The sequence below is a fragment of the Rhinichthys klamathensis genome, unplaced genomic scaffold (genome assembly GCF_029890125.1).
Source record: "Rhinichthys klamathensis goyatoka isolate OS25496 unplaced genomic scaffold, OSU_Roscu_1.1 h1tg000206l_1, whole genome shotgun sequence".
NCBI lineage: Eukaryota > Metazoa > Chordata > Actinopteri > Cypriniformes > Leuciscidae > Rhinichthys > Rhinichthys klamathensis.
In genome coordinates this window covers 1,319,721-1,371,973 of record NW_026606731.1, presented here as the reverse complement: position 1 = coordinate 1,371,973, position 52,253 = coordinate 1,319,721, and the positions used below count along the sequence as shown (strand labels likewise).

Genomic DNA, 52,253 nt, shown 5'->3' with positions numbered 1-52,253 from the left:
CGTGAATCTAGTTCTGGCGGAAGAGTGACCTCCGACCCGACACGTGATGTATTGATGAACGCAGAAGCACAGAGGATAGTGCAAAACAAAACACTGGTCACGAATTAGAAGTCTAAAAAACGAGAATTTACAACAAAAAAAATGTCAGAGGATTTCAATATAAGAGAACAGGTGCTTGAGTTTGTACTGGAAACCAGTGATTATAGTTTATAAAGTTCTCACTTTTTCACTTTTTCAAAAGGTTAGCTTCACTATGCTGCTTTGAATTAGGAGTCGCTTCAGAACTTGAAAAAGATCAGTTTCAAACTATAGTTCCCCAATATTGTGCCAATCAAATGCTGTTGCGTGCCAGGCGTTTGGTGTGTTTGATCGTGAGTGAGTGTGAGGTTTGTTGTCTCAATACGTAGAGCAATGACAGAAATACGATGAGTAGGACATGCACCGACGAGTCTAGCCACTGTTTTTGTTCCATTGTAATCGTCATCTATGCCACCTTAGAATCATCATCCCCTGCTGTGTGCATTCGTCCCTATTCAAAGATTTAGAGCTCACACATACACATGTGTGTAATACAGGCCTGTAGGCATAATGAGGTGACAACCAGGTAACCCTTCACATAAAGACATCTTGTATTGTTTTCCCCCAGACTGCCTCTTAACGGATATGCTCTGTCTAATGAGCCTGTAAAGAATGAAAGGTCTGCAGGTGCATTCATTCAAACTGAATTCCTCTAAAAATTCACAATGAGGTGTTGCAATGACACAATAACTTAGCAAACAATATAAAAATAAAGCATTCTGCCACTTATTTCCTCTTCTTTCAAAGCAACAACAAAGAAATGTTTGTCTTAAGAAAATATCCTGAGAAAGTTTTCCTATGTAATGCCTGTGTGGTATTTGGGTTAAACATGTGTCTGAAGATTGCTAATGCAGAATTCCTCACAGAGGATTTACACCACAAAGGAGATTTTGCACTGGTTCAGGAAGATTTAAGGTTAACAAGTGCCATATTGAGAGGAAATAGTGTCATAAGCTTTAAAACAGTACGATTTCGGACATCCTTGTTGAGCCCTGTTTGCAAATGACTACAACTGTGACAATGATTAATTCTACAATTTAGCATTCAAATCCTCTTCCTGGTGGTGGTAAGATATAATAAAAGTATGGACATTGAGCTCTTCAGCTCTAAAAAACACACCCTACTCCTGTTTCAAACATCAGCAAATCTGTTTCAGATTAAAAAAAAAGTCCTCTGATCATAAATCATGTTCTTTGAATAACTTTTCATTGGATTATATGTAAAATCACAGAATTAACGTGATTCAAGAACTCCGTTTACAGAACTTGGCAGAAAAACGGAAAAAGAATGTTTGTGTGACAGCTTATTCCACAAGCTGCATACAATATGGATGAGATTTGAATTCTGGAGCTTGATTATTATTTCAGAGCAACATAAAGAGGGATTTGCATATATTAAAAAGTCATTTTGGCTTGGTTTGAGCCACTTCCATACAGTGGAAATATCTGTCTGCACAGCTTTGGTCCGTGGATCCTGGATGGAGGGGTATCCCCTTACATGTGTGCTTCAGTGAGAGCACTTCACCCCCTGGAGTAAAAGCACAAATGGAGAATAGGACTCAATCCATAACCAATGTCTGTAGACCCACTCTCATTGTGTGATACTATAATGAAGATTGGATCCGTCATGTGGGTGTGTGAGTAAACAGCTCAGGGAGGTCTGAGTGGTCACAGAATGCCAATCCAATGCCACCACACTTTCATCTACACCAAGAATCCAACATCTGCACCGCACATGCACGTCACATTCCCTGTTTCAGCAAACCGTGACAACTGTGTTAGGCCTTCAAAACAGAGATGAAACTCTATCCCAAGGACTCTATCCCTTTTGCTGGGTTTCAAAGCTCAGGAGCATTAAGGATAAGTAAGAGCTAAAGCTAAAATCTCAGTTTTCAGTGGGACCCCAACATAATAGATTTGAATAATTTTTATATTTATATTTACATTTATAAGATTTAAACTCATATGTACTGGTCAGAATTATTTGCCCCTTTGGTAAATATGATCAAAGATGGCTGTAAAAAATAAATCTGCATTGTTTATCCTTTTGATATTTCTTTTTTTCAAAAGAATTGAAAGTGGAGTGGGGAGTGGGGATCACATTATGAAATAAATGTTTTTCTCCAAAACACATTGGAAACAATTATTTGCCCCCTTTTATTAAATACTTTTTACAACCTCCTTTGGCCAAGATAACAGCTCTGAGTCTTCTCCTGTAATGCCTGATGAGTTTGGAGAACAACTGACAAGAGATCAGAGACCATTCCTCCATACAGAATCCCTCCAGATCCTTCAGATTCCCAGATCCATGCTGGAGCTTCTTCTCTTCAGTTTTTGGATCACTGTCCTGTTGGAAGATCCAAACATGGCCCATTATAAGATTTCTAGCACAGGCTGTCAGGTTTTGGTTGGTATTTGATCGAATCCATGGTGAACAAGATGTCCAGGACCTCTGGCAGAAAATTAGGCCCACAGCATTAAAGATACAGCAGAGTATTTCATTTTACACTTTTTATCCCTGTGTTCACCAAACCCATCTTAAGTGTTTGCTGCCAAAAAGCTTTTATTTGTGTTTCATCTGTCCATAGAACGTTTGAAAAGTAACTGACACTACTGGAACTCCAAACATGACGGGTTCTATTCAGATTTTTTTTTTAAAGAAGAAGAAAAAAAGCTTTTTTGGCAGCAAACACTTGTCACGGTGTGGTGCGGGCAGAAGATGAAGGAGAATTAAAGTTTCCAAAACAAACTTTTACTACAATATATATCTATCACAGATACAAAGATGACAGGCAGAAGGTACACACACTAAACACAATGTAGATTGGACAAGGACTAGATGAACAGAGGGAACTTAAATACTAACACAGATGACGATGATTGATTAAAGCAGGACAGGTGTTACAACTGAAGACAAACGAGGGCCGTTTCTCAATACCAAGTACGCAAACTTCGGACTTGCGTCCTTGGTAGTTCGGACTTGCCAAGTTCGACTCAGGAGAACGAACTCCCGAGGACGAAAGGACTCGAGTCCGGTTATTCTGCAAATGGAACAGTGCGTGCTTGATCGCGTCACTCAGCACGCTCTGGCTACTCCGGTTACTTTATGTAGCTATATTTTAGGCAACAATAAAACGAAATATGTTATAAAACACCACTCTGCCTCTTTTCGTCAACAATAAAACGAAATATGTTATAAAACACCACTCTGCCTCTTTTCGTCAACAATGAAACGAAATGTTATAAAACACCACTCTGCCTCTTTTCGTCAACAATAAAACGAAATATGTTATAAAACACCACTCTGCCTCTTTTCATTTAAAAATCTTAAACATAGTAGCCTAATGGCCATGTGGTTCAGGCAATGCGCACATTATCTTCACTGCATACATTCATAACATGAACTTTTTGTTTTCATTTTAAAAATATAAAACATTATTGATTTTTATTGACATTTAACAAACAGAGACAGGGTTGTGTCATTTTATTGTACATATAGTGAAGAAAATGTTAAAATAAATATAAATATATATATATTTTAAAGTATATAAAATAAAATTACACAACCCTGTCTCTTTTTGTTAAATGTCAGTTTTAATGATCAATAGTATCTACAATGATAAATAAGGCAAACAAGTCAAACATAAGTAAGCGCTCTAATAGGCTACAAAGTTAAAGTTAAATAGCCTAAATATATAAAGTTATGAAACTTCACTTTGCCCTCAGCCAAAACGATTTTTTGCCATGGAACAAACAATAGTTTAATGAGACCAAAGATCGACTTATACACAAGACATACGTCAAGTTTATCCACTAGACTTGAGACATCAGAGCCAGCGGCAAACGTCAGAAGCACAAGCCGAGGAAAAGCTGTTCCAGTCGGGGTTGATGAGCGTTGAACACCCGCTGTGAACGCCTGGATGTCACAACTACGAAAACGTCATATACATTTTTCAAATAGGCGCTATCTTTATAAATAAACCACAGATTTGAGCTTTAAACAACCACATTCTCGCCTGAAACACTCTTAAAATTACATTTCATGACACAATAACAGTAGTATTTTGATATTAAGCAGGTTTTCTCCTCTGCTATTGACGCTTGCTGGTTGGTGCGAGATGCATTCTGGGATACCATGGCTGTCTCAAGTCCGCACAAGTCACCTCTCGATGCATCCTCGGTAAACGGGGCGGATCAAGAACACATCCGGGGATTTGAACTGGACTTGGCTAGATGTGAACTTTGAATTGGAACAGTACTTGGGCAGTGACTGATGACGTTTCTCAAGTCCACAAGAACACAAGAACAGACAAGAACGCATATTGAGAAACGGCCAAGGTCTGGCCACCATCGCCAAGGACGTATAGCACCGCCCCCAAAATTTGACGTGATGCGCAGGCATGACGTGAAGTCTAGGCTCGGCGGGACTGACGTGAAGTTTAGGCTCGGCGGGACTGACGTGAAGAAGCTCGGGCTGGTCAGGCGTGACGTGAAGATCAGGCTCAGCAAGACTGACATGAAGCTCAGGCTCGGCAGACATGACGTGAAGAATCTCAGGCTCGGCAGACATGACGTGAAGAATCTCAGGCTCGGTGTCAAAGTCTTTTAAGTTAATTTCCTCCGGACCTTGGACGAGGACAGGAACAGAGGATTCATGAGGGACGATCTCGGCGGGACGAGATTCTGGACGGGTGGTCTCAGCAGGATGACTCAGGACTGGTGGTCTCGGCGGGACGATCAGGCAGGACGTAAAGATCAGACTGGTCAGGCAGGACGTGAAGATCCCTTGGGGCTGGCTGTGTCTCAGATCGAGGCACGACACTCTCCAGACACCGGATGACGGTCGGCCTCCAGTCCAGTCCGGTGGTGTCTGGGAGGTCTATAGGATGGTTAAATGTGGCCCCGATCCGGAACAAGGTGCATAGGCTCTCGTCGTCCAGGGCGCTGGTGGCAGCAAGGCGGCACAAGCCTAGGGTAAATGCAAAAAAGTTTTGGCTTTCCTGAGCCAGGACGATAATTCTTACCCCATCGTCCATTTTAGGGTGGTCCAATCTTCTGTCACGGTGTGGTGCGGGCAGAAGAAGATGAAGGAGAATTAAAGTTTCCAATACAAACTTTTACTACAATATAACTATCACAGATACAAAGATGACAGGCAGAAGATACACACACTAAACACAATGTAGATTGGACAAGGACTAGATGAACAGAGGGAACTTAAATACTAACACAGATGACGATGATTGATTGAAGGACAGGTATTACAAATGATGATGATTACAAGACACAGGTATTACAACTGAACACGAACGAGGAGCGGGAAAACTGAACAAGGAAGATGTGACTGATGAAAACAAGATAAACAACAGGACAGAAGAACATAACTGTAAAGTTGTTTCGCAACCCGCCATGAAACCAAAAGAAGAAGAAGAAGAACATAACTGTGACAGACTTAATATGGGTTTGGTGCACACAGGGATAAAAAAGTACCCCATGTGTAAAATGAAATACACTGCTGTATATTTAATGCTGTGGGCCAAATTTTCTGCCAGAATTTTCCTGGACATCTTGTTCAGATACATGGCATCATGGATTCGATCAAATACCAACAGATAAAAAAATCAAAACCTGACAGCCTATGGTAGAAATCTTATATCTTATATCTATTATTAGATATAGATTATAAATCTATTATAAAACATTACAAAATCTTACTAAACCTAAACTTTTGAATGGTAGTATTTGTTTATACATAAATATAGTTGAGTCATGAAACTCTGAGCACTGATTGGTCCCTTTAACGTCGTGGCATTAGTCAACTACGTACTACCTAATCCAAGTAACCATATATTTCGTACCCTATAGCCTGTGATCGCCCTGCTGCGTGATAATGAGAACTTCTGTTTACCCTTCTTCCTCCCCAGCACCACCTCCTATACAGGAGTTTTAATATATTCTTGCAGCAGCATATCCTTTATATGTTATTTTAACTAAGCTGAAAAAGTTCTTGTATTAGCTCAGAAGCAGATCTCGTCTGCCTATTTTTTTATATATAATATGAATCATCAATAAATGTTTGTATATAGTATAAATATTAACCATTACTATTTTTCTAATTTATTTTAAAACTTAAAAAAATAATTGCAATAATAGCTGGAAATTAAACATTTAATTAAATTTAATTAAACACATTATGCAAGAAACTATACAAGACAACCATATATTCACTCGCTTGTGGTAAACAAATAGCGGTGAATTTATTAGTCTGTTTGGACACCCCAAATGTTCACCTATACGTGACAGGCCCCTCCCCCAGCTCTCATTTGTCTCTTGACCCAAACGAGTGGCTTCCAGATGGGACTGTTCCAGAAAAACCTGTGTTACCTTCCAAAGCTTGTTTGAAGAGAGAGCATTCGAGCAGCTAGTGTGATTATTTAACTCCTCTCCAAATGGAAACGGTCTTTCCACACAGTCTTCTTTGTGGAAATTCCCAAAGTGTGGGAAGCAAGATGAGGGTCTTTAGATGACAAAACAAACAAACATGTTTGGACTCATCCTAGGAAAGCATTAGGAACCTCAGAAGTAGCTCAGATCGAAATGAAAGATGAAAGAATATCCACATTTAAACTGCATAATGGAATGGCTGGTGTTCCACTCCAAGCCTGTCTTTACAATACCATGAGTGAGACTTCGTCTTTTCATAATTACAGAACTGGATGTCGCAGGCCTGTGCGTACACATCTGGCTGGCAGTCTATCACGTTGGTCTGTAAATGATTATATCTACTGACACTCTGGTTATAAATAAGAACTCCCTGCTGAGTTTGAAGGAATAGTCATCTGCGGCATGTGAAGTCATTGCTGCAACCATCAATTTGCCATGTTTTCCTCAGAAAATTCTTCCAGTGGTGCGGTTTGGGTGCTGCAGGATCATGGGTCATGATCAGGTGCTGTTGAGACACAAGACCCCCGGCTTTTTGTGGCAAGAGAAGATGCATTTTATTAAAGGGATGGAAAAAGTATGGCAATTCCACGTTAGGTTGCAACAATCCTGGCAAATCCTCCTTTGGAAAATCACACAGATTTTCCCATTCTTTCCATACCTATTTTACAGTGGGTGATTATACTCTGCAACCCTCAACCCTCTTTGTTTCCACACTTATTTTTTATTACCAAGTAATAAAGAACAAACTGAAGCCCATCAGGTGATAACAATGTGCTGAATAAAAACCTGTACGCCATGTGTTCCGATGCAATGGATCTTGGGAGGACTTCTTTAGCACATCAGTAAAGAGTGTTAGGGTTAAAAAACAGCACTATGTTCAGAGTAGGCGTGGATAATCGCAGTCCTATGTGCTGTCTTAAAGCGAAGCCAACATACAGCTGTTGATCTGCTGCCAAACTGCAATCAAGATGCCTGCTGGAGATAAATGCAGAATGGGGAGAGGTAAACACATCTGGCCCAATCTCTCCCAGACAGTTTCTTCTTTTACTTTTTTAACCCTCAGGTTTTGTTTGGGGTCCCAAGGCAAGTTAAATACAAATATTAGCAAAATCACACTTAAGATTTAAGAATCAAATTGGCTTTTCTGTTAATAGAATATATAGTATTAGTAATTTTTTTTCTTCCAATGTGCTTTTGGGGTCAAATTGGCCTAAACAAGAGCAATGTACACTGTTGAAAAAAATTATATTATCAATAACTTATGACAACATAGGCTGTGCTTTTACACAACTCATCAAAATAAGTTAAGCAATTTTTAGGGTTAAACCTTCAATAACATCTCTACTGGGTGGGTTTTGATTATTATGTCAGAGAAATATTTTAAAAGTAAATACTATTTTTAGATTATTATAAAAAAAAGAAAGTACATTTTAACAGAAGTACATATGGTTGTTGGTTTTTTTCTGGTGCAAAATTACAATTGAAGCCTTTATTTTTTGGTTTATTTAAAGAACCACAAATTAAAGTGTCTATGGTAGCAGACAAATAAAACCTTTGAAACCTTGTAAATAAAAAGTTATGAACTCTTGTGGGACGTGTGCAAGCTAAATAAATGTTTCATCACAGTATATAGAGAAATACTGTAATAGGGGGAAAGATTAAAGACTAGCCAGAGACTACAATGCTGTCTTGAGAAACACCAATCACTGTGCAATTGTTTTTAAGATGATACTAAGATTTCAAATTCATCCCAAATCAGCTTGACCCAGTTGTTTTGAATATGCTGATGAATAGTCTACTGAAGTCACTTCAAACAGTAACATCTTCAAAATACAGAACAGCAGAGGTTGATAGGGGTGACAAAATGTAGCAGTCAAATGCTGAGATAAGGCAATTCTCCAAGGACATTATTGCCAAAATATAAACTTTGCTCTCCTAAATCATGGCCGAGGCATGTGTGGCTGCTTTGCAGGATTCTTCAGGCATAAATTATGGACACAGTGTATTTTGTGATGTTATGAGCAGTATGATCTCATGCAAAGGGAGGCTAATGGGTCGATCCTGTGAGGAGTCCTCCAGACTTTTCAAGGAAACTAGCTTGTCTGTTCCATCTCCCCTGAGGCATGTTGTTCCCCCCCCCCCTTTTTTTAAACAAAATATTTATCGCCACATATTATCCTGACTTGACCGTCGGGTTGTTGATGAATCTTGAGATATCCACAGATCTTGTCCCATCATGATATCCAGTCTGGTTCACAAACGGACAGTTGGTTTTTGTAGTAGGCAAATCTATCCTGAACGCTTCACCGTTTAGACTGCAAATGACCTGATGAGCACTACAGGTGTTCCCTGTCTGGAAAGTGTGAGGTGTCCTGTAAAAGCTGTCTGTCGAGGAGATTGCGCTTTGACTTTATAAGGAATGCCCCTGAAGCCATGCAGACCTCACATGAAGAGAATTCTCATTTTGCCTTCTGATATTCTTATCTTTAATACATTTTTATTATATTAACATAGTTTAGAACAGTGTCCAACCCAATTTAGCAGGTTTTTACATGAATCCTTACAAACGACTCACAAACTCAGGAATCAGCCTGTTGAATCCTTTCCATGAATCCTTCACTGAACGAACTCACCGAATCTGCCAGGAGAGCAAATGAATCAGCATGTGATTCAGGCTGCTAGTTCCATGTCATTGCATTAGTTCAAGGCGAAAAAAAGGTGTTAATGTGAATAGGCTAAATGCATTTTTTAGCGGGTTTTAGGGAATAAGCGGGTCCCACCCAACTCACAAACAAATGACTCTTATGAGCCGGTTCTTTTAACGAATTATCCTCACAAATGTACCGGTTTGAATTAGTCAGACGACTCCTTCCGACGAAGACTTCACTGAATTAACTGACAGAATCCGCCAAAACAGTTAGTGAATCAACTTACTGAACTCTTTCCGAGTTAATGGTTTGAATCAGCCTGATGAATCCTTCTGACAAACACTTCACTGTATGGCACTCACTGAATCATCATATGACTCACTTACGGCAAATTCCATCATGTTAATGAATCTTTACTGAATTAAAAATAAAAATAAAAGTTAACTGAAAGAGAATAAATGCATTTTCTCCATTATATTTCAATACAAAGGCGCTTTTGGTGGGTCTCAAGATGGTGAAATATGTAGTTATTATCCTGTCAAATGTCGAGAGCGCATTATTGTAGCGCGAAAGTACATTAATATAATGCGCGAGCGCGAATCTCTCTGCTCGCGCGCGGAATATGATGTGCCGAGCGCGAATCTCTCTGCTCGCGCGCGGAATATGATGTGCCGAGCGCGAATCTCTCTGCTCGCGCGCGGGAACTGGGCGCGCGCTCTGAGATACACTTCTCTTGTAAGAATTCTCTCTCTGGGCTGAGTGGGCTCGCTCAGAGAATATGCCTGCACTTAAAACGTGTTCAGTGCAATCGCGAATCTCTCCTCTTCCCCAGCTAACAATTTTAGGTTATAAGAACGTTTTCATAACGTTCCCATTAAGTTATAAAAACTTTATTTCTGAATGTTCTAGGGAATTTCAAAACGTCCAGTTTTTTAGACGTTGTATTAATGTTATTTCTTGGTTATAAGAACGTCCAATTCTCCCTATATATAAACGTTGGTTGTATTAACGTTATTTCCTGGTTATAATAACGTTAGAACGTTCTATTCTCCCTTTACATAAACGTTGTATTAACGTTCTTGCTTGGTTATAAGAACGTTATTCAAACGTTCAATTCTCCCATTATATAAACGTTCTCTTAATGTTTTTCTAAGATAATGAAAAACGTTTCATTCAATAAAAAAAAACATTAAGAAAGCTTTTAATAATTATTAAAACCTTTCTTAATGTTTTTTATATAACAAGGTAGCCTATAAAATAGGCCTATATGAAGAACCTAAAACAAGAACTTTCAGATTTTAAAATTAAGACAAAAAAAAAATGAATCATGTCTATAATATATGTGTAATGTAGTCCACTGAAGTTGAGTTGAATTGAACCCAAGTATAGTTTATTCCAATAAACCGATTTGGGTTGAAGTGACAATATGAAATTGACATGAACATAAACTTGGACTAAACATAGAATCACCAACAATGGTACAGGGAACAAAGCTAGACAAGAGACAATGGGAACACAAGGACAAGGATTATGACCAAAAATAACCAATGACATTCACAAGTTAAAGTTTATTTAATTTATATGGCTCATTTTTACAATAGCCACTGGCTGGCCAAAGTGCTTTACAGAACAGCAGAAAAAAGGGGGGGAAAAAACTTACATAACATATGGAATAGCAATTTCTGATTGGTTGTTGCCGTTTTGACAGCGTTTATGCCAAGAGCAAAGAGAAAGAAATCGAAGAGAAGAGTAATTAGGCATGCGCAAACGCACGGGACACAGTCTAAGCACATACACGCTTACTTTAAGCGAAGAGGAGAGATTCCCGATTGCACTGAACACGTTTTAAGTGCAGGCATATTCTCTGAGCGAGCCCAGAGAAAATTCTTACAAGAGCAGCGTGTATCTGAGAGCGCGCAGAGAGATTCGCGCTCGGCACATCATATTCCGCGCGCGAGCAGAGAGATTCGCGCTCGCGCATTATATTAATGTACTTTCGCGCTACAATAATGCGCTCTCGACATTTGACAGGATAATAACTCCATAGTGAAAAAGTTTGGGAACATAGGAGAAGAAACATTCTGCTTTGCACCGTTTCTTTCACTAAAGGAAAATGATTCATGCATCTGTGGTGAACTGAAATCTAGACACCCCCCCAAAGGAGAGGCCCCTGACAGCCCAAACACTGACCCTTAGCTCTGGGCCCCTCTAAGAAAACACAGAGAGGAGACGCAGACCGGTGGAGACATATGTGTTTAGACAAAGACCGTATCTGGAGAGGAAATACAGTAAGAGGGAAGAGTTCTGCAGCTTTGAAGTTTAATAGAGTCTGGATGAGGAATGTCATTAAAGCTCCACTGCTGTCCATTACTCCATTACTGAGTAATGCTTCTAAATTACAAATAGACATACCACGTTTAGTTTTTAAATCTTTTATTTTTGCTAATGTATGCCATTATATTTTATTTAGATTTATTGCTAGTATATATATATATATATATATATATATACTTCTGAGTTGTTGCACATGTGACAAATAAACTTTTTGACATAAAATGATTCCATTTAAAATAACTTGTTTAAATATGACACAGTTGTTGTCACACTATCCTTAAAAACATAAAACTTCAAATGGGATTCATTGGTGGAAATACCCCTAATTAGCGAGAGGGTTTTGGAAACTAATGACAATAAAGGAAAGCAAAACAGCGTGGTCCTTTAAAAAGAATCCAAATCACTTTTAATTTGACTTTACAGTTTACACCACATCGACCGCAGTGACACAAAGCAGATTTAATCTGTTTTGGAAAAACGTTCCAGGGAACTTATCTCCAAAACACTTTCACTGACAAACATGGCTTCAAGTTTGACGCTGAACTGATAAATGATACTGATAAGGAGTTCAGAGAGAATTTTACTCGAGTCAAATTACCCAGGGGGCCGTTCTTCACACAGATAATGTGTGCTGGTTTCAATTGTGCTTGTGTTTTCTCTAGAAAACCAGAATTGATGTGCACCAGTCACCAAAATATTTTTCTCTTCAACATTTAAAAACAGAGTCCAAGAATTGTTTAAATAATGTACATTTATTTTGCTTACCAAGGCTACAGTTAAAACAGTACTATTGTGAAACATTATTACAATTTAAAATAACTGTTTTCTATTTTAGTATAGTTCAAATGTAATTTATATCTGTGATGGCAAAGCTGAATTTTCAGCATCATTACTCCAGTTTTCAGTGGCACATGATCCTTCAGAAATCATTCTAATATGCTGATCTGCTGCTCAAGAAACATTTCTTATTATCATCAACGTTGGAAACAGCTGTACTACTTCATACTTTTGAGGAAGTGTACATTTCAGGTGTAAATTAAAATGTCGATAGTACATTTTAGTAAAGGTAGTAAAAAGTTCAAAGTGATGGTGCCAAATTCTACAATACCAACACAGTTCAGGTAGGTTTGTTATATGACCAAAAACCAGGCTTTTATATGTCTGGGTGTGACTTTCTTTATCGTTTTCAGTTTCCACTCTTGAGAATTTTTCTTTTGTCATCTAATTGCTCTTCTTTTAGTCGTCTGAGTGGAAAGCACAAAAGAGCTCTTTAGAGAAATATTGCCACCCTGTGAACAGTCAGTAAAGCACAGGCGACACAGAACCTGAAAGTGTCAGAACACAAAGAAACACATCTTAATGGGTCAGTCTGTGCCTTCTGGGTCCAAAACAACTTGAGATTATTTGAAACCCTGTTTTGTTGATTCTTAATTGGGACTTTTTGAAACATGTCAGAGACATAAAGAATGCCTCTTCCACTCAAGAGCAGTTAAAAAATGCAATCAAAGTATAAATATATCTCGCATCTAGCTAAAAGCAAGGGTGTGCCTGGATGCATTGGAATCAGAATGAGCGTTGTTTTTTTTCTCTGAAGTGGGTGATGAAACAGGCTTTGATAATCTGTGAACTCAATATGTCACAGTCGAGTGGAGACAAAGCAAGACATGCCAGCAGATGGATAATTGAAAGCTTAAATTGAGGCTCATTATCTAATAGAGGCAACAAGAGGAAGAAATCCATATCAAATGATGCCATTTATCATGAAAACAAGCCAAAGGCACTAACATATCCAGCGTCTCCAGCCGCGATGGAAAAAGCGCGACTTTAAAAACAGGTTCAGACGTACATGTTCCAGTCTGTGCACCAGGAACAATGACAGACAAACTGCACTATGTAATTTGTGCGTGTGCTTTAGCCCTACGTTTTGGGTCACGTGACTCAAAACCAAGCCTATTTACATACCACTTTCCATTCACCTCTTAAAATCTGCTTTAATTGATAGCTTGCAATGACAAACTTTTGCACCCCAGTCCTGTTTCAACAAGTTACGCAGCCCTTAGCGAAGGAAATGTGCCGTGATCTTCATCAATCAAAATGTGCTGATCTATAGAGGACGACGCCAAACACTGACAGCAAAACATATGAATGATATGATGCGTACAGGCCTAACCTTGTCATAATAGCAAACACATGTGACCTCCTGGCGAGAGTTTTTATTACCACGTTGATAAAAGGAGAAAAGAACAGCCAGGAGGCAGAACTCCCACAGACTTTATTGTCTTATTTTGAGGAAGTATTAGAAGCAAACCAGAGTAAATAGGATACAGAGAACGGTGAGAACATGGGGCCACAGGGTAGAAATACCGAGTGTGGTTAGAAGGTATGACTTATGGTGTTTAAAATTAAAAAATCTGCAATTTACTACCCCTCATGTCGTTCCAAATCTGTATGATATGTTTCTTCTGCAGAACACAAAAGAAGACATTTTGAAAAATGTTCAACTATTTTTGTCCATACAATAAAAGTCAATAGGGTCCAAAAAAACACTGGACCCCATTTTCTGAGGCATTTTTCAAACCATCTTATTTTGTATTCTGTAGAAAAAAGAAAGTTATGACATTAAGCAAATTATGATAACATTTTCTGTTTAATCTTATCATTTATCCGGATGTTCTAGTGGAAATGCCTTGATTTCAAACCTCAATAACCAAATTAACAAGGCAAAACACATCTAGTTTGGAAACTCAACCAAAACACTGCAAAAGGAGTTCTCGGGTATCCTTAAAATTTGATATTATGGTTTACAGTGGTATTGTGCTCACCACAAAACCACCTAAAATGTGAACTGATATGTTCTAAAAGGAACTCAGGAGAGAAATAGTTGATAAAGGAACAGCATCATATTATGCTGACCTTTTATAATCATCAAAAAGCACTAGTTATGGTTATACGTCATGCTGTAATCTTGATTGCTTTGGGACCACAAAACGTGCAGATGACTACTACTACGTACATGCAATAGAAATGCATGTTTTTGTTGTTGAACACTGTAAATAGAACAAAAAGCCAAACAAACAAGATCAAAACTGAAGTGATGAATCTATGCCCATATCAGCCGAAAAGGCTTTTTAACTGATTGATGACAAAAAGAAAGAATCAGACTGGCCTAGTAGTCTGTTGGTAAAAGGAAGCGAGTCATGATTTCATGAGTCGATTAGGTGACCTTTTAGATTCAGTGGATTCAAACCAGCCGGCGTCAACACCAGCCCAGTGTCTCACAGATCCTCACACCGGAACTCTGTCCACACAGTGCAGACGGGCACGGGTCTCCTGAAATTACACAAGAAAACACATCAAACATAGCATCAAGTGCCACTATAAAAAGTACAGATTAGGAAAATACCAGTAAGATGCAAGTAAAGGGAAAAAACTTCAAGCGCATAATAGTAAAATGAATGGCTTTCTGGCATATGGAAAGGACAAAACACTGCACTCAGTGTATAATGTATCAAGTCAAATACATCAAAACTATATTAAATACTTACACAGTATCATTACAATCGCAGAAGTGCTTATTTCTTCTTCCCTCCTAATGACATATTTTCAGTTTTTTTCTTCTGTGCCTAATTGAACAAAAAACACACCTTTATGTTAGCAAGATGGGAGTCTATGATCTCAGATAGTTACATACATTTGCATGTATATTTATAATATACAGATATATTATATATGTACACACACACACACACACACACATTAATGTTCAAAAGTTACCTAATACTGCATTAAATTGATCAAAAGTGCCAGTAAAGACCTTTATAATGTTATAATGTCTTGAATCTTGACAATATTAAATAATTAAACACAAAAATATTAAGCACAACTGTTTTCAACATTGATAACAATAAGAATTTTTTCTTGAGCACCAAATCAGCATATTAGAGTGATTTCTGAAGGGTCATGTGTTAATGAAGACTGGAGTATAAGGAATAAATGACATTTTAATTACATACAATAAATTACAAACTATGACTATGAGCTGAGGAGCATTTACCTCGGTCATGGCGTCATCAATTTGCTTCAGCTCCTCATAGTGGTCCCGCGAGTCTCTGAGAGGCTGCACCATAATCTCTTCAATCTGAGGGAACAGCTGAGAGGAACATATGAGGGTGAGTAAATGGTGTAAAAAGTAAAAGTAACATTTGAAAGAACAACAAAAATGACTTATTTCACTTACCTTCATGACAGTTTCAAACATGGGGATGAGGACAAATTTAATGAAGCCAATCTGGGCTGTGGGCTTGGTGACTTTTTCTCTGTCCATGAAGGCCGCCACAGGAAGTCCCTCAGATTTCTCTCTATCACTCTGAACAAAGAAAAGACAGCATAAACAAACCCACCTGTCACTGTAGAGCAATTACAACACAAGTTGGAGAGTCAGCAAACCTGCATGAAGTATTCCTCCAGCAGACAATCCACCCACGGCTCTGCCACCTCTGTAGGCCGGACTTCATTGGAAATGTCACAACATTTGATAAGGACCATCTTCAGCTGAACACGTGACAAACAACAAATCTTTACTTTACTTGTCAAATTTTACTTGTCAAATTCATGCCATATCCCTGCTGAAAAACACACTGGTCTTAGCAGGTCTAGGCTGGTCTTAGCTTTTTAAAAACGGGTCTACCAGTCTTGCCAAACTGCCGTTATGCTGGTGTAGCTTTTTGACAAGCAGGTCTCTAAAGTCTAAACAGCTAAAATGTGCCCCAAACCCCTCTTAAACTGACCATATAAAGACCAGCAAATCATCATAGACTGGTTTAAGATGTGTTTTTGGCAGGGAGGGTGTACGGTACATACACAAGTCACATGCTCCTCATTGGTGAAGTCAAAACTGTCCACTTTGTGCTTGAACGAGTCCAGAATCTCGCCATGCCTGGCCATATCCGTGGCCAAAATCAGTGTGATGATAGCCTGCCAATACATTGCCATATAATAAACACATATATATATATATATATATATGTAGAAATTCCTTTAAAATATAAGAATGTTTACAGCAAAACAATGACCTTGGGGCCATTCACGCATAATGTGTTTTTGTGTTCCAATGCTTTTTCATTGTTTTTTTCTATGTGCTTTTAACAGGTGCTAGACAGTCGTCTTTGATGGTTGTGCTCACGTCTTTTGCATCATCTAGCGTAGAGGTGTCACAATATATCGATATTGATGATAATGATATTTAAAAATATATATTTTGATATTGTGTTAATACTACACATACGATAATCCACGCCAGTAACTATCTGTTGACAATCTATCATAGTAGGTGGCAGTAGTGCACCTTAACAATGTGATACCATCATAACATTTAAAAAAGAAGACAACAACACTGTATAGCTGCTACTGCCATACAAAATCATGTTGGAGGATATGAGAGGAAAGCGAGACACTCTAGCCACCCGGAAAAGGTTAGCTCGCCAGTGTGGGGAGTTTTTTGGATTCTGTAAAAAAGACGGGTTGCTAGACACCCCAGTCTTCTGCAGGAAGTGCAGATCAACAGGTTTTGCAACTGTACAGATTTTTCTACGCTTATGTACAGTTTTGGTTACAATTATTTCCACCTCCCTACACTATTTTGAGTGCAAATCATTGGCCAAAAAAGAGAACAAACAAAATAAACAAAGTTAAAGATGAATTTAGCCGATAATATTATTTAATTCCTTTTTTCAAAATGTTCTATCAATTTTGCGATAATGTCATTATTGCAAATTGTTTTTACTATGATAATCATGTAGTAAAAATCTGATATTGTGACAGCACTAATCTTCCGGTGTTCTAAAGACACAGAGCTCAAGTTAAAAGAGGGTCCTCTTTTTAAATAAAAAAAAATCTTGAGACTTCTCCTCTCTTCATTTCACTGCCCTGTCTCACATTTTTAAATGTAAAAATGCGTTCTGTGTGAACTGACCCTTAGATTCCCTCAAATGGGAGCTGATATTTTAATGCTATACCTGTCGGATCTGTTTAAAGGCCTCTGGGTCCACGTTGGCAAATATGTTACACTCCGGCAATGAGAGTATCTGGAAGGCCACAGCGCAATGGTGATTCTCTAGAGGCGAGATGTCATTGTAGCGCACTGCCAACTCAGTGCGAGCATTGATTTGATACCTGCATTAGAAATGAATGCGCTAGATTATCTCTTCATATGTCATGTGAAATGGTTACTAAGATAAACACCACAGATATAGGACTGTAAAATTGTCATCACGAACGTGCAGGCAAATACCTGGGTACACCTGTATGTTTTTTATGAGAACTGACTCGAGAGCATAATTACACAGAAGCGAAGATCTTACGTGTTGTTGTATCCAGGGTGGTCTAAGTCGTGACACACGGCAGCAGTCATTAAAATGCCCAGATCTGTCAGTGTGAGCTTTTCCTGTGGGCCACACACACACAGGTTTCCACTTTTACTCTTCCACAGTAATTGCTGTACTAATTGCTACTTACGTAAGGTTCTCACCTGGAGGTTGCAGAGGTGGATCATGCCATACATCATCTGACTCACGCAGAAACAATGGCGGAAATTATGGAACGGGTTGCTACGGTAATTTTCCTGAATGCCCAGCTGAGAACATATAAAAAGATTGGGGAACATCAGAGCAGTTAAACTGGGAAATTCAGTGGAAATAATTTTAATTTCTACAATTATACTAATTTTCTTACCAGCCAGCGTTTGAGAGTAATCGGGTTCATATTAAACTCCTTCACAAGGCCTAAGTCATGGTACATGTACTCCAGGCAGCTCAACATCTGATGAATAAACGGCAAACCATTTCATCTCTAAATGCACTGTATATCTCACCAAGTTAGACTTACTTCATTGTGCTCCCAGTACCAAACATCGAAGGTTGGTTTCTTCAGCGCTTCAATGGTCTCCTGAGAAAGCGTGTACTGAGGAAATCAAGAATAATAGAGATTAATTCACATAGAGAGAGACAAAATGTTCTCCCGCAGGGCCCACAATTCAATCAAAGCACATCATAAAACTTTAAAGCACCTTTGGGTAGCTGGGGACATCACGTCTAGGAGTTAATTTCATTCCATCGTCTGAGAAATTGTATTTGCATGGACAATTCACTCTAAAAGGAGAGTGGTGGATTAGTCATTTAGATACATTTATGTTTCTAGTTTTGGAAACAGCCGCATGATGGCGGCTCTAGATGGATAAGCAGATAGATTGTCACGCTTGCTTTGATTTTCTTTGGAAAATGTTTTCTTTCACTTACCTTCCTCCTGCTCTGGATGTCATCTCATCTCTCAGTTTCTTCAGGTCGTTTTTGCACCTCTCAATCTCCACGACCTTCAAACCCTCCACTGTATAGAAAATCAAAATAATAAGAAGAGTGTTTTTTAATTGTGTTGCTATGGTATTCTGAGTGTTTGTAGCGAAGCTGGTTGTTTTGCATTGCTATGCAGTTGCTAGGGTGTTTTTATCATACTGTAGATATGTATACATATGCCACATTCAACCACTTCTTGGAACGGCCAGCATGTCGTCACTCACAGTAAGAATCAATGATGCCACAACAATCCGTGGGTGCTTCTCATTTCTTATTTGTGCATCCTTGTTACCTTTCCTCGCATTTCAGCTCCACCCCCTGTAGGATACGAGGGAAGGCTGCAAGGAAAGAAAAGGAGGACGGAGGAATCGAATGAAAGCTTTTTTTTATACATTGGAATACTTGATCACTCGAGCGTCACTTCACAGCGTCATCAGCAGCGCTCAAAGGATTTGCCCATATGTTGTTGAAGTTTGGTTATTTATAATAAATAATAATAAAGCAAGATACCCTGTTGAAATATGTGAGATGTGTGGATTATATAAACTGCAAAGGTAAAGTATAAATTAAAATGATTGTGTCCGATGTGAAGGGGGAGGAGAATGTATACGTGCGTCTCGTAACGTTTAGTCGATAAAACACTTCCGCAGGTAACACCTGTGTATCCTCGCTCATGACTCCTCTGGAAGCCTCCTCACTCCTCGATCCTCGACTCCTCGCGGTGCAGTTAGAGAATTGAGATGTCCTTCAAGATGGCTGAGCTTGATTGGTTTCCGGGTCATAGGATGGAGGACGGAGGAGCGAGGAGAAGAGGAGGGATATTGAGAAGCACCCCCTGTATCATTCGTTTGATCTTCGGCTGACAAATCAGAGGAAAGGGGCGTTTCATTCCCACCCACGTGTAGAAATCGAATATTCAAGCTGTTTATTCATTTTTCTTCCTCAGAACGAAAAACAAAAAATCAAGCTAAATTCTTGTTTTTCATTTTTTTTGGAACGGTTTTCAAATTTTTCTACTTTCAATATTAAATCAAAAAACGACTGAACGAATGATACACGGATTCACAACATTTCACAGCTTGTGGTTGTGAAACCACAGAGATTTAAATTCGCCTTCGTCTTGTTGTATTGTGTTACTTTAGCAAAATCATCTGCTGAAGTCTATTGCAGATCTAGATATTCATACATGCATCTATGGTTGCAGACGCTCAGCCAACTTGCCCTCGAATATTCACGTAATGGCTTCGACCGTTCCAATATGGCAGACGGCTTACATATAGCTGCCCAAAGAAACAGACGCTAATGAGGCATCTATATTAAGCGTAGCGTCAGTTCTGGCAGGTCATGTTAATCAACTCGCATCAGCTGACTCTCAGCTGATCCACGACTACCTATAGGAATACAACGTCTATCACTGTATACATATATAAGCTCCTTCAGTATTATCAACAGCTATCGCGTTTCTCAGGAGCCAATTCCCTCCTCCTTCCCCAGCTCCTCCTCTCGTCAGTCAAGATTTGGCATTCTGATTCCCCCCGAATCAGACTTAAATTCTCTAATTATGTTGTACATTAAAATTAATTCATGATATCTGCAATACATTCATGTTGGTTCTTTTCTGTTTACCCTAAGGGGAGTTATCGCTGCTCTCCCTGCTCTTATTCATGCTAGGCTGTATGGATGCGCAGGGAGTTCTTGCCCAGAACAGAACCATACCGCCAATCCAAACTGTATGCTAATTGTCAATCGTATTTGACGATAGTGGTCCTGACAAAAGTATATTTCTATGCATGCTTCTGTGTGAGTTTATTGTTGTCACGTGTCTGTCCTGTCTTGTATTGCACTTGGGTGTCTTTGTTATGTTGGGCCATGTGCTCTTGTTATTATTTGATCCCTCCCCCTTGTTACCTGATTAGTGTTTGAGTTCTTCCACCTGTTCCCTCTCGATTTGCTCCCTTTTTAAGTCTGCTCTTGTTTGCAGTCTTTGTCGGATTGTTGTCTAATGTCTCCCATTCCCTGTGATTGTCTTCATGGTCAGGTTCAGTTATTGTTTCTTGTTTTATTCATTGTATTTTTCCCCCTCGTGGGTTTTTGCTTTGTGTTTGTTTTTGTGAATAAATATACCTTCTCCTGCACTTGAGTCCTCACACCTTTTTGCCCTGCACATCATGTGACAATTGTGTTCGGAATGACTTGAAAGTCGTTTGGTGTATGATGCATATGGTGTATGATGCACAGTTATTCTCTGTAACCATTTACAAAGTAAATGATTCTTAGGGCCATATTTACTAAACTGGGCAAATTAGCTTGAGAGCGCAATTCCAAAAAAGTGCTGATGGGAGTGGAAAGTTGTGCATGATCTACTGGCGACATGCAAATTAAAGAACACAGATACAGCCGGATCATTTCCATAATGACCAATGCAATCTACCAAGAGCAGCGCAACTTAGCGTCTGGTTTAAGACCTGCTTTTTTGGGGGCGGTAAATAATGGTGCAAATGCCAGTAAATTGACTAGCGCAAACCTTAGTAAATCACCTTGCTTGATTCATTTAAATACTCTCCTCCCATAAATTTTGCATCTGAAAGGGAAACTCATACAAATGTATATGCAATAAGGTCAGCCACAAAAATAACCCTGTCCATGCGTTTTCAGCGCAAATTTTTCACTGCGTGTCTTTGGTAAATCCTGATAGTAGTTTTTTAATGCCAAAAGAGGGTTTGCCCTTAGTGTTTTAAAATCTGTTTAGGTGTTAAAAGTCATGTAGTGTAATAAAACCAGATAAAAAATAAGACAAACAGCAAACCGTAACATTGTCATTACATACGTTCTACTCTCTTCTCCAGCATAGCCAGTCTGTTGGTCACTTCCGTTTTCAGTTCGTTAATCCTGAACGCTCTGTAGAGAGAAGAACAAAAAGTTTTTTTAGAGCTGGTTTTAGTACAGAAACATTACGGTAATAGAGATTCATCTCCAGTCCATGGGAAAACAAACATGTCCGTTACCTGCTGAACTGCTCTGCTATCTGTGAGATCACATTCTGAAACATATCTTCCTTTTCTGTGGAGTTAAATACACAGGCTATAAATCAGAGCAGAACAAATCTTGGCTCGAAACAATATAATGAGTGAATGTAGATCTAGGATACGAGTAAGAGTCAAACACTGTGACAAACAGTGAAAAATTATGCACGTTACCTCCCAGCTGGCCGGTAGACAAAGGAATGACTTTGTACAGGGAGCTAAAAGGACAAAATGGGCTCATTAACTGACAGATCTAACTGAAAGTTATCATAACTGCTTATACAAACAGCAAGGGCCAGGCTGTATTTTACTTGGGGGTGTTGGTGGGCATTGTGGGATCGATAGACACGAAAGCACCTTCAGGGTTCACCATCATTATAGCAGTGTTCCTACAGATAGAAGAAATAAAAAGTGAAATTAGATGGATTTATGATGTTAACCACTGAACATGTTGTCCACTACAGAGAACTTCACTCTCAACCACTGCAGGTTTGCAAAATGGATTGCAGTGTTGATTAGTGGTGATATGAGTGATATACAGACCTAGAGATGTTGGAGGAGGAACACAGCAGTTCTTTGATATCACATGGGCTGCAGTGACGACTGAAAAGCACCTATGAGGGACAAATAAGGGTGTGTTAGCAATATTATGTCTGTATTTGTCGTCATACCTGTACTACAATGAGAAACACTGCAACCCAACTGAAATATGTATGCTGAAATAAAAATTGTGAAATGTCATTGAAAATGTTGTGGGATTGTTGTGTTGCAAAGAACTTTTAAAATGAAAGTGTGGTGTCATCCCATTGGAAAGATTTTTTTTTAAAACATCTTAATAGGCAGCATGAGATTAAATTGAGACTTCGGCGTGAGTCTCTTCTTTCTCTGGTTCTTTCATTGCCATGTAATCTGACATGCATCTCCTCTAGAGTTTTACTCTTTACACTTTACTCAGATTTACAAAGACACCAGTCTGCAATAAAAAGTCAGAGCCTATAATATATAATTTTTTATATTAAAGTTATATTCATTTTTTTTGGGTCAATACTAAAATAAAACTTAATTCAGAACTCCAAATCTCCCGAACTATGGTAGAGCCACCTCTGAGCAATGAATGTTCCTCTGGGGTTATACAAATTATGAGATTTAAATATATATGTTAGAATTTACACACTACCGTTCAACAGTTTGGGGTCAGTAAGACTTTTATTTAAAGAAATTAATATGGTGGTGATGGCGCAGTGAATAAGACACATGCCTTTGGTGTGAGAGACCCGGGTTCGAATCCACTGTGAGACACCAATGTGTCCCTGAGCAAGACACTTAAACCCTAGTTGCTCCAGAGGCGTGCGACCTCTGACATGTATAGCAATTGTAAGTCGCTTTGGATAAAAGCGTCAGCTAAATGTAAATGTAATATTTTTATTCAGAAAGGACACATTAAATTGATCAAAAGTGGCAGTAAAGAGTCAAGACATTTATAATGTTACAAAAAAATTCCATTCGAAATAAGTGCTGTTATATTTTGAAATTTATATTTAATAAATGAATCCTGAAAAAATATATCTCGGTTTCTACGAAAGCATTAAGCAGTACAACTTTTTTCAACATTGTAAATAAAAAGAAATGTTTCTTGAGCACCATATATATATATATTATAATGATTTCTGAAGGATCATGTGACACCGAAGACTTGAGTAATCGCTTTTTGACAAATAAACAAATAAATGCAGCCTCCGTGAGCATAAGAGACTCATTTCAAAAACAGTTTTTAAAAATCTTACCGACCCTAAAGTTTTGAACTGTAGTGTAAACATTCATCTAAAAATAACTGAAAAATTTAGCTTTTTGTTTTTGGTACTGATAGGTTCATTGAATCTATCATTGAACAAAGATTTAAAAATGACGAAGAGAATAACACAATGTGAAAGAGGAAGCTGTGGTAGACAGGCTCAGATCCCCAATAGATCCTGTACTACAGTAAACCATGCCATTCTCAATGTTCTCAATGTCCACTTGGTCTCTCTGAGCTCTTAGGAGGTTGTATGAGCTTCAAGATGAAGTGCTGAATCTGAAACAAGCATTTTCTGCCATATTACCTTTTCATTCTGTACAAACCTCCTGCATTTTGTGACAAAAATAATCTTAATGAGTTTCTAGAATATGTCAAACATTTTTCATCAATCATGGATAATGATGTGAGTACTTCAGAGTATGATTGAGCATCTTTCATATGTAGAACAACACTCTAAATTGGACTTAAACACAACCATTAACAGCACTTCAGCCATTCTCTTGGAAACAACAGGAGAAAACAAAGTGTCACAACAGCATGAAATGTCAGTCACACCTGCGGAACAGCTCTTCAGCTTTATTTTTAACCTGTGCACACTGATCTCCCAGCACTCCTCTTGACAGATGAACTAGTACAATGACAAACTGCTAAACATCTTGTTTAAAGGTTTAGAGTCAGCATTTCAGGACTAAGATATTAGAGATAGACCAATAGGCTACACCAGTCAGGCCCATTTGGCCTTTTCGAGCAATTTTTCTTTTCTGTATTTTTTCACTAAATATTTAGTAAATATTTTATAAATTAAGTTGGATTAAATTTCAATTACACTGAATAGTCAACAATATATTGGTATTACTATTGTCAATGAAAACCCCATATTGGTCAGCCACCAGTAGTAATCCATAATCGCATGACAACCACTAACTTGCATCCTTGAGTTTAAATTTAGATAAACATGAGTTCCTTAAAACACTGAAGACACTCACCTTCTGCACTTTGCCATCTACATCCAAATAGATGGTTTTGGAAGTGTAGGAGGAGGAGCCAGACCCCATGCTGACCGAATGAACTGTGAGATCCACCTGTCCTGGTACCCCTAACCAGGAGCAGAACCACCAAGACCAGCTCTCAAAAGTTCTCTGCAAATAAATGTCCTCTGCAAATAAACATATAAAGAATGACTTTCACATCTACAGTAGAGTCTTTTAAGTCTTTAACCCTTTAGTCTAGTACTTTCAACCAAACAAATAAACAGTGATCGAAGCATCAGTTAACCCTTCATATTGTGTTAACCCTCCTCTAGTGAGGAGCTACAGGGTCAAAAAGCAGTGTGACACTTTGCTTAACCAAGCATCAATCAATTAAACATTTTTTTTATTTTTTTATTCATACAATGAGTCAATGGGGTCCAATGTTGTTTGGACCCACATTGACTTTCAAAATATAGACCAAAAACGCTGAAACAGAAGAAAAAAAATTGGTTTGAGGATGAGGATGAGTAAATGAAGACAGGATTTTCGTTTTTGGGTGAATTATCCAATTAAAAGCCATTTACTATTCTCATAAATGCACATCGGTTTCTTTGACTAAAAGTAAAAATTCAATAAAATCCTGTAAAGTTCACAGAACACACTTTATAGTGCACATCAGTGCATCAACTTTAAATTTACTCTACACCTCAATTATCATGGCAAACAGACATAGTGTCACCTGAGACTTTCTTGGAAACTTTCTTGAAGTACGGCAGGCCACGTTTATTTCTGACCATCTGTACGTACTGAATTATTCTATTCGTATAGCATTGCAGATAGAATGTTTGAGTCAGAAAATAGCAGTCTTGCCTGTGCGCCGTCAGCAGCTCCCGCTTCGCCCCGCGTACAGACAGACGTCCCAGGTGCTCAATGGAGCCAAATCCAGCAAGTGAGCAAGAGAAACCTGGGGGCATTGAAAGACCTGAATATAATTGTCACTCTAACTGTTGTCAGGGGGAACAGTTACTACGGCGAAAAAGTGCCCAACCCCCTTGATGTCTGTTGTAATCATTTAATTTAGTCCTTTCATTGTCCATCTCGCTTAATTTAGCAGCCCACCCCAGAGTCTATATTTACGTCTGAAAAAAATGATGGCCCATTGTGTAAAATCCAGCTTTAACATTTAAACATGATGATATTCATGAGTCTTTAGTGGGAAAAAAAATTGGAAACGCTTATAGAAAACTAAGCTCTTTGAGGTCAAGCTGTAGCAAATAACATTTCTGTCATCGTAATGTGCCCTAGAGCCTCCTGTGTCCACTCAGAGCAACATATGTTCTGGTCAGCCGAGGAAAGGACAAGGGGCTTGTATGTAATCACTTGAAACACTTAAAGACAGACATTTTCAACAAGCATTACACAATGAAATTTCTGGCTCAGTCAGGTTTGCAATGAAGAAGTGATGTTGTTGGCATGTGTGGCTGGATCATTAACAGCCCTAACAAACTAGGGATGGAAGTGTGAACAGTAGAGACAAGCGCAAACCTGTTCTCAGCCTCCTTGCTCTTTGATCTCATCCCCGAGGGGCCAGGAAAGCTTCCTACGTCTTAATTCTCTGAGTCTTATGTGCCATTGACTACACTCCACAGCGGAAACAGATTAACAGCCTGGGCTGCCCAGAGGGGCTGTTTTACTGTTGACACAGGGGCAAGATTTTGATCAGAACAGGAGACTGGATAGCAGGGCTAATGTGGTTGATAAGAAATCAAAATTGTTTTTCCAAACCATTTGGCCTATGGTTAGGGTTAGTTCATGTCTAACTTTTACCAAAGGCAGGTTAAAAGGGACCTGCGCAAAAAGGCATTATTTTAAAAGCTTACGCAACTAGGTGAGAAAGAAAATCACACCTCAGGTAATCAGAAATGCATGGGCTCTCTGCTAATCATGGGACAAAGGAGAGGAGTCCAGTCATATTTCAATAATAAAGGATCTAAGGGGAAGGCATTATCCTAATAATAAAAGGCTTTACGGTTGTTCAGTTTATGGATGTGTGTCCGGGTCAGATCTGGGCTGGAATATGGAAAACTCCTCCATTAGGGTCCTTTCATCTTCTCCTTTTGCTTTTCAGCATCCTTAATGTTTCACCCGCTCTCTGTGTTTGGAACTGCTGGAAAGTCTTCTTGAAGGATTCGCATTATCTGAGAAAAACAAAACCACACTGTACTGACTCAAAATCCACACAAAACATGACGGACGACTAATAATTGAGCAGAGTGAAGCATTTTTCCTCCAAAGGCCAGCTGCCTAATGATGTTGAAGTCAGTCCTGTTGGTATTAAGCACATGATTTCACAATATTCTTTACTAAGTATAGAAAAGGTTAAAGAGTAAGTGGAAATATTTTTTAATCCTACCGCATTTAAAATCAGACATTCTGATTTGTTTTTTTTTTCTGGTCTGATTAGAGTATCTACTCCGAAATGTTTCCATGAGCATTTTGATTGCACCATTCTGCATAATCACCACTTACACACAACACTTTTCACCAAGCCAAGTACTAGCGTTCATAGGCAAAAGAAGAGTGCTAGAACTGCTAACCCTCTCGAGTGTAAGATAAAGCAAATCTAATGCCAATAATTTAAATAAATCAGTTAAGTGCTTTGGTGGAGTTAATAGAATATAACTCAGATATTAATAACATCATCCTTATAACCAGACAGCTCCTGTATCTCATATCTCATAAAAGATAACTTCTGCACATTCATACTCATCCTTACGTATTTGAAAACAATGTGAATGTGCTATTTATGGAGCTATTCTATTTTTCTGTTTTGTTTTTCAAGACAATTATTGTGAAAAGAAAGACTTAAGCATTACAAAGCCTGATATCTGATTTGTTGACTGATCACACAGCTAATGTTTGACAGTGCGACTAGCAACTAACAATGCATTATCAACTCACGTTGCTCACTATTATATTTGGCTGTATTGTATTCATGGTTTCTCAAATTTGTCAACATCCTATATTTAAATGTAAGCCAGAGCGAATGTAAAATGCCCTAGTGTACATTTTATGAAATGCACATGTTCCATTGGTGACAGTAGACTAAAAGATATAACACACTAATCGGTTATTAAAATGTCACCAAAACCAGTAATCCCATATAATTATGTAACTTCAGGCATACACAATAAATATATGATATCTTATGTTTATAACCATCAATTACATTTTTATGACCCCCCCCCCTTACCCCATAAAAAAAACATGTAATAATAATAAAAAAAAAAAAAAAAAGTACAAAAAAAACTTAGCTACAATCCAATTGTTACATCTAAATAGGCCTATATCTTAGCTCACCTGTCCATCTAATGCTGGAGAGCGGTAAATAGGGTTGCCAACTTCCCCCAAAGGAAGGTAAGATAGAAGGTAAGATCTTGGTTCTTTATAGGAAAATAAGGGACACTCAAAATATTTGCACTGTAACCACATAGTGTCAGATAACCTTTTTATGTACAATTAAAGTATAAAAAGAATGAATATATGGCACTTAATTACAAATATTACAGAGAATTTAGAAAACTGGTCTGTAAATGGTAACAGAGGTAAAGGTAAACAACACTGGTTTACACCTTTTAGAAATAAATTGTACATACATAGGTTAAGCAAAACAAATGTTCATGCTCTAGATTAATTTTAGCTGAAATGACATATAGCTACTATGGGGCCGAGTACAAATAGTACAAGTATTTGAGTAATTACTTACTCAAGACTTAAGAGAGTAGGCCTATGTGATTTCGGACGCAGCCTATAACCATAACCTTCACTCGAACTCGTGTAGTGTGTCACTCGTTTTTTTACAGTCTATGGTGGCGCGCTGTTTATCTAATGAGGTCACCAGCGTTTTTAAACATGTGGACTAAACATTAAGATATAATGTAGCTGACTAATTCAACATATTTATTTCAATTATCTTTTAAATTGTATGTAGCTAAAAAAAACCTGCGTACAACTTGTTGTCAATGAGGAGAAAATATCACAATTTGTGTAGCCTACTCGGTAAATCAAGACGAAGTGACTCAATTAAAAACTATTTCTATTGTTCTACAGAAAAAAAGCAAGGAGAGAAAGGTTGAAGAGTAGCCTAGTCAAGCAGCACTTTCTTGCTATTTGTGGTCTCGAGGCTGACGCAGATGTTTTATTGATTGATAAGTATGTGGGAGCCTCTGGTGGTTGAAACGTGTAAATTGACAATTGTGTACATAAAGTCTGTCTTTCCCCCTGGTTTCACAGACAAGTTTTAAACCTAATCCCAGACTAAAATGCATGTTTGAGCTGTTTTAACTGAAAGCAACTTGCGCTGATCTTAAAATATGCCAGTGCCATTGTTTTGTCTCAAGAAGAAAACAGGCCTTTATGTCCTTATGTCTTTTTAGACATTCAGAAAGAATTTGATATTATTTGAGAGATTTACTTTTGTTTTCTGTCCAAAAAAAGGAGGCAAAAAGAATAAAATCATTTTAATACTGGCATAAAGAAATCATATTTACAGTAACCCCGAACAGATCACAATAATTCTCAATTATAGCTGAAATTAAACACTATATTTGTATATTTATAGTATTTTTTGGGGTTTAGTTTAGTTTAAGCCATTTCTTTAAACCACAGAAAAAGAATAATTTTTTTTTTCAAAAAAAAGAAAAAAAAAATAGAATAATGAATAATAAAAGCAAATTGTTCAATTAGTATATATATATAGAATCCAGTACATCCATGTAATCAGTTTTTACTTTATAACTACTGATTTAAGTTTTGGTCTTGTACACAATTCATTCATCTAAGCTTTTGGAAAGCATGAAATACTAAATGTACATAGGATAACTAATTAAAAATGACTAATTAAAATTCCCACACATACATAATCTCATATTCTGATATTATCCTTGATATTGTACATTTAAAACTATCCATCCGTCCTGCTCATTGGGGAAGGCTGTGGTAGTGCATATTGTTTTCTGGTTCAACTGGAAGTTCTTCTGCATGTGAAGGGGAGGGGCTTAGTCTTGGAGGGCGGGGCTTGCGTGTTAAGCTGCCCAGGTGTTGGGGACAGGACAGGGGTGGAGTGAGAGTCGGATGAGGGGTTGATGGAGGAGAGGGGACGGGCGTACGGGGGTATCTTCTTCCTGAATGCATATAAGCATCTGGAGAGTGTGCAGAAGGTGGAGCCATGTTGGAATAACAAGGTGGGCTGAGGGGATCAGTAGGATTGATATAATTACAGGAAGACTCATCTGTTCCCTCAGGGAAATCCTGGAAATAATAATAATAAAAAAGTAAAAATAATGAAAAAATTAAAACAACAACAACAACAGCAATAATAAAATTAATAATAATAATGTCTTACCGTTTCTTTGAGGACATATAGTCCACCTGGGTTCCGACGGTTATGGTAATTTCTAGCAGGCACGATATCAACTACTGTAAAGAGAGCATTCAAGATTTAATAAAAATACTTTTTTTAATAATAAAAAAAAGCAAATAATTCCTTTGTATTATACACTGATTTGAAAAAAATGTAAAAGTGCACTCAGTAATATTTAATGTTGCTCTGTTTGATATGAAAGTGGCCTTGGACTGACACCTAGTGTGGATGCAGCATAAAGCAAATATTTTATGTAACTAATAACTAATGCCATTGTAGGATTTAAATATTTACAGTCAGTCATGATTAATTTTTGTCCAATTACGGAAGTTACAGAGATAAACAGAGTAGTATTATTCTGCTGTTCTGTGATCTCAAAATGGCTGCCTCCATGAGGCGACCCACTCAAAAATAAAACTTTTTTTATTAGGCCACTGATTTTACTCTATATGTGACCAGTGTTGCTAATGTTCACTAAAACTAAAACTAATAAAATCGTTTTGGTAATTAAAATAAATCTGAAATAAAATAAAATTTGAATATTAAATGAAAAACTTAAACTTAAAAAAAAAATCTGAAATGTTGCCTTGGTAAGAGATCTTGCCTTTGCAATTAATGTAAATTTTAAAAAAAAGTACTAAAATGACTAAAACTAAAACTAAATTTAAAAATACATTAAAGCTATATATATATATATATATATATATATATATATATATATATATATATATATATATATTAGCTCGAAACAAAATGACTAAAACTTAAAGTAAAATTAAAACGAAAACTGAAAATATAAAAATAAAAGCCAATTCAAAATATTATACTATAAATAAATCATAAATAAATACTCTAAATAAAATAACTTAGATCATTTTAAACATTTTTACTAATTTATATTTTGTTTAATGAGGGAAAAATTACTGAGTGCACCTTTAAAATATTCAAATAAGAGATTTATCTTGAGTTATTCTGCAACAATTAACGAAATTACCATCATGATTGTCGTTACTCTGCTCTGCTAAATTTTGTCTGCTCTGTCTGGCAAGCTGTTGCCTTTTTCTGTAGAAAGAATAACAATGTATTTTTGTTAGCAACATATCTGACTGTGATAGAAATTTCAAATGCAATATCATATTAATTTAGTGCACAAACAGAAACCTAAATCAAATGTGTATAAGACGAGTTCTTTCCAATTTAATCAGTTACTTTGGTCTTTGTTTTCATCTGATCTGTGGAACTTTGGCCTCCTAACATTTGAAGCACAAAGACTTTTCTTACAAGAACAGTACGAGCTGCTGAGATTTATTGTGGCTTGCTTTAGATTTATCAAAGAGAATGGATTTAGGGATAATAGAGCTGGTACTTTTTGGAGGGTTTCCAACAGGCGCAAACAGTCACCAAGGTGATGAGTAAGAAAATGCCTCCCATGGAGAGGATGATATATAGAGAACTCCGTCCTGCAAAATTTAAAAGGAGAATACAGGTTGACATAGTACATCCCCCCCTCCCCCTCTCCCCTCCTCCCCCCTCTCCCCATCTCTCTAAAAAAACTAAGTGCTCTGAAACACCAAACTACTCTGTAGACAAGGTCCAAATTAAGGACACCTCAAATGGAAGATTGATTGCACAGGTTGCCAGGAATACCAAGTGCATGAATGAAAGGGGCAACTTGGGGGCTTTTTTAAAGGGTAGACTGTGCAGAGGGAATGCAGGACCCCGCTGAGCTCAGTGTTCTGACAGAAATGTGTGCAAGTGGAGATGTAGATGGAGGAAAGGATCAGCTGAGCTCCAGTGGAGCAAAACTCTTCGTTAACACTCTCGTTCAGCCCTTTATATAAACACTCACAACCAGCCCGAATTAACAGACAGTTCATCCAAAATGAATGATTTACATACACTCGTGTTGGTCCAGAGCCATATGCTGCTATTTATATGTTTTTTTGTTTTTGATTTTTTTTTAAATTTGCTGCTCTTTTTCATGGTGACTGACTGTCAGTCTTCAAAAAGTGACCCACGTGACTTTGTTAGTTTGTGTTATTTTTGTATGATTTATTTAGTACTGTAGTATTTATTTATATTTTGAAATAGATTTTATTTATATATATTCAGTTTTCATTTAAATTGAACAAAATGACTAAAACTTAAACTAGAATTATTTAGTTATTGTTATTGTGATTTTGCCTTTCATTGTAATATTTCAATAAAGATTTATTAAATTTATTTCAGTTTTAGTTTTTGAAATTTTAGTACTTAACAATGAACTGAAATAAATAAGTTTACATTTAAGGAAACATTTCTATCTATACATTTTCTATTTATACTTTATTTTATTTCAGCTTTATTTCAATTACTGAAAACTATACTTTTAGTTTTAGTTAACAATATCAACACTACTTCGCAAGACTTGGAATAGTGCACAAGTCATATGGACCATTTTATTTATTCAATTATTTATTTGGAGTGTTACACTTGTGGTCTCTGTGAACTATTGTTGTATGGAAAAGAGCTACAAAAAGATTCTCCAAAGTTTTTCCTTTGCGGTCCATAGAACATTTTTGGAACAGGATGAAACGCCTCTATTTATTTGTTTATGTCTTTTTAAAATATATTTATATATTATAATTTTTTTCCCTTACTAAGCAGGCATGCCTGGCTAATATGTGCGCACTTCTTGGCTGCACTTCTTTAAAGATTGTTTACATACTGTACTTAATGCTTAATTAATGTAAAAAAAATAAAAAAAAATAAAAATCATGTTGTAAAGGTGAAGTTCTGTTTTGGTTTCATTTTCACTGTTCTGATTGCTAGAGTTCTCATCCTTGTTTGTAACTATTGCTAAGTAGTTTCACACCTGTTCCCTGTTTTGTTAATTATCATTCACTGTGTATATAAGCCCTTAGTTTTCCCAGTTCATCGTTGTCAGTTCAATGTGTATAGTTAGGGCCCAAGCCTTGAAAAGGCGAAGGCCCTATTGTTTTCCTTAGGATTATTATTATTATTATTATTATTATTATTATTATTATTATTATTATTATTATTTTATCGACTATTCGGGCACTTTTGGGGCTCTTAACGTGCACGAAAACTCTTGAAACTTTGCACACTGGTCAGAACCCGCGGCCATCAGGGCCGGGCTGAAGCTGGTACCCGGGCGTGGCAGGGGGGCTCGACAGCGCCCCCTGGAACGGGGTCTGAAAACTTGGTCCATAAATCAAACACGCTTCCATGTAATAATATGAAACTCGGTACACATATAGATCTCATCGGTTCATATATCCTTTGTACTTTTACTTTTTACCCCAGCCCAACAGGAAGTCGGCTATTATGGTTTGTTTGGAAGCGTATGCCCCTGGAATTCGATATACTCCTCCTAGAGAATTCAACCAATCGCAAGGAAACTCGGTCAGCATGATGTCAAGACATTGAGGATGAAAAATTGCCAGGGGATTTTTCATATCTCGAACGGTTTGGCCGTGGCGAGGAAACAAATTTATGGCGAATAATGGAAACAGGAAGTGTGTTATAACTTCTGCATACATTAACTGATCTTGATGAAACTTCAACAGTATGTTCGCTGTAAGAGGCCGATCACATGGATGTGACTATTGTGAGTCAAAGTTATAGCGCCACCAACTGGCAGCAGGAAGTGTGTCACTTTCTAAATGCTTTTGACAAAAGTGGGGGGGTTAGTTTTATCTACAGTTACAAAACTCAGCGTGTATATTCTTCTCCTCAAGCCAAACAACTTTCTAATTTAAAGTAATTAGCTCCGACCCTCAGAAAGTCAGATATTGTGGTTTGAATAGGGTCATTTTCTCTCTCTCTCTCTCTGAGCCAATATGGCAAGCCGCTTTAACATTTAATCATTTTAACCTACTAGTCTCTATTTTCATGCTACTAGTACTTATTTTTAGATACTAGTATCTATTCCATTAAGTACTGGTACTTATTCATTAGCGACTAGTGCTTATTCTTTAGTACTAGTGCCTATTCTTTAGATACTACTGCTTATTCTTTAGATATTCTTTTTAATACGTATTAGTAGCTAATGAATAAGTACTGGTATCTATTTAATAGGTACTAGTATCTAATGACTTAGTACTAGTATTTATTGAATAAATACTAGTATCTATTAATAGGTACTAGTATCTAAAAGGTCATTTTCTCTTTCTCTCTCTCTGAGCCAATATGGCAAGCCGTTTTAACATTTAATCATTTTAACCTACTAGTCTCTATTTTCATGCTACTAGTACTTATTTTTTAGATACTAGTATCTATTCCATTAAGTACTAGTACTTATTCATTAGCGACTAGTGCTTATTCTGTTTAGAATATTCAAAGTGCTTATTCAATTTTTTTGCTTATTTATATTTTCAGAGCAGAAAATCCGATTTTTCTGCTTATTCAATATTGCATCTAAAAATGTAAGTGACTTGACGTGTGTGTGTGTGTGTGTGTGAGAGAGAGAGATGTGTCTGTTACAGTGACAAGAGTTTAACCCTTTAAGGCCTTGTCTTTTTGGATATATATTTTTTTTATTTAAAAAAATTTGCATACAACCCATATATTTTAAATGTATTGTTTGCTTTAAATTAAATTAAGATTGTATGTTTGGTAATTGAACCTAAATAAATTTTAAATTAATGTGCTATATTTCAGATCAATATATTTGTTTTCCTTCATTTTAATCAACACTAACTTTATTCTCATCTGAATTATAAAGAATTTATTTCTGTATAAAATAAAAAATCCCGAATAATCCAGACCAACCAGAGCGCACTATTTCTACAACATCATCAGTGCTGAAGCGAAACTACCAGAGCCGTTCGGCAGATAGCAAGCAGATATTTTGTGTCACGTCGTGCACAATAACCCTAAAGGCACCAGGGTGGCGGTGCCACCGGCTTTATATATATATATATATATATATATATATATATATATATATATATAAATATATATATATATATATATATAAATATAGCTGCGAGCAGCGATGAAGGGCCCAAGCCGGTGGCACCGCCACCCTGGTGCCTTTAGGTAACTAAAGGCACCGGGGTTGCGGTGCCACCGGCTTGGGCCCGTAATCGCTGCTCGCAGCTATATTTGTTGTTTTTTTCTTTTCTGTCCTCATTAAATTCTCTGATTTCTTGTTTATTCTTCATCTCTCTCATTTGTGGATTACACTAATTGTGACACATTTCATGCAGCTCTTCATCTTTCCATGACTTTTTTCTATAATCCTTTACAAGTTGTTTGTGTTTTCATCCTTTATGTAACATAGCAAAATTGAACTCGACATTTCAGGCCATGGTTCATGCATGAAGGAGTCTCAACACCTACTGTAGACAGTGAGTTTGACCGTCAGGCTCTTCATACTGCTAATGGGGTTTTCCACCCTGCAGCTGTAGATGTCATCATCTGACATCACAACACGGGAGATGGTCAGGACCTTCTGGTCATGTGACAGGAGCAGACGCGAATCATTGGACAAAGATTTCCCGCCCTTCAGCCAGCTATAAGTGGGTTTGGTGCCACTATCATGAGTGCAGTTGAGTATGAAGAACTCAGTCAGCTCCAGGACGGATGAGGCCACCATGTGAACAAAAGGCCTGGACACGGGAACTGTGATAGAACAGGACAACATGAATAAGGAAAGTTGCTCTTCACATACTGTAGATGAAATGCCCACGCCTGTCTTACCATCCACGGTTAGGTTGACGCATCGCTCCCCAGTGAAGGTATCATCCGTGATGGAGATCTCCACCTCATACACACCCTCATCAGACAGCTGCAGGTGATGCAGGAGCAGGGAGCCGTTCTCGTACAGGAGGATTCGACCACGGTACTCGGGCCTAAGGTTCCCAATGATTTCCGTACCAATGGACTGGACCACAGTGACTGGTTTGTCTCTCTTCAGCTGCCACTTAATAACGGGCTGGTCAGAGCTGGTGCTGGTGTAGGTCACAGAGAGAAGGGCTGAGCCTCCGAGTGTTCCTCGCACTATAGGAGACGGGCTGCTGATGTTCACCCCACCTATAAATACATCCACAAACAGACACATTAGAGTGGAACTAAAGCTTGTTGTCGGAAAAGGTCAGTGTGTGTGTGTTAAATGAACTGTACATTACTGTAAACCCACTCTGAAACAATATTCACTCGAGTAAAGTATGTGACAAGTTGCCCCAGTTTACCCTACATACTGACAAATTACCCTGAATGTACTATAGCTATGGATGAACATTTCTGATAAATGAATAAATATAGGCCTACATTTGATTTAAGTATGCTTACTTTATTAAATATAAATAGATTTTTAATAATATTTTATAGAAGTATTTCATATATATTATAGAAGTATTGTGTAGCCATAAAATATTTCTATATTAGGATATACATTGAATCAAATATATCATATATAATTAATTATAATATTGTATTATTTATATATATATATATATAATACAATTTTATCAAATATTTCTTTACAATTATTTCTATATTAATTTATAATATTTATAAAACATCTTATTTTCAGCTGCATTTTTTTTTTTTTTTTTTTTGCTGAAGCATGAAGTGCAAAAACACATTGCCTGAACTCTCCAGTGAGATACCTGCTGGTAAACATCTTTGTGCTTATTGCTTCTGTGTGAGCCAACATGTCCTTGCCCGCTTTGCCAGGGCAGCGCGAGTCAGCGTGGCATGGCTCAATCGCTGTGGTAACAATTCTCAGTGCTGAGGTCTTGCCAGGATGAGCTAACAAAGGTCTGGATTGTGGGCTCGCTCTCCTCCAATCAGGGGCAGCTGTGCAAGAGACATGCTCTTTTGTGGATGGGGGGGATGTAGACAGTGAGGCCCAGTGATTCTGCTAATCAAAGCTCTCTGAGGAAGACTAGGCTTTAGTTAGGACATGTTCTTGCATTCGGCCCCTTTCCTAGCACATCTTTACCTGATTATAAGAAAATGTGATTTCATCAAGCTAATGCCAACTGACTCATGCCATTGTGATTGTTCTGAACTTGCTGTTTGTACTTTTTGCACAAATGCGTAATTTAAAATGAATCTAATGCATGGATGGAGATGAAAGATAGCATGATTTTTTTTTTTTTTTTTGCCAAAATGCAAAAAACAGGTCTGTGATGTGATTATTTAAAAAAAAAGCATTTTTGAGCGTTTGTGTAATATTTCAACAATTCAATTTGTCTTTTAATTTCCTTACTATTACATTCATACTTTTTAGGCAATGTTTCTAAAAAAACAAAACACACATTTCAAATTTTATCGAGTGCCCTAATTAAATTTGACTGATCGCTCTATTTGCGATATGTGTCACACAGCCACCCACAAACAAAACACACACTGAAAAGTGAAATTGACAACAGCGTACACTTTTTTCTTCTTCCTCTTTAGAAAGTTTTCCCTCAACATGAACCGTAGAAAAGTCATGATGTTGTCTTACCTGCCACGGAAAAGATGAGAAGCCATATGAGAAGAAACAGTGAAGGAACGGCTGTCTTTTTGCATGATGCCTCCCTCTCTGCCTTCATCTTGGGAGCAGCGCTGGGTTTCTCTCCCACACAATCAGCATGATTTGTCCACTCAAGGCACGTCGCTGAGAATGCAGAGTGCTTCCTGCCAGACGGGACACTGGCTGCTCTGAACCCCGCTCTCAGGACCCCAGCCTGAACAACAGCTCTATGTGTGATCTTGTGTGTGTGTGTGTGCTTTGCTCGCTTTATAAGCTTCAATCTCCACAGTGATTATTTTCAGGGCCCCTTTGTGTGTGTGCATTTGTGCATGTGTGTGCTTGTCTCCTCAGTAAAGTCACTAGGATGAGTGTGAGATGGTTGGAGACATGTGTTTTGTAGTTATATCTGTTACGTGAGCAGTCAAGTATTAGAGCGTATTTGTGTGACATGATATGATACATCCACAGTGCCGTTCAAAAGCAAGATCCAATGACATATTTTGTCAAAATTGAGTTGCGAATGAAATTGGGTCTCTTAGACCAGGGGATTTCAAAATAGCCGCAAAGGAGCTGCTAGGAGAAGAGCGTAAAAGTTGATTTTATTGACGGCCTTTATTTTATATTTCTATTCCGGTTTATACATCTAAAAGTACTCAATGGGAATTATAAAATATACTGTGTCCACTTAATAGAAAATAAATGTATGTAGCTATGATCAGATTTTAAAATTGAAATAAAAAAAAACTGTTAAGTCTAAGTCATTGGTATAATTCAGTATAGACGTTTCAGTGGCAGCCATTAAGTCAATCAGTCAAAATAAAATTGAACAAAGGTATGGTTCCAGTCCCTAATTTTAATGAGGGTTCTAGGAGGACTAATTCAAACACTTGACGTGTAGTTTACAAAATTAATGGAAGGAGAACCTTTTTGAAGCTGCTATACAACTACTCAAGGACAAGTGCTCAGGTTGAGCACTTTAAAAAAACCCCTCTCTACTTCACCAACCCCGAACCAGGCCCTCCCACATGAGCACATTGTAAGCCCCATATATCTTTGACCCACCAGGCCATAACGGATGAAAAGAGGACCTACAGGTTGCTAAGGCATCAGTCTTCAGCGAAAAGGCCTTTATGCACAAGAGTTGGATGGTTTTGTTTAAAACAATTCCTAGAGACATTTCAAAATGGATCTAGATGGCCAGTTTCAAATTGATTTATTTGAATAATTAAATAATTAGAGCAATAAAATATGATATTCCAATATTCAATTAATTTTATTATAAGTTTATTTTAAAGGGTTAGTTCACTCAAAAAATAAAAATTCTGTGATTAATTACCCTCATGTCGTTCCAAATGCGTAAGACATTCGTTTATCCTCGGAACACAAATAAAGATGTTTTTAATAAAGTCTGAGAGCTTCCAGTCCCTCCATTGACAGAGCTACGCAAATGCCAATTTCAAGACCCAGAAAGGTAGTAAAGACATCATAAAAGTAAAATCATAAACATGCTTTGTTTGCGCACAAAAACATAATTTACCACTTTATTTACCAAATATTAATCTCCAACGCGCTCTTACACAACAACGTCTGCTCTCGCGTCAACACAAAGCATGCACACATGTTCACGAGAGCATCACAACGCATAGGTGTTGTGTTGACACGTGACCAGAGATATAGTAAATAAAGAGGTAAATTATGTTTTGTTTTTTCGCAAACAAAGCACTTGCGTCGCTTCATAAAATTGAGGATAAACCACTGGAGTCACATCATTAATTACTTTGATGTCTATCTTTCTGTGCCTTGAAAATGACTGCAAGTGGAAGGGCAGAAAGCTCTAAGATCGGGTTTGGAACGACATGAGGGTGAGTAATTGCAGAATTTTCATTTTGGGTGAATTCTAACCATTTAACAATAACTTTTATCTATTTATTAATTGTATTTGTTTACTGTCACCGTCACACAGGTGGGACATTTGTAATTATATATTTAAAACAATAATATCTTAGTTAAACCCTTAATTAATATTGACAAACTATATATCATTTGAAAGCTTACAATCTGTAGTTTCCATATTTGGTGACTGATTTTCAAAATAAATTACGGAGGAGCCGCAATTTATCAACTTGCAACAAGAATATTTTCATACTCCTCCTAAGGCGTGTTCAGACCTTTATTTTGAAATAGTGATGAACATGAAAAATCATGAAAAAATTGTAGAAATCTCAGTTTGTTTTCATGCCAAGAGTTCAAAAGATAGCATTCATTCAATTATTTTAGAAAAAAAGATGAGAAAATGTTTTAAATATAAAGAAAAAAATAATGAATTCACCATTTAGTGATGTGGCAACGAGCTATAACGCACATACGTGTTTTTTGTATGTGTTTTTTAGAGGTTGAATTCATATCAAAATCTGCCAAACTTCCCATACTACTTCTGAATAGGATGTCTATTTCACAAATTGTATGAAAATTGTGGAAATAATGGTTCAGATCAGATCACTCAAAACACATATGGAAATGGAGGCGCCCTTATATGGGCAGTAATGGAGTCTGGTTGTCATCCATGTCATCTAGTGAAAAAGTTTGGTACTGCGCCCAAACAAAATCTTACTGAAAGCTCATTTTTTGAGATATCAACCTAAAATTTTAAACACAACTTGTTCAGATTTTTGGCTTTGATTTCTCTGCAGTTTTAGAGTAGCCCAGGTTTTGAAAATATATATTTTATATAAAATATGAATAATGAATTTTTTTACATTGCGCATTTCCATAAACTCAAACTTCTATAACTTTTCACTTTGTTTCACTTTCTTAATTTATTTCACTTCTACAAAAATCTGACAAATGTCTTCTTTAAAACAAGACCGATCTTTATATCTCTATCTTTACCCACGTCTATATTCCAAAGCATTCTTGAATTAAAAAAACATTTAACATTACATTTAAGTTCAAAATGTGCATTTTCATGTCAATTCAAAAAAAGGGGGGGGGGGGTGACACTTAAGAGGTTAACTCTTCGTTGTAACAATACATTATTTCCACTGCTGAAAAGAAAAAATGTGCCAGGAATTGTGGCCTAGCCATCACATGTCTGTCTGGGAGCTGATGTCATGTCTTGCAGAGGTCAGCAGCTGCGGTGGTCACAGACCCCACAGACAGAAAGAAATATTCACAATGAGTGTAGCAGAAAACACCATGTACCAAGTAAATATAGAAAAAATTAAAGGCTTTAGTATGAATGCTTAAAGTTTTAAAAGGAGCTTGTTAATGCCGATTATGAGCAATAGTGATGCTAAACACAGCTATTGTTTAGCACACATTGAAAACATTTAAATAACATACACTCACCGGCCACTTTATTAGGTACACCTGTCCAACTGCTCGTTGACACTTAATTTCTAAGCAGCCAATCACATGGCGGCAACTCAGTGCATTTAGGCATGTAGACATGGTCAAGACAATCTCCTGCAGTTCAAACCGAGCATCAGTATGGGGAAGAAAGTTGATTTGAGTGACTTTGAACGTGGCATGATTGTTGGTGCCAGAAGGGCTGGTCTGAGTATTTCAGAAACTGCTAATCTACTGGGATTTTCACGCACAACCATCTCTAGGGTTTACAGAGAATGGTCCGAAAAAGAAAAAACATCCAGTGAGCGGCAGTTCTGTGGGCGGAAATGCCTTGTTGATGCCAGAGGTCAGAGGAGAATGGCCAGACTGGTTCGAGCTGATAGAAGGGCAACAGTGACTGAAATAACCACTCGTTACAACCGAGGTATGCAGCAAAGCATTTGTGAAGCCACAACACGCACAACCTTGAGGCGGATGGGCTACAACAGCAGAAGACTCCACCGGGTACCACTCATCTCCACTACAAATAGGAAAAAGAGGCTACAATTTGCAAGAGCTCACCAAAATTGAACAGTTGAAGACTGGAAAAATGTTGCCTGGTCTGATGAGTCTCGATTTCTGTTGAGACATTCAGATGTTAGAGTCAGAATTTGGCGTAAACAGAATGAGAACATGGAACCATCATGCCTTGTTACCACTGTGCAGGCTGGTGGTGGTGGTGTAATGGTGTGGGGGATGTTTTCCTGGCACACTTTAGGCCCCTTAGTGCCAATTGGGCATCGTTTAAATGCCACGGCCTACCTGAGCATTGTTTCTGACCATGTCCATCCCTTTATGGCCACCATGTACCCATCCTCTGATGGCTACTTCCACCATGTCACAAAGCTCTAATCATTTCAAATTGGTTTCTTGAACATGACAATGAGTTCACTGTAAAATGGCCTCCACAGTCACCAGATCTCAACCCAATAGAGCATCTTTGGGATGTGGTGGAACGGGAGATTCGCATCATGGATGTGCAGCCGACAAATCTGCGGCAACTGTGTGATGCCATCATGTCAATATGGACCAAACTCCCTGAGGAATGCTTCCAGCACCTTGTTGAATCTATGCCACGAAGAATTGAGGCAGTTCTGAAGGCAAAAGGGGGTCCAACCCGTTACTAGCATGGGGTACCTAATAAAGTGGCCGGTGAGTGTATGCCGTTTCTGATAATATATGCCAATCCAAGACAGCAAGTCAGGAGAGCTAAAATTGATGATCCAAACTGGGTTTTTTAAATGTTAGCCTCCCACGTAGCAAAAAAGGAGCAGATTATGTATGCAAAATGGCAAAGAATGTCAGAACGAAAAAGCTTTTTAACGGAACATACAGTCTGTTATCCTCAAGGGCCTCCTCTGTTCTTGGCGATCAAAGCTTTAGGGCTCTGAGACACAAACACTCACACAAAGCTTGGAATTAGCCTTTGTACTCTAGAGGATAAAAGTCTTTCCCAGACTCTCTCATCTTGTGAGGAAATCTGTCAAGTGGGAACATCCAAGGTCAATAGTGCAGCGAAAGCATGAAAGATCCTCGCACACGTCTCCGCTGGAGAATATCCTCTTGAAGCTATAGTGCACATGCACTGGACTTCATGAGACATGAGAACATTTAACGAGAAAAGAACTTATAAGATCCCCCGAGAAACTTTGCATTCACTAGTAAAACATTTACAAATTATTAGATATTTGTGGTGCTTTTTGATGCTTGCCAGCTCCTGGACCATATGCTTTTGTTATATATATATATATATATATATATATATATATATATATAAAACAGCATTAACCTTTTTCAAAACATCTAATTTTGTGCATAAGGGTCAGTAAATGGTGACAAAAGTTTTAATTATTACTCATTTAATTATAAGTTTTAACTATTTCTGTAACTATCATTTCCTGTTAAGAATAATCACAAGTGTTTTTTATATTATTTATTTACTATTATGGCATTTATTAATATATTAATTAGCTTTTATTTTTATATTTTCAGTTTTCATTTTTAATTTTAGTTTCTTTTAGTAATTGTATGTGCTTTTGTATTTTTATTATTCTTATTTCAGTTTGCGTTTTAGTAATTTTAGGGCTTCAACTTAAACCTAATGTATTTCAATTAGTTTGCAAGGCAACTACACTTTACATTTAAGATTATATTTTATCTAATATTTATAGGCCTGGTTTCACAGACAGGGCTTAGATTAAGCCAGGATTAGGCTTTAGTTCAATTAGGACATTTCAGTAGCTTTTATAAATGTGCCTTATATATAATTTTAAAAAAAATTACTAGTGTGCATCTTGAGACAAAACAATGGCAGTGACATATTTTAAGATATATCAGTGGACGTTGCTTTCAGTTAAAACAGCTCAAACATGCATTTTAGTCCAGGAATAGATTTAAACCTGGTCTGTGAAACCAGGGGATCATTTTCAGTTTAGTTCAAAATAATTAAATATATATATTTTTAATAGTTAACAATAACAACACTGCTAACAAGAGCCCAATTTTTAAAAGTGCATATATGAGATACAGTAGATTAAGCATTGATATGCGTTTGTTGCTGCATGGTAAACTTGTTATACACAGGCTCCCTCTACTGGAGGTGTTGATGTAATGTTACTTGTGAAATACAAAAGAGCCAATTAAGCACAAAAACTGAACAGTTCAAAGAGAGTTGAGATTAAAACAGAATTTTCAGATGTGGAGAGTAGTCTAATTTCAACATCAATCCACTACTGATATGCTATGAGATTCTACAGATGTAGCAGCCAGCCGGTGCTAATGCTAACTGAGCATGTTTCTGTGAGGCAAAACAGTAACTGGCTTTAACAATTATGCAAATCCACTCTCCTTATTTGTGTTAAAACACACATGCACACATTTTCAAGTGTAATACGATCTTTCACAGGCTATAAATACATAATATGTGTGTGTTGTGCAGGTTAGCTGAATGTTTTTGGCGGTATGGCAGCTGTCAGGTCGGCGTTGTCAGCAGCAGCCTGTTGAGGGCAGGAATCATGGGACACACAGCAGCAGTCTGAAAGAGAACTGTCTTTTGACACTTTGTGTTGCCATAGGCAACCTGTAAAAATGCTGTTAGGAGACTGTAAGTCCTGGAGCCAGTGACAGAATTAATTCTGGGGAGGTTACATTGGAGCCCCATAAAGCTGAGGCCTGCGCGCGGAGGAGGGAATGTGGGCGACTGAGTTCAAGCACTCATTTCTCACTCGGGGAGGAAGAAAAGTTGAGCCACACAAAGAAATGAAAATTATGGCAGGTCTTTGTTGCTGTGCGGAGGACATCTTGTCCAGTTTCTCATCCTGCTTATCCAAGTTTAGAAGTCAGTAGCCTATGAAAACTGATCGAAAGCCACTTGATTTGAGGAAATCAACTTCATAAAGTTAGGCCACACAACATTAAATGTAATCAGTCTCTGTAAAATATTAAAGGGGTGGGTACCTATTATGCAAAATTCACTTTTATGGTGTTTGAATATAAATGTGTGTCCACAGTGTGTATACACAACCACCATATAATAGAAAAAATCCACCCACTCCTTTTTTAATCCCCATAAATCATAAGCAGTGAGCAGTACACAGTCCGCCATGTTTATCTCCTCGCCAGAGCATTTAACAGCAGCATTTACGTAATAAATGTATTCTTATTAAAGCTACTAAAGTTGTTCAATCCAGAGCAGTGAGTGATTTTCTGTTTTTATTTTGTTGTTTGATTTAAATTAGCAGCATATATCAGAAGGTAGCCTATATTACGCCGTGCACATGTGACAAGTGGGATGTGAAAGTATAGTTCCTAACTCATTATTTTATTTACAATAGTCTGTTATATTAATGTTTATATATAATTAGTATTATTAAGTTTTGTCACCGTTTAGCACTAGACCACGAGTAATTATTAAGAAGTGGAATGCAGATAATGCTGATCCCTGTCTGTGTGGGTTGATTATTCGTCGATCTGAAGGCGCCAATAGTATCCAGCTGCAGACCCGCAGCACCACCAGTTTCAGAACCCCAGCGCCAGAACCGGAAGTAAGGGGCGGAGCTTACGTTCTAACACCAGCGCCAGGACCGGAAGTGAGGGGCGGAGCTTACGTTCTAAACCGAGTAACGCCACCTAACGTTTTGGAGCGTAATTTGCTTAGACACGAAACGGCATTATTACACACGAAACGTCATACTTTATACGTGCTATAATGATACATTAAGGTATAGTACAATTAGCATTTTAAAACATTGATTTTGTGTAATATAATTCTATATAGTTATCCGTTTCATTGTATTATGAGAGTTACTTCCTGATCATGATGGTGAAAAATAATGCTTGAAACTTATGGTCATTTTATATAAAATATACTTTATTTCACAAGAACAATGTCAAAACTCTAAAAAGAGAGAGAAAATCCGGCATTGTTTTAAAAGAAACCATAAAAATGTACCGTACTTCAAATAATAGCCGAGTCCCAAATAGACGATCGTCTCTTTACACGCCTGATGTGGCTGCAGGTCTGGCAAATATAAGGCCGGTCTCAAATAGAGGTCGGGTCTGTTTTTTAGTTTCAGGTTGTATTAAATCTTCTAAAACCCGTCAGATCGTCCGTTTTTTGGCGGCCGCCAAAGCAAATTTTTGTCCCGTCAAAGCCTTTTTTGATCGGTGAGTGATGTAGAATAGAATGACTGCTGCGCATGACAGGGCGCTTAACGAGCAGAGAGAAGCCTTGTTTATACTCGACGCGTCCGCACGAGCGCGAGTCTCCGCTGACTGCGCGCGGACCTCTCCATATGGACGAGGCGTTTATACTTGACGCGCTCGCCGTTGTGCTATTCTGTGAAACGACAGGGGGCGACTCGGAGTAATTCTCCTCTAAACCACCAGGAATCAGCAGTGAAGAAGTAGTTTGCCATTTATTAGTAGTTTATTAATTTCTGATTCATATAAAAAGAGTAATAAATGCAGTAGGTTTATTGCACTTTCACTGCATGTAAACTAGTAAACAACTGAAGCCTTATTGAAGAGTGTTTAAACCTTAATTTCATCAGCAGGGCTTAATTCTGCTATTGTAGGCTTATTTTGTAAATGTAAGCAGTTACTTTATACAAGTGCAAACTGGGTGCTTAATGTAAATGTGTTCCTATTCACAAAATGAGAGGCTTTTATGGTCGCCCATCAATGCAAATGTCTCTGTATATAGAAGGATCATAAACATGCTGATACAGACGTACCAGTTCGGCCAGATTCGGCTCGAAGTCGTTCATCTTCGGATGCGGCGCCGCGCGCGATGTTACAAAAAGTGCCGTGCACACCGCCAGGCGAAATGGGGTCTTGCGCACCCAACGCGCACGACCGCCCACACCGCAATGACGTCATTTTTGCCGCGCGCACTTCGCGCTCTTGCGGACGCGTCGAGTATAAACAAGGCTAGAGAGAGCCCTGGCCGCGCGCACGCACTCTTACGTCTTCAAACAACACCAGCGCTGTCTTGCTCTTTATTTGTCACATACAAGTTATAGTTCATACAACGAGCAGTGACTCACTGTGTAATAAAAACATACCCTAAATATTATTTAAAAGGTGCAACAATCTGAAATATTTTTAAATACTTGCAAAAAAAAACCATGTTACCATTTACAGTGTTACCATAACCAGTTACCATTGTGTCATTGTAAATAATTCCGCCCCTCCCTCACTTCCGGTTCTGGCGCTGGGGTTCTGGCACTGGGGTTGTGAAACTGGTGGTGCTGCGGGTCTGCAGCTGGATATATCTCGAAGGCGAGAGCTGCGCGTGTGTGTGTGTGTGTGTGTGTGTTCTTCAACCTTCTCCCGTTCTTTTCCCCTTTTTAAGGTATTTGCCACTCACAAAGCAATGTAAACTCTAACACATGTTGATAGTACATTTCGTTATGTTACTGTGGTTTTATATGACTAAAAGAGTCGTTTTTGCACTGTTTAAAGAGTTTCGTGCTAACGGAGAAAATGTGTAACATTATGCTAGCAGCCGGAGACCTCGTGGCTCCGTCGTGTCGGAGTCCCGCTATATACGAGTGTTAACTTCGTCGTTGGTGTTTAAGCTAGCTATTGCTACATCCACATATTTTTGTTGCAAGATTTATTGTGAATTTATCACTATAAGGGTGAGTTGCGTCATGCTGAGTCAATGAATACTGTTAACAGTATAATTCATTTTAGTGTTTTGTGAGAACTAATGTAAAAAGGAGTATTAATGTAATTTGATAACTTTGTTTAAAACAATTTAACTGCTGACATCTAGCCTATAGCTTTCTGTGAGCGTGCTTCAGAAAACCATATATCAGAAGTTAGACTGATATGGCTTTACAACGCATGCAGATAATAAATTTTAATACTGATGAAGAACTGCATTGAACAATGCAATAAAGATGATAATCAAAACTAAACAGATGTTTTGTTAGTTTTTGGCAGAGTATCAGAGGCACTGGCTAAAGGCTCAGATCTCTTCTAGAAAGCAAGGTGGGGAGCAGCAGCTCATTCGCATTTAAAGATACATGCACGAAAACAGAATGTTTTCCCTTCCCACTCAAAAATGTACATTGTATTTACAACATGGTATAATAAATAATCTGTGGGGTATTTTGAGCTGAAACTTCAGACACATTCTGGGTACACCTGAGACTTTGCCTATCTTGTAAAAAGGGGCATAACAGGCCACCTTTAAACCATTCAAAGCAGGATTTATGAAGTCACTCCAGAATGGAGAATGTGATTCATTGTGTGTGATAAGCTGAGACACAAATGAAAAAAAGATTAACGGAGTGCCGAATATCTTTAATTATGAAGCGCAGTACACAGTCTAATTAAGTGCAGCTCTTTATGCAATGGCTGAGTAATTAATATTGTCATGGGGAAATAGATTCACTTTTTATGTTCTCAAACCTCTTATTCTTAAGGAATTGTTCACCTAAAATTCTAATTTTGTCATTTACTCACCCTTATGTCGTTTTATACCTGTACAGTTAGTTCTGTGTGACACAAAAAATATATTTTTTCACAAACTTACAATTTATATATACTGGAGATTTCAAGCTTCAAAAAGTATATAAAAGCACATTCACATTCTTTATCTTTATATGCATTTTTAAAAAGTGGGCTCCACCAAAGCAACAGAATGTTCACATAGCAGAGTTGTTATTAACTATAAAAAAAAATAAAAAACTTTTTTTTTAATTCATTTTTTTTGTTGTTGATTGAAATAAAACTAAACTGAAAATTATAAATATTAGATCAAATGTAATCTTACATGTAAAGTTGCCTTCTAAACTAACTGAAACACAATAGGTTTAAGTTGAAGTACTAAAACTGAAATAAGAATAATACAAATTACAGACCAAAAAATATAATTCACTGGAAAAAAAAAACACACTAATATTATATGATTGATTCTTCAAAACCAAAGTATAGAAACGCACAATTAGTGAGAGAAACTGACCAAATTGCATATTCACTGATTTTGATTCAATCTGAAACGGATTCATTATTATTATTATTATTTTTTTTTTAACTAGACCTTTTTGTATTATTGTCTTAATAAAATAATGCTTTAATGAAAATGTGTATCATAAATATTTTTGCAACTAAACATTTTATCGAGATGGCCTTTAGTCGCGAGTATAATCACAACTGTAGCACCATGTCACATATCTTACTGTTTACTATATATCAAATAATGTTATCAAACAATATTTGTTTGAGAGTGCTTTCGTGATAGCTTTGCTACATTTATCAGAAAATAAGTATATACTGTAATGTTAATGCTATTATAGCTATAAGCCTAAATGCTGATTTGATTGGGCATGTGGCAATTTGACCTTGATAAATGACTGTCCAGGTCTCATTAGCACAGCCTTCCAGCTGTGAGCCCTCCAGCGAGATGCTCCAGCAGGACTAATGAGACTGATGCATAGGTTAATATTTCAATTTCTGCTGCTTATATATAACTGCCTGTTTGTTATCAGACTCTTCAAAAGACTAATGATCAACCCCTGACTGCAAATCATTTTCAATGCATGCAACACACATTTCTGAGCTTTTATTCGCTTTTCAACTGATACAGAGCTCGATGCTGATGTCAACATGCAAGGTGATCTTAGCTATCACTCATTAAGCTGTTAACTCAATTGCTATACTTCTAATGATATGCACTACCTTAAAGAAAGAATAAATTATGTAACAAATTAAAGTAAATTGAAATAAATAAGTCGATCTAGCCATGCCATATGCTGCTTTGGAAGCTCTGATTTCAACATATTACAGGGTGCAAACCAAACAAACAGTCAACACAATTATAAACAACTAATAACATTCCATTTCATGACAATAAACAAATTTCACATCTTAACGTGATAGTGGCTACATGGTCAAATCAAGGCATTCATAAACATACTACCACAGAAAAGGAATATCAAGTAACAAAAAAAGACAAAACTCAATCATGATGCATTATTTTAAGTCTACTTGACTGTCTGACTGAATAAGCCCGTGTTAAATTCTCGTACAAATATCAGATATACAGTATACAGATGCCTTTTGTGGGATGCAAAATCATGCTGGAGCAGAAATTCACCCAGACTGGATAAGAAGCAGAAAATAGAGAAAGAGTTCACACATCAGACATATCCAGCCTAATTTCACTACTTTTGTCGACACACACAAAAAAAAATCCCTGGAGAAAGCGTCCTATAAGCCATCCACCTTGAGAATGGTCTTCATTGCTCTGGACCAGATGTTGCATCTGTCTCTACTCCGTCTGCTCCCCCTGCTTGCAAAACACACACTTTTATTAGGTTTACAGCACTTGAATATTTCAGTTTGTCAACAAACAGCTGTCTAGTCAACTATGAAGTAACAGGGCGATGATGTAAAATCACTCGCTGCAATATTTTTTTGTGTATTTTTTTTTGCTTCTCAAGTAAATGTATCTTGATTTAAAGAATGTTTCGATATCTGTACTGGAAAACAAGACAAAATTACTGAGTAAGAAAATATTTTGTTGCAGTGCTAGATAGCTTGGCATTCATCACAAAATATATGTGACAAAGCTTTACTTATTGATTTATTTTGCCAGAATATGAGTTGATAGGCGGTCTTTTTGTCGGAGTAAAACAGAGCACAGCCTCATTTCGGCGATGCAGATGCACCTGAGGATATAAATAACACTTCCATACATAAAATGCTTAGCAACCGAGAACTGGGTTGATGTTGCTCGGGAAAGGCCTAAATTCGGCACAGAGGTGGGGTAGAGTGGAGCGGCACAGCTGAAGGAGAGATATTTGGGCCCGGCTGGAGTTTGGAAGGACACCTTCATTCTCATTGCTTGCCCCAATTTTTACATCAAATGACCAGATTTGCTTGGTTCCTCGTCAAAGGATGACGCAGATGAAGGTAGTTCAGATGGAAGCTGTGGTGTGAGAACATTAACGGTCTTTTCATCAGCGCTGGCCTATTTGTTGCTTCAAATTAGAATCTCAACACACCTCTGGGGATCAACCAATCGAGAGCCATTTGCATACATACTGAGCGGAGGGAAACTTTTTGTGCAGAACAAAACACATTACCCGAAAGAAAATTGAAAGGGGGATAAATCTGCGCAAGGCTTTAATATTGAGTCCTGGAATTGTGGAGGCTTAAGCCACCCACAAAATAAATTAGATTTGAAAGATCTGTGTCTCAACAAACTGAGATAATAGAGAATACAGAGTGACTCTGTGGACTCCATTGGCTGTCTGTAAATCGGTGAAACGGCTGCAATCTTTTAACAATCAGGGAAAATGATAGATGTGCTCATTAATAATTACTTGATTAAGAAAATGAATATCCAAAGCAGTCAGAGGGTAATTAAAAAGCACACTTGTGCATGTCTTATGTTTACTCAGTATAAAGATATGACTCATTAAACATAACTGACATTATAGAAAGAGGGTGAATCAACATACTCTTGAACTCTCATTAAAGTTCAAAGCTCTAATTGTTTACTTCAGATCTCAAAGCCAAATTCTACAAGGATCTGTGAGGGTTTTTAAGTGTCTTGCCAAGCTGAGTTGGATCAAGATAGCTGGCGACCTCTGCACAATGTGGGATGGTGTTGAGTCATAGCTCTTTGACTGTTGGGGACAGTGACTGACCTGAGTCCCCTTGGCTGCCGTTGAGGGCCTCACCACTGCTGCTCACCTCCTCATTGGGCTTTTCCCCAGGTTTCATCTTCTTCCGAGTCATATGACCACGGAAGCCGGCCTGGATTTTGGCGGCCGCCTTATTGGCCTCTGGGTCATCCAATGGGATGTCCATGATGTCCTCTTCCTCTTGTGGCTGGCTGCATTCCTCCTACCAGGGATGAACAATAATTTCAGCAGGGGTGTATTGCATATTGATTTTGCTCTTTCTTAAAATGTTTCAGAATCCACTGAGATCTTATATACCACCCTAGTGGGTTTAGCATGATGTATCTCTTGCCCATTTAAGCCCCCTTGCAATGAATCACTATCCATAAGCTCTACAGAAACTTTTCTAGGACCAGATTCTCCCGCACATCTACAATCACCAACTGAATGATCATGTTGGATTATCAAAAGAACCTTTCAGTGACCAGTTTTTAGAAGAGCCATATTTTTCTTAATGAGAAGAAAATGAGAAGAAAAGTGGAAACCCTTTTCCACTATAACTTTTGTGAAACGGAAAGGGTCCATACATTTTTGTTAAACAGAAAGTTGTTCATGGAACCATACAGATGCCAACAAATAACCTTTATTTTTAAGAGTGTGAGAAACCTATTACCTGTAGGCTACCTAATGAAAATAAAATTAACAGAAATGTAATAAAACCTAACCACCTTGACGCAAAGACCAACTGTGACCAGCTTCCTGTGCTCTGTGAAGCATGTAATCACACATCATTAAAGAGTGTGTGGTGGGATGTGATGTTATTTGTCTCTTTATGTCTTCCTTAAGCTGTGAAACCACATGCTTTCTCCCACAACAACCAACATAGCATATGTAAAATGGCTCAGCAGAGGCTGGTTGGCAGTCTTTAAACAGCGTGTGTGAAGAAGATGAGCAGAAGTCCATTGTAAAACCCTGTCCACCCACTTTTGAACTAAGAATCAGCCTCTTTTCATATTAACCAAGCATTTTGCCAAAATGCTCATACATGGCCACAGGCAGAGGCGTTCCACAATCCCCTATAAATAAGCATCTGTTCATTTTACTGCTTCCTCAGAGACTGTGTATGCTTACCCATGGATCACCTCTAATGAAACTGTGCAGTCACAAGCCTTTCCCATGTCTATACCAGCCTA

At 37.7% G+C, this 52,253-nt stretch overlaps 3 protein-coding genes across 7 annotated transcripts in view; all 3 read right to left on the bottom strand.

The window, feature by feature from the left end:
• Positions 1-13,758: 13,758 nt before the first annotated feature.
• On the bottom strand, positions 13,759-24,803 carry pde9ac (phosphodiesterase 9ac). Of its 2 annotated transcripts, none has more exons than XM_056263366.1 (19): positions 24,654-24,803; positions 22,416-22,486; positions 22,184-22,261; positions 22,047-22,090; positions 21,855-21,909; positions 21,677-21,747; positions 18,796-18,883; positions 18,567-18,648; positions 18,386-18,460; positions 18,233-18,319; positions 18,030-18,134; positions 17,863-17,945; positions 17,518-17,674; positions 16,364-16,477; positions 15,950-16,054; positions 15,741-15,869; positions 15,558-15,653; positions 15,049-15,126; positions 13,759-14,833 (listed from the first exon to the last, which is right to left on the bottom strand). In XM_056263366.1, the coding sequence occupies exons 1-18, from the start codon at positions 24,720-24,722 to the stop codon at positions 15,076-15,078; spliced, it is 1,560 nt and encodes a 519-aa protein (XP_056119341.1). In that variant the 5' UTR covers positions 24,723-24,803; the 3' UTR covers positions 13,759-14,833; positions 15,049-15,075. The 2 variants fall into 2 exon arrangements, with proteins under 2 accessions (XP_056119341.1, XP_056119342.1); XM_056263367.1 differs by having other exon boundaries at positions 15,049-15,120.
• Positions 24,804-29,377: 4,574 nt separating this feature from the next.
• On the bottom strand, positions 29,378-37,793 carry hepacama (hepatic and glial cell adhesion molecule a). The gene is made up of 7 exons (XM_056263365.1): positions 37,523-37,793; positions 35,767-36,099; positions 35,407-35,688; positions 31,427-31,520; positions 31,055-31,122; positions 30,043-30,113; positions 29,378-29,948 (listed from the first exon to the last, which is right to left on the bottom strand). Exons 1-7 carry the CDS (start codon positions 37,608-37,610, stop codon positions 29,619-29,621), a joined length of 1,266 nt encoding a protein of 421 aa, XP_056119340.1. The 5' UTR covers positions 37,611-37,793; the 3' UTR covers positions 29,378-29,618.
• An 11,818-nt stretch (positions 37,794-49,611) lies between these two features.
• The window catches only part of spa17 (sperm autoantigenic protein 17), an 8,710-nt gene continuing 6,068 nt past the window's right edge, over positions 49,612-52,253 (bottom strand). The window contains exons 5-6 of one of the 4 annotated variants that reach the window (XM_056263360.1): positions 51,085-51,283; positions 49,612-49,721 (exon numbers count right to left, since the gene is read on the bottom strand). In XM_056263360.1, coding sequence (XP_056119335.1) covers positions 49,669-49,721; positions 51,085-51,283 — 252 coding nt within the window. In that variant the 3' untranslated portion in view covers positions 49,612-49,668. The remainder of the gene's footprint in view (positions 49,722-51,084; positions 51,284-52,253) is intronic. The other 3 variants (XM_056263361.1, XM_056263362.1, XM_056263363.1) reach the window with 3 other exon arrangements.

What these genes read in the sequence shown, in the direction of transcription:
- pde9ac (XM_056263366.1), bottom strand. Translation starts at nt 24,722, where the DNA reads ATGGGGTCTGGCTCCTCCTCCTACACTTCCAAAACCATCTATTTGGAT. An exon ending in GCTGGAGAAGAGAGTAGAAC is followed by an intron (nt 18,884 to 21,676) that starts GTATGTAATGAC and finishes TTTTCTATACAG; the next exon opens with TGGAGGGTTTGAAGGTCGTG. An exon ending in TGTTTGAAACTGTCATGAAG is followed by an intron (nt 15,654 to 15,740) that starts GTAAGTGAAATA and finishes TGTTCCTCTCAG; the next exon opens with CTGTTCCCTCAGATTGAAGA.
- hepacama (XM_056263365.1), bottom strand. Translation starts at nt 37,610, where the DNA reads ATGAAGGCAGAGAGGGAGGCATCATGCAAAAAGACAGCCGTTCCTTCA. An exon ending in TCTCATCTTTTCCGTGGCAG is followed by an intron (nt 36,100 to 37,522) that starts GTAAGACAACAT and finishes ATGTATTTATAG; the next exon opens with GTGGGGTGAACATCAGCAGC. An exon ending in GAGTAACGACAATCATGATG is followed by an intron (nt 30,114 to 31,054) that starts GTAATTTCGTTA and finishes TCTTTACAGTAG; the next exon opens with TTGATATCGTGCCTGCTAGA.